We start from the raw sequence: 60948 nt of genomic DNA, 5'->3' as shown, positions 1-60948 counted from the left end.
TTATAGAAGTTGAATTTGGTCTTGCATGCTTGTGGAGTGATATATTCTGTATTAATCTATGTTGTCATTTTTTTCAAATTTTTTTATAACTATTTAGATGATATGCAAACTATGAGAGGATGTCCCTTGAGGGATGAAAATCCACGTCCCAATATCTTCAGTTTTTTGTTCTCAACTGTGCATATCGAAATGGGATCTGTTTTTACGCCGGTGGGGATTTGAACAGCCCTCGACAATTCGGCCTTTCTTCTCCAGTGTCCAGATTACCTGGATCATCTTCAGAACCTTTGCTAGTGTAAGCGGACTTTATTTGCATTGCCCCAGATATCCACGGAGGCCTAGCTGCCTACTCTTTTTTCACAGACGCGCAAAAAAATTGCACGTCATATTAGAAGAAAAAGAATTTTAGTTACACAACACAATCAGCCAGACCGGCTTATGTTAGGGGAAGGGAGAAAAAGCAAATGAAAAATAAACTGAAGCTTAGAGAAACTACGGTGGCTAAAAACAGACTCCAAGCAGCGGGAAGGGGCCAAGCCACGCTACACTCCTAACAAATCCTCAAAAACGGCGACGCCAGTTAAAGACCACATATGACATTCCGAATGGACGGACTCCAGAACCACAGAGACTGAAGAGAGAACGGAGTCGAAAACCCTAGAGTTTCGCTCATACAGTTGCCAAGAGACCAGGAGCACCAAGGAGTCGAAGCTGTCACGGTGATGCTCAGGTAAGCAGGCCCTGGAGGACGGCCACCAGTCCTGGAACCAGCTGCCATGGGGGAGAGAGGGCAGCCCAGCCAGGAGGCGACAACACTCAAAGCCAGATTTGCCGAGCGAACACGCGGTCGAGGAGGATGTGGTTCGCCGTTTCAAGATCCTGGGCGCAAAAGGGGAAGGCCGAGTGACTATCGATGCCACGTTTCTGGAGGAGATCAGCAGTCCAGCAGCACTGCTGGAATGCAAATCAAAGGAAGAACCTGCATTTGGCAGGATCCTTTGCGTGCTAGAGAAGATCAGCACAAGTAAAGGAATGCGGGCCATAAAAGAATGCCTGGTACGCCTAACGTGCTGAGTAGCGCTGGTCAGCCGTCTAGCGCCAAACGAGACGAACACCCGGTGAGAACTGTACGTGAAGCACCGCATCCCAAATAAAGAGAAACTAGGAAATGACAGGACAATGAGGACACCGTGGATATTAAAGACCCATAAGTTGTTCGTCAGGCGGCCTAGCTGCCTAGTCAACTCAGATTCAGCATTCAGGAGAAGATTTGTGGGGGTTGATAAACTTCTCGGAGGCACACCAGGTCACCAGCACGTGTGCAAGCTAGAGCTACTGAGCTAACTAAATACGCCTCCGCAGAGTGTAGTATGCCACACCGGCACGGTTGTACATCGGCTGGCCGCAACAGCGTTGCACGGGGAAATGGATTAGACGGGCTTATGTCGGAACTCAGGAGGAGCTCTATCCACTGGAAGTCAGGGGCGGATCTATAGTATAAGCATCGGTGTCAGGCGACACCGACGACTTTCGGCAAAACCTATAATAAAACTGTTTATTCATATACTATAACAATATGTTCTAAGTATAATTAGCATACTATGATATCGATAGACACGTTATGACACTAACAAACTGATTTTCTGGATCCGCCACTGCTGGAAGTCCACGGCCACCTACTCCATCGTCCACGTTGCGCGACCCTAAACGCTCTCCCCCCCCCCCCCCCCCCCCCCCCCACCTCAGCTAGCATGCTGATCGATCCGCCGTGCAACCGCAGCCACAGTGCACGCACGCAGCTACAAAGATGTCGTACGACCACGACCGGTGGCTTGTCTGCTCTACGTTACACTGTGCGTGGCTTGTCTCTGCTCTATATGTGTACCGCGTCGTCGTGTGCACACACACACACACACAAACGTACTGAGGGTGGCGCGCGCACGGGGCTGAGGAGCGAAATGGCGCCGCCGGCGGGGACGGAAGCGGCTGGCGCTGGCCACCGCAAGAACTGGCGGGGCGAGTCCGGGAACCTGTGGCGCATCGCCGGGCCGGTGATTCTGACGGAGATCTTCCAGTTCCTCATCGGGTTCGTCACCGCGGCCTTCGTCGGCCACATCGGCAAGGTCGAGCTCGCCGCCGTCTCCGTCGTCAACGGCGTCGTCGAGGGCCTCGCCTTCGGCCTCCTGGTAAAAAATCACGCCAGGACGGTCAGTATTGATGTGATCGATCATCGCTAGGCATTTTGTTCATGGCGCCTGTCGCGCTCGTTTTGATCAGCTTGGCATGGGGAGCGCGCTGGAGACGCTGTGCGGGCAGGCGGTGGGGGCCGGGCAGCCGCGGATGCTGGGCGTCTACCTGCAGCGGTCGTGGGTCATCTGCCTCGCCACGTCGCTCGCGCTGCTCCCGCTCTACCTCCTCGCGTCCCCGGCCCTGCGCCTGCTCCGGCAGTCGGCGGCCATCTCGTCGGTGGCCGGCCGGTACGCGCGGTGGTGCGCGCCGCAGCTGTTCGCGTACGCCGTCAACTTCCCCATGCAGAAGTTCTACCAGGCGCAGAGCCGGGTGTGGGCCGTGACGGCCATCTCCGCCGCCGCGCTCGCCGCGCACGCGCTGCTCAACTGGCTCGTCGTCGCCAGGCTCGGCCACGGCGTCGTCGGCGCGGCGCTCGTCGGCGACGTGTCCTGGTGGCTGCTCAACGCGGCGCAGTTCGCGTACCTCGTCGGCGGGTCGTTCCCGGAGGCCTGGAGCGGCTTCTCGCGGAAAGCATTCACCAGCCTCGGCGGCTTCGTCAAGCTCTCCCTCTCATCCGCCGTTATGCTGTGGTTCGTAGCATTGTACATGCAGTTCAAGTTCCATTTCACGGTGAAAATTAGCAAAATATTTTTTTCATGGATGAATTGGTGCCTGCAGCTTGGAGATGTGGTATTACACAGCAGTGCTGATTCTGGTGGGTTGCCTGAAGAACCCAGAGATTCAAGTTGGTGCGATTTCAATATGGTCAGTACATCAATTAGCAATGTTCTGATATTTTTATACCTGGCAACGATTGAACATTAAGTTTAAACGATTCAACTTACTCTGTCGTAAACAGCATGAACTATCAGCTCTGGACACTGATGGTTGCAGTTGGCTTTAACGCTGCAGTGAGGTAACGCACTTATCCTATGCGTTGCTTCCACTCAACTCACTGGTAATTTTCTGAGCTCACACACATGCTTTGCCTGTCACATTTTTTCTGTCAGTGTTCGCGTGGCAAACGAACTCGGCGCGAACCACCCGAAAGCAGCCAAATTCTCGGTCATCGTCGCCGTGGTCACGTCGGCCGCCGTCGGGCTAGTTTTCACTCTGGTCGCTCTCGTGGCGAGGAAGCAGCTGCCGAGGCTTTTCACGGACGACGACGTGCTCGTCAGGGAGACTGCAAAACTGGGCTATCTTCTTGCAGCCACCATATTCCTCAACAGCATCCAGCCGGTGCTATCAGGTACAGAACCATTCTATAATCAAGTGAAATATATGCTCAAATTGCTTCAGGATTTGACACTTGTTGATGCAACTATGTTGTGCCATTGGTAAATGGCACAAATTGCAGGGGTGGCGATTGGGGCAGGGTGGCAGTCATCGGTTGCCTTCGTAAACATTGGCTGCTACTATCTCGTTGGTCTGCCTATTGCAGCCGTTTTTGGCTTCAGGCTGAGCCTTAATGCAACAGTAAGACAGACAAAGCCGGCGGTCTAAACTTTTATTTTTCAGTGATGATTTTCTTGCAGGGAGATGTGGTAACCGTTGTGTACTAACCAATGCAGGGGATTTGGGTGGGGATGCTGATCGGAACAATCCTGCAGACTGTTATTCTGCTTGTCATCCTCTACAGAACCAAATGGCAGAAAGAGGTACAGTGAGCTCGCTTCATCAAAGGACTAGTCGAAGCTGATCGTCTCGGCTTAGTTTCAATTTTTTTTTCAAATGTTTTTGGACGGCAGGCCATGCTAGCAGAGGAGCGGATAAAGGTGTGGGGAGGGGGTGTTGAGCTGCCAACCATTCAAGAAGCAAGTTGAAGCGAAAAGATTCTAACTACACATACTACAGATATAATAGAACGCTACGCGTGTCACATTGTTTGCTACGATTCCATTGCAATTGTGCATGGGCTGCGGTAAGTATGAATGTAGTATGATCGTTTTACAGCAGAGCAGAATAAAGATAAAGTTGGTCAATGTTCAGCTACTCAGATCTGTTCGACTCCGTCGACCACATGGCTGCGCGACATGTTCACTTACGGCACGTACAGATTACAAGGCCACTGTATCTGGCCGTGACAACCTGACTAGCTTGGTGCTCGTGTAGTGTTCAGATTTGAGCTCACGACAGCGTACGTCTGGGGGAACGACATGGTAACCGGCGTCGGGTGCACCGCGCACGCCAGAAACGACCGGGTTTCGCGACCTCGATCAACGTACGACCATGGCCTAAGCAAACTAGTGACACATGAATGCTAATATTACACGCGTCCGCCGCATAAACACCGATACACCATGGATCGTCAGAGAAGAGATACAAATTAACTGATGTAATTGCATAAGACAAGGTACGGCGATTCATTACACGGATCAACGACACCGTTATCATGGGAGTGGTGACTTGTGAGCCTACTGAAGCTGAATTAACAATTTAAAATGCATCTATGGCTAGTTTGCACCAGACGGCGATCAGATCTTGTTGGTCAGTTTCTCGCCCTTGATGAGCGGGTTGGCGCGGGCTATGGCGTCGCGGCTGGCGCCCTTGAAGTCGAAGCCGCAGGCGTGCTTCTCCGGGTATCGGTGCGTCCCGCAGTAGGTAGCCCCGCATCGGCATGCGAACCCCAACAGTCCCACCTTCTTCTTGCACGACGCGCACCGGTTCGCCGGCGCCTTCTTCTCTACTACCGTCGTCGCCGGCTCAGGGTTGTTCTTGGAGGAGAATGCGGCGCCATTAACCTCAGCGGAAGGCACGGAGCAGGAATCAGACGTAACTGCGCCGGTCGCGACGGTAGCGGCGCTCGCGGCGGCCACGGAAGAGGAGGGCCCCGTCGCCATCGTGGCGCCGTTGAGGAGGCAGTGCTGGCGGTAGCAGACGGAGCACATGTCGAGGGTGGCGGGGTTCCCGTAGAAGCCGCAGCCACTGGCACAGAGGACCGGTTGGCCGGCGCTCGCCTGCTGCTCCGACGACATCTTGATGATATTGGCGCGTAGAACGATCGTCTCTCTTGCTCTCGGGAGGAAGACGTACGTCTCCGGGGGCGCCGAGCAACAAAGCGATCGATCGAAGCCTCGAAGGCGATTGCGCGTTTCGATTGAGGCGAACACGATAGCGTCGATGGGCCTCGGGGGACGTGGCTTTATAGGGCCTTGGTTGGTTACGACACGGAGTCGTAGTCCGAAATCGTTCACAACACGGACTGGCAATGATTCCGCGATTCTGTTCGGAGTCCGGCCACTTCTAGGGCCCTCTTGACTCAGGTAGGCCTCCCTCTTTACCGACCCAAACACATAGCGGCCTGCTAGCCCAAACACATGCAACGCGGCAGGCTCCGGAGCAAAGAATAAAGGCTATATTACCTCCTTGTGCTGACTCCAGCTAGTGATGACTCCAAGTCTGAATTTCCTTCCTCACCCACAAAATCAGGAGTCCCATTTTTTTTGCCTAAACTAGACACGCCGTATCCTTACCTGTCAAAACCAGTTCAATTTATCTTTTTTTCTCTACACAGTGATATTATCCGATACGATAATCTATTTATACCTAATTAAAAATAAGTAAGGCTTCCGGAACGATTTTTCGTCCATCGTTGTCATCATCCACTACATTATTTTCTTCCAAACGAAACGGATGACTAAACTGTAGGTTCGCTTGTTTAGGATAGAACTCAATTTCGAGCTCGATACGAAGCGGATTTGCTCTGATTCTTGAGAAAACGGAAAGAGTAGGAGATGAGGATAGAAACCTCTCAATTAAGTTTGGATTATCTCCAAAGATACGGCTGGATTTTACAGAGGAGGCAGTTTCAGGCGGCGTCAGGCACCCGAGGGAGTCCGGACGGAGGTTAGGGATGATACTGTCGCGATGGGTCCACGTGACAGTGTGAGAGAGAACAGGGGAGACCAATTAGACATTCGGTTGCTCGCTGGGCCAAACATGTGCTCACGGGCTGAGGTGGAGGAGAGAATAAGGGAGGAAGGTGGGCTGGCTCTTGTGCGGGTTGAGAAGGAAAATGAGCTATAAATGGCCCAGATAGAAAAGAGGGTTTTTATTTAGATTTTTATTTAAATAAATACTAACATGGTGTTTGTATTATTAGAATTAGCAATTGGCCTCTGAAAATTTCGAGAAAAATTCAGAGAGTGTAATTAGGCTGTGTTCTTAAGTCCATGTTCCCAACCTCACTCTCTCGTTTACCGCGCGCACACCTTTTCAAACTGCTAGATGATGCGTGTTTTGCAAAAAATTTCTATAGAAAAGTTAATTTAAAAATCATATTAATTCATTTTTAAAGTTTTTTAAGCTAATAATTAATTAATCACGTATTAATCTATTTCTCCGTTTTTCGTGTCGGAGGTGAGGGTTCCCAACACTCACATAAGAACATAGCATTAATCATGGATAATTTAACAAAAGTTAAATCAGCATGCAATTTTATTTGTCACGCTTACTTTACCTACCTAGTTAGAAATACCCCAGTATTCCAGAAAAATTGTATTTTAGTTAATTAAATAATGTAAATTTTTCTCAACTTCTTCTCAATTTTCTTGTCTTTTCTTCCCTTTGTAACGCACGGGCAGTTTTTTTAGTCCAGTTAGAAAAAAAAAGATACATGTTTCACACAAGGTATTTCTTCCTCCTCTCTCTCTCTCCCTCACAGACTACCTTGTGGCAAAGGTAACACGGAGATGGGGCGGCAGTGCTCGAGTCGCTGGCACTACTGGTGACACCAGATGAGTAGGCCAACTCAGGGCCTACCTTATTGTTACTGTTGAGACGAGAAGTTGCGAACATGGTGTTAGCGCCCATCTCAGCCTTACTCATATGCGTCGCTTCACCTACATTGATGCGACTCTTGTGCTGCACTTGTTGTCCCATTCCACCACTCTTTGCTCTCTCATCACTAGGCATGACTTGTGTATGCTAGCATGCAACATTTGTCATGGTGAAAGCTTGTCGGAGGATGTAGAGACGTTTCTGCCGCACGGTGATGTGCACGGTTGTGGACCTACGACTGGCACAACGATGCGAGGAATATACTCGGTATTCTCGCGTGGGTGTCTCTCTGGTGGATTGCTACCGTTGCCATCGCCGAATGTACCCTAGCTCTACCATCATGTTTACCACCCTCATTTGGTTGTCTTTCATTTTCCTTTATTTTTTTTGGTTGATTGTATCGCCATGTAAATGTAACGTCAAATGAAACCCCTGTCAAAACCGTCCGGGAAGGTTTATTGAATCGGTTTTAATAGTTGGACGATATGCTATTATGTTCGATATTGTGGTGGAGTGAGGAAATTCAGATGCTCGTTCTACAGTAAAGGGTGGTGGACTTTTTTTACGGGTAAGGGAGGTAGATTTTTTCTCCCCGAACAAATCACGATGTTGGTTCGTCGTGATGGACATACAACTTTTTCTTCCCCTTGGACCAGCAGCACGAAAGCAAAACGTCGTTCCGGTGCAGGCGCAGCTCCGCTTTAACCACGCCCAGCGCGAGAAGCATCAGAACAGGTAACAAGGCAAGTTCCCTTCAGAGCCAGCGGCTCAGTAGTCCATCCCAGGCTCAGCTCCCATGCTCAGTAGTCCCGGCAAAAAGGGGAGCGCCGAAACTTACCAAAGGCCAGCACACGCGCCAGCCGCGCGCGGAGACGAAAAACTCTCACAATCAGGAATCAGCTCGCCATGCGGGCGCGCGCTCCGGCAAACGAGTGAGAGAGCGACCTTCCAAAGGGAGACACGCGCGGAGACCGAACTTAACTGGAAAGCTGATGAGCACTTTTCTCCCCGTGTGTTGGGCAAAAGTTGGACGACGTACGAGTAAACGTCGCACGAAACGCCTCGGTATCCCTACCTAGAGGCGGTACATTTTTCGATCGGAAGGCCAATGCTGTGCATCAGGGCATTAGCAGTGCGCGGTGAGTTTTTATGGAGCCTTCGTATGCCAACTAAGCTCAAAAACACCCAGGAATATTGTTAGCTACATGCTACACAGTGCATACTCCTTTAAGTGGGTCCCACTTCCTACCCTCACTTTTCATCTCTCCTCTATCTATTCCCCACCGGCCGAAGGTAGCGAGGCAGTGGCAGAGAAAGCGAGGCGGCGACCGGAGCGGGGCGGGGCGGTCGAGCGGCGGCGGCGGCAGGCGTTTGAGCATCGGCGGAGTGGTGGCGGCACCGAGCTCCACGCCTCCATCTCTCCTCGTCGGACCCGGAGGCGGCGATGTGGCGGCGTGGCCCAAGCTTCGACCGCACCGGGTGAAGCTCCCCATCTGGCGCACCGCCGCTTCCTCTCCCCGTCCGGCCTCCTCCCTCGGTGGCAGGCATGGATCGGGGGGCGGTGCGGCCGGTGAGTCTCGGCCAGCGCAGATTGGGGAGGACGACAACATCGGCATCGACGCTTCTCCTCTCCCTCCCTCTTCTTCACCTCTTCTCTTGTGGGCCCCAAAGCTGCGATTCTGACGAAGAATAGGGAGCCAAAATTGGCGAGGCTCCAAGCTATGCCTAGGTGGAGGGGAGTCTCTGAGCTGGCTGCATGAGAGAGAATGACATCTACGTGCGCTGTGAATAGCCTCAGTGCGTGCCTTCCCTCCAGGATATAATGCGAAAGAGTATTTTCTGAACGGAATTGCTATACATCTTACGACAGTTTTTGAAGGGAAAATCTTTTGATTTTTGGGCCATTGATCCATCCTGACATTCGTGCATAGATAGATTGGGAAAAAAATTAACAGGGATGACGTGAGCTAAGGGGATCAATCCCGCTTGCTCTGTCACTCCATTGAACCATCCTCATCACTGTGCTAGCACTAGTTTTACACTCCACAAATCTACACTCTAGTTATACATCATGTAGGTACATTGTACTATAGTGTACTATACTGTAAGTGTAGTTATATTGTAACTACACTAACTTATTAAAGTAATATAAAAAAACTCCGCATTCGCTCTCACGGCATAGAAATCTCATATTAATCGGAGAAAAAGAAAAAAAAATAAATTTCATATAGAAACATAATTTAAAAATTACCTAAACTCGGAACAAAATAAGAAATATTAGAAAAAGAGACTAGAGTCCATACAGGTATACGATTTAGAGCTAAGAGAAAATTAAAGTTCATATAGAAATAAAATTTTAAAATAGCCTAAATTCAAAATTTTAAAAAAGAATATTGTAAGAGGAGACTAGAGTCCATTCAGGTATGCTATTTAGAGCTAATTAAAATTTAGAATTAAACAATAAGGAAATTAAAAGTAGAAGTTAGAATCCATATAAAAATATAACTTAGAAATAACTAAAATTCGAAATTAAAACATAAAAAATATTTAAAAAGGAGTCTAGAGTCCATATATGAGTACAATTTAGAAATAAATAAAATTCGGAATTAAAAAATAACGAATACTGAATGATAAGTTTAGAGTACATATAGAAATACAATTAGAAATAATGAAAATTCATAATTAAAAATAATAAAAATATTATAAGAAGATTCTAGAGTCCATAGAGGAATTTAAAATTAATTGTAAGCCAGACTTAAAAACATTAATTTAGAGAAAACTAAAATTCAAAATAAAAAATAAAAAAGACTAGGAGAAGAGTCTAGAGTTCATATCATATAGGAATACAATTTAGAAATAACTAAAATTTAAGATTTAAAAATAAGAAATATTAGGAGAAGAGTTTATAGAGTCCACATAGGAATATACAGTTTAAAAATAACTGAGATTCAGAATTAAAAAATATTAAATAAGAGTAAAGAGCTCATATAGAAATACAATTTAGAAATAACTTAAAAAAAGGATCATTGACGGAAGGGTTTAGAATCTATATAGGAATAAAATTTATAAATAATAGAGAGCAACTAAAAAGTAAGAAATATTGGAAGAGTAGACAAAAGTCCATATATAGATACAATTTAGAAATAACTAAATTAAAAATTAAAAATAGTTAATAACTATCACGTATATACAATACAATATGAATATTATGTATTGGTTAGTTTGGTTAAGTTAATACAAAATTACTATTTTAATATATTTTAATAATAAAAATTAAAAATATACGTATTATTTGAGGAAAAAAATAACAATATTAGCCGTACAGATTTCGCGGCTGTAACGTCCCGCCTCTCCCAGGCCGGGCTCGCTTACATCTGATAGCTTTCATAGGTCATAGACTGCCCTCACAGACCAACACGTCGGTCACCCATCCCAAATTGCTCCAGGCCAAGCACGCTTAACCCTGGAGTTCTTTGGAGATTGGCTTACGGAAAAAAAGTTGCAACTTGTTGATATGAGTATTCTATTAATCCTATTAAGCCCTAGGCCGGGATGTTACACCCTCGCCCCCTTAAGAGAGATCGACGCCCTCGTCGATCAACCCCAGGCCAGGAACGTCCTCTCTTGGCCATGTCCATGTGTCCAGTGCCAGCGCATGTGCCATACTGTGTAACCACTCCCGGTCTACACCAGTGCCAGCGCATGTGCCATGCTGTGTAACCACTCCCGGTCTACACCAGCCATGCGCACCATGCCTGCGCAACTGCGACACACGCGAGCCGCGAGAGTCGGCTCTGATACCATTTTGTAACGTCCCGCCTCTCCCAGGTCGGGCCCGCTTACATCTGATTGCTTTCATAGGTCATAGACTGCCCTCACAGACCAACACATGTCTTTTCACCGCGAGAGTCGGCTCTGATACACTTACATCTGATAGCTTTCATAGGTCATAGACTGCCGTCACAGACCAACACATGTCTTTTCTTTGTCCTCACTCGTGTGCACCCGGGAAGAATTTCCCGGTCGGTCACCCATCCCAAATTGCTCCAGGCCAAGCACGCTTAACCCGGGAGTTCTTTGGAGATTGGCTTCCAGAAAAGAAGTTGCAACTTGTTGATATGAGTATTCTATTAATTCTATTAAGCCCTAGGCTGGGATGTTACATCCTCACCCCTTAAGAGAGATTGACGCCCCCGTCGATCTCTACCCCAGGCCAGGAACGTCCCCTCTTGGCCACGTCCGTGTGTCCAGTGCCAGCACATGTGCCATGCTGTGTGATCACTCCGGGTCCACACCAGCCATACGCACCATGCCTACGCAACTGCGACACACGCGCCCGTGAAACCGCGAGAGCGGCTTATCATCCTAGTTATGTCGTAACTACATTCTAATCTTTATATATCTTACATATAAAGTTGTATATATATTTTTAATATTTATATATAAGTTATATTAAAGTTGTATATATATTTTTAATATTTATATATAAGTTATATTGTAGTTATAGTATAGTTATATACGGTGGAATTATATTATAACTATGGTAATTAGATTTGAAGTTTTTCACTCAAAAGCAGTTTTTTAAAAGTACCTTTTCTAAATAGGTGCATTTGCAGTTTTGCATCTAGGCTAGTGTACTGTCCATTGACAAGAACAACGCTTTTTTTCAAACCCCTCGATTAGGCGAACAGTGTCCATTGACGTTTCTAAACCCCTCGAGTGGTACTTAGAAGCCAAATTAAGTGCAAGTGTTCCCCGCAAAATACAAAAATAGAAAAGAAACGTACGTCAATGGACACTGTTCGATATATACATATACTCTATGATTAACGTCAAAGAATTAAGTGCAAGTGTGCAACATGGTCTATATATATACACTCTATAATTAATGTGATAAACTGGTACTAGTAAATATCTAGAGCAGCACCTATCACGGTGCGATCAGTGACAAATTTTACAACCTTATCTTCCGGCACATCGTAAAGCTATATCCACGTCACCAGTAAATTTAACCAACCACGCATGCAACTATGCAAGAGTATATGCAACTACGAGCTGCGGGATCGCAATTTTTTTGTGGGCGTTGCCCGTGCCATGAGCCCATGAGTCGTCTCTCCCCTCCTCTTTTGCTAGCGGAGGAAGCTTCCTCTCGCCTTCCTCCTGCACGGCCTGCACCGAACACCTGACGTTATCTCCCTCGGGCCTCTGCTCGCCTTTCCGGCCGCCGCGAGTAGTGGTTCAGGTGAGAATTGTGAGATCGGTGGTGAACCCGCCCCCCGGCGACGCATGCAACTTGCGATTGATCATTCAGAAAAAACGAAAAAAAAGGTTGGGTACGAGTGTTGTGTGATTGCTGCGCATCCACCTGACAGATGGGAACAAACGCAGCCAACGTATGCGTGCATGGTCAATTGCGATAAACATGTGGCCATTTGATCGGCAACATGTACATGCATGCGTGCGAGGATCAGGTAAATTGAGCGCGTGGGCGGCTGCTTTGTGCCATCGACCTTGTGGCGATATCTGATTGGGATTTTGCGAGATTTAGGAAGTAAATAATTAATCACGGCAGCAATTTGGTATAGGAGGCCGGCCGCCTTTCGAATTGCAGCTCTGTATTGGAGAGGGATAGTTAACGAGGAATAATCACGTAATATCCATGCATGATTCCTCTTGTATTCACGGCTTGCGTCTTGCATGAGCATCACACCACTTACAGCGGTGTCCTCGATGTTTCAGGGGTGTCTGATCGAACCAGCACTCGATCGCAGTATTTTGTGGTTTTGTCTGATTGGTATCTTACGCGTGTATATCTATATATGTTAGTGTACTCCAAATGTCCACAACTCCACATACTATGCTAAGCACTCTCTGATGCAAATGTTAGGAACACATGCTGCCCACCGGAGATGCCGAAACCACAGAAACAATTCATTATCTGCATAAATGGGAGAGTTAGTTTATGAGGGGATATACACACATTATTTGTATGTCATTTATATGGTTTAGAAAATAATAACATAGATAATTGTGCGATGTATTTCCTCCGTTTCATATTATAAGACTTTCTAGCATTGCTCATATTCATATATATGTTAATGAATCTAGACATACATATGTGTTTATATTCATTAACATCTATATAAATATGGGTAATGCTAGGAAGTCTTATAATATGAAACGGAGGGAGTATCACTTTATCAATATGCAAGTTTAAATTCGATCTGCATGCTAAAAAAAATCTTTTGTTTGCGAGGAAGAAAATAACGAATGAATAATACTTCTACTACTCAATGTGTAGATTGTTTCTCCTCTCATCCTATGAAGCAAATTTTAAGTTATTCTTTTGGGGGGTGATAGTTCATTAATGCATCAATATTATCATTTCTAAGATTTTGTTATAGGTATTTGGGAGTTACAAACAAACATAAACATAAGGACATATCTTTAGGGGGGGAAACCAGTTCCCCACGAAGCATATGGTCTTCCAAGAAATGCACCATGAGAACTTCCAACCTAATAAGTTAGTAATAACTTGCCATGGTTCATATCTATACTATTTTAAATGATGTTAGTGGTGGTGTCCAAGTCTACACCAACACCAGAAACTCAAACTAGCTATCATAAACATAAGGTACCCACAACACGTCAATGACTCTAGAATTGTTAATTCAAGAAATTATAAGGGGTTACATACAAAACCTTTAAATTCACCTTTCATCTACAGATGAATTATAAGCTTCTAATCTTGTATTATCTGACCGTACGTATAACTTGTGGAAATAGATAAAAAGAGGTGATCTAGCAGTATATTTCCGTAGGGTTGCTTGTGAAGATGAAATTATATGCCTAATTAACTAACTATACTATAAATTGTAATTTTTGCTTTTACTTTTATCTTTAAAAATATCCGTTGCAACGCAGCTAGTTTCTCAAAGAAAGAACACATAATGATACTTCTAGAAAGAACACATATTTATGCTTCTACGTATGGTTATTCTGGTTTGATTTCTAGCTAGTGATTGTCACTTCATTCGGAACCTCAATCACTTTCTGTTATTTAGAACGAGTCATTTCTCATTAAAAAGAGCGGAAAACAAACAAACTTTTCTGGCTGTTACCTGCTAGTGACCATTGGTGACTAACTCGCCACACATGCATGGACTGATGGGCCATTGGATCGGTCGATCCTTCTGACGGAAAGCAAGAAAAAACAGAAAAAGTAGGGTGAAACTTCCCCTGCTGCGTGCTGCCGGCCGCCGTAAAATACAGCACTTCGCATTGCGAGTCTCGCGCCTTCCTCCGCTATATATACGCTCGCACACTCACGCTGCCTCCTCACTAGCTAAGCTCGGGAATCCTAAGTAAGTGAAAGCTTAGCTAGCTTCGCATAAATCCAGCTCTCTCTTGCTAATGGCGGGCGTCGAGGTCTCCAAGCCGTCGAGGCGCCTGTCGCCGAAGGGGAGCTTCAAGCTGAGCCTGCCCAGCCTGCTGGCGTGCGGGCAGTGCAAGGCCACGGCCGTCTCGCCGCCGGAGTCCCCCACGGGCGTCGGCGCGAGGTCGTTCTCCTCGTCGGCGTCGTCGTCGGCGGGGACGTCCCGGGGGAGGGAGCGCGACCGCCTGGCGGAGCTCCGGGAGATCTTCCGCCACTTCGACCGCGACATGGACGGGCGGATCTCCGGCGACGAGCTCCGCGAGTTCTTCGCGTCCATGGGCGACGACTCCGGCGCCGCCGCCGCCGCCGCCGCGGCGATGGGGCTCGACGGCGCGGCGGGCGGCGGCGAGAGCGGCGGCGGCGGTGGCGGGCTGATGCTGGCGTTCGAGGACTTCGTGCGGATCGTGGAGCGGAAGGGCGGGGAGGAGGAGGAGCGGGAGGACCTGCGGCGCGCGTTCGGGGCTTTCGAGGCGGTGAAGGGGTCCGGGAGGATCACGCCGCGCGGGCTGCAGCGCGTGCTCAGCCAGCTCGGCGACGAGGCGTCCGTCGCCGAGTGCGAGGCCATGATAAGCGCCTACGACGACGACGGCGACGGCGAGCTCGACTTCCACGACTTCCACCGCATGATGAGCCAAGACTAAGCTATAGCTCCGCCGTGCGTGCGTGTTCCGCGCGCGCCGTCCGTCGCCGCGTCGTCACGAGGAAATTTGCCTCCGCGGGTTCGATCGTGTCTGTTCGTGTGTGTGCTGTTGTGTACGTGTTCGTGCGGGTTGTGGGAGGCCGGCTGTGACTATGAGATGGAGTGTGTGTTTTGGTCGCGTGATCGTATCGATGTGCGTGCGTGCGTGCACGCCGCGCGCGGCGCGGCGTCGTACGGTTGTCTGCTTCGATCGGTCGATCTATGTATATGGTGCACGAACGCGGGACGCCTTAGCAATTTAGCTGTGCTTTGTTTAACACGAAGCCAGCATGAGTACTAGTAAAAAAAATTCCCTTGTACCTCTAGCTAGGGGCAGTGTCTGTTTTGTCTTCTTCCACTGATCGGTGCACCGATGCCACGAGTTGCTTTGGCTCGCCATGCCAAGAGTCCGTGACTTCGCCTTAGTCGAGGTCGTGCTTTCGTGAGGCTCCTTGTGTCTTGCAGAGGGTACGGGTGCCCTGGTTGAGCTAAAGTCATTAGTCAGGGTTTACAAAACCGACAGCATTCTTTCTGAGGCCATAGCCAACGCTCCATGCTGGAGCGTGGTCTCATCTCTCCTGAGACGAATATTCACGCCAGCTTGATCGATACCACACCTTGGCAGAGTGCCGCGACACGCAGCATAGGGCCAGGTAGTTTCATCAGCTTATCGTTGTTTTTGGGCGAGGAACGGGCAAGGAGCCGCGTTGGGGAGATGCCTCACCCCAAGCCGTCGCCCCGCGTCGTTGTTGCTCCTACCCCGAGAAGAAGATGGAGAGGGAGAGGAGAGTCGCCGCCGGGGAGGGAAGAAGAGAGGAGAGGCCGCGATGCCGCCGAGGAGGAGAGCTCGAGCAGAGGGAAGAGGGTGGAGGAGCTCGGCGGAGCTCGAATGGTGAAGTAGGACGGCGTGGGGAGAGGGGATTTTGGGGTGTTGGTAGGAAAAAGGGGAGGGAGGAGAGATTTTATATTAATTTCTGTATTTTTAGGTGTTTAGCGTAAAATTTGAACTTCTATATCTCTATTTTTTTACTTAAAAAACAAGAGTTGCTTCCATCGTCCTAAAAAAACCGTGGGAGAAAAAAAACCGTGCGAAAAAAACCGGACCAAAAAAAACTATGTCCGATAAAAAAACAGACGAAAAAAATCTGCGGGCGAAAAAAACCGTGTGAAAAAAAACCAAACATGTCCGATAAAAAGGGCGAAAGAAGGGAAAAAAAGAAAAAAAATGAGTCCGATCAAAAAAAAAGTAGGGACGAAAAAAAGGAAAAAATAGAAACGAATCTGACTCGGTCTACACGGTAAAAAAGGGTGAAAAAAGGAAAAAAAATTAAATGAATCCGACTCTGTCGACGCGGTAAAGAAAAGGGTCAAAAAGAAAAAAGTACATGTCCGATTCCAAAGAAAATCGAATCCTATTATATGTGACATGGCGTGGTAAAAAAAAAATCGAATCCGATTCCATCGACGCGGTAAAAAACAAGTGTAAAATTTTTTTTTGTCCGATTCCAAAAAATAAGTTGCGAAAAAAGTTTTCCGTTTCTCTTTCTCTATCTCTATCTCTATCTCTATCTGTATCTCTATCTCTACTACTTAAAAATTAAAAAGTATTTCCATCGTCCATCCGTGAAAAAAAAAGCGTGAAAAAGAAATCGGGCGAAAAAAATCGAATCTAATTATATGTGACGCGGTAAAAAAAAATTAAAGACGTTTCTGACATCCGTAGTAACGAAAAAAGGGCGAAAAAATGAAAAAAAAAAGGAAAGTCCGATTCAATATCTATATATTCCTAATTAAAAAAATTTGTATGGCTTATGGGTTATAGTTTTCGTCCATAAAAAAATTCCATCGCACGTGCGATCGATCCCGCTTTAATCCCTCTCCGATGGCAAAAAATAAAAAAAGAAAGAAAAAAAATGAGAGACCGCATCAAATTTGGACCTAAATTCTAAAGAAAACACTACTACAAAAATACAAGATCAGATTCAAGAACACTAAGAAAACGCCGACACCGGAAGGGGAGGGTGTCGTCGTCGCCGCTGCTGAACCGCCACCGCCGTCGCAGGGATGTCGGATGTCGGGCCGCCGCCACATTGTTTTGAGAGAGGGGGGGAGGGGAAATGTTTTAGGGTTAGGGTTTGGGCTGTTGAACTTTTATATAGGTCGGGATGACCGTCTATCAGATCGGACGGTTCTAGCTTCTCCCGTGTCAGGCCGAACGCCATTCCCAGGCCGCCCACACGGAATAAGTTCACTTTAGGTCGTTTAAGTTGTTCTTACCCGATTCTATTCCCAGGCCGCCCACACTATTGGGCCGCCTCATGGACCACGTGTACGCTCCGTATGAAACAAGTTCACTTTAGGTCACTTCAGCTGAACTTTTTTATTTCATTATAAATATATTTTCTTAAAGAGCTCATATCATGTAAAACTAAACCTTAATCATATAATGTTTTTATATTTCTTATAATTTTAATTACCCATCGCAACGCACGTGCATTTTTTCTATGTCAAAAAAAAAAAGATCACGACATACGAGTGAGAGATATATATCACACACACCCGCAGGCTCATGTTTAACTGAACTGGCAACAGATTTTCAATTACAAGTCTAATTGTTTTATTTAGGTGATTAAATTTGTTTTCATTTATATAATTAGTTTGCTCTATTTAAGCCTTTTGAAAATTGCTAAAATTTGAGAATAACTTTTCCTACTTCGTATTATATTATTTTTTGCTAATGGAATTAATAGAAAATTAATTATATATTTTTATCTTTTTGACCAAAGGTCACTGCAATTTTATTTTATTAATATTATTATTATGATTATGATTCCTTTATTTTTTTCCACCAGCATACATGATTAAAATTACCTTTACCCGTTGCAACGCACGGGCATCATTGCTAGTAAATTGGAAAATTGTGAGTACTAAAGTGAAAAACACTAGGGGCTGAAATAAAAAACGAGACTACCACATGAAGCAACTTGCACCGTGGGAAATTAATTAGCTTTTTAGGGGGTGTTGCCCCATCCTAGTTGGCACTTGAGGGTATCCCTTGCGTTGGCCATGCCTTATAAGCTATAGGCTGAGTTTGAGGTTGTGTCGATGTTGTGAACAGAGATACTCCTTACTAGGTTGCTATATGATATAAACTTTGGTGGGGGAGGAGCTCCCTTTTTTTTTAGGGCCTGGAATGGGAAATAGCAAATTGCAAAAGTTTTGGTGACAACAAAATTGGCATTGCAAAAGTACTAGTTGGTGTTTAGATGCATCTTAAAGTTGTCATTTTAGCACTAAAGAGAGAGAAAAAGAGAGAGAGGGTGTGGTCCCAGAGCACTTTTTAGCAAAATTTGCTACCATGAACTAGCAAATGCCAAATGTCAAATTGCCACCTTTTACTATTAGTGTTTAGATTTAAAATAACAAAAAATACTCCAAAATGTCAAAAGTTTTACTATTTTGGAGTATCTAAACAGGCCATATGAGACTTGCTGGTTAGCTGCTAACCCCAGCGTGTGTAGTGTTTTTTTTAACTTAAATCAGCGTGTGTACTATTTTTCTTTTACTTAAATCAGCGTGTGTACTGTTGCCTTGGGTTTAGCTGTTGTAAAAAAAAATGTTTATTTATTTTGGGAAGGCTTGGTTTCTAAAGGTAGGTAATGGATGTTTAGCTGTTGTAAAAAAATGTTTATTTATTTTGGGAAAGATAAGGTAGGAGTAAGGGGTGTTTAGATAAGGGGTATAAAGTTTTAGCGTGTCACATCGGGTTTTATATAGGGTGTTGCATGGGGTGTTCGGACATTAAAAAAAACTAATTACAGAATCCGTCAGTAAACCGTGAGACAAATTTATTAAGCCTAATTAATACGTCATTAGAAAATGTTTACTGTAGTGCTACATTGTCAAATCATGTAGCAATTAGGCTTAAAAGATTTGTATCACAAATTAGTCGTAATTTGTATAATTAGTTTTTTAAGCCTATATTTAATATTTTATAAAGGTGTTCAAATGTTTGATATGATAGGGTGAAAAATTTTAGGATGAGATATAAACAGTGCAAACTTCTCCTAATAGAAACTTCTCCTAATAGAATCCTTGTGTTTCTGAGCAATTTCTCTGCAATTCTCCGAATGCTCAGCTCGCTGTTCCTGCACGATCAGAGGACAAGAGTGTACTCCTACTCGGCTACTTGCACGACACAACACGTGCGGCTCGACCGTCGTCCGGACTCATGACGAGTGTCACACGGCGCGCGTATAAAAACCGCATCGCCGGCTCCAACGGTCGGCAAGATCCAAACCGGTTCAAATCCCCAAGCCACCGTCTCTTCCCATCTCCCCATCATCCCACCCCCCCGAATCGACACCCGCCGCCGCTCCGAACCATCAAATCAACCCCCTCGCCGCCATGGATTTGCCCAAGCGAGTTCTTCCGCATGGTGAGTGGGTGCTGCCGCCCGGATCTAATCTAATCTAAGTCTCCTCTCCGCGTATAATTCCCCTCAATTTTCGGTTGCTTCGTCGCTCAATCCGCTTTTACGCGCCGTGTGCAGGTTCCCCGCGAGGAAGTCCCATGGCGACGAGGCGAAGGGACGCGGAGGCGGACGAGAACGTGAGGGCGTGGAGCGAGAATCCGGGGCGTCTCGGTGCCGTGGCGGAGTGGACCGCGTCTCTGGAGAGGAAGAAGGTGCTGGGTGAGAGGAACGGCGGAGGCGACGGGAGCGGGGAGGCCGCGTCGCCGCCGCCGTTCTTCTCCCAGGCGAAGCCCGCGACGAGCCCGCCGTCGCTCTCCTGCCGCGGCCAGGGGCCGTACGACCCGAAGACGAACTACACCACGCCGCGGCCGGAGTTCCTGCGCTACAACCCCGAGAAGCGCCGCGAGATCCTCCTCCGGCTGGAGCGCGAGGCGGAGGACGAGTCGTCCAGTGCCACCTCGGCCACCCCCACCCCCACCCCCTCGGAGTGCGTGTCCTCCGGGTCGTCGGTGAGAGGCGGCGAAGCCGAACTCGACCGCGCCGACGCCAAGGAGGAGGAGATTGAGATTCCGTCTCCTCGTGGTCTCGACCGCGCCGACGCCGAGGAGGAGGAGATTGAGATTCCGTCTCCTCGTGGTGGGTGGGCACGGCGGCTGCTTCTTCTGCTCGTCGCCGCGGCCTGCTCTTGCTGCTACATCTATTGTATGAGCTCCTCTCCCTTTCCTACCTCACAAATGGGGCTCGATTTTGCTGGAACAACTGGGAGCGTGCATGATGCTAGCGCTCATCAAGTAGGTTCTCTGGAGTTGCGAGCAACTGAGATGATGGGTTCACATCATGTGTTTGAAGAAGCTACAGATCAAACTGTGCCCAACGGCAGTGAAAATGCAGCCCAACTGTATGGCCCCATGGGTGGTTCTCGTAAAAACTTCATGGCGATTGCTGCGATGGGTTTGGCAGATTCATGCCCAAATGTTCCATTCGGAGAATTTACATGCCAAATTGGGGACAGAGCCGTGGAGGATGTGCAGAATTCCAAGGAAGATTTTCAACTGAGTGAATTGATGGTTGCAACCTCTGAGAATGCCGAGCAATTGGGTGAAGTTGTAAGCCTGAATGAAAATGTCACTGCAGATTCCATTGGTTCAACCTACACCGCTGATATGGTGGAGGGAGAGTCAGGGTTAGTTCATCAGGAGGAGGCAGGGGAGGATCACTCGCAACACTCCCAGCAGTTGGCCTCCATGGAGAAGACAATAGAACAAGAAAACAACGAGGTAGGGTATGATGGAGAGGGCCTGGAAAATGACAGATTGGATCAGGCAACCGAGCTATTGGAGTATGAGAATCCAGCTGCAGCTGCAAAGGCAATAGTAGCTATGGTAAAATCACTGTGGCCTTCAATAAAACTTCACTTGATGGAGATCTTGGCGTGCTTTTCTGTTGCAGCATTTGCAATTGCAGCTGCTATGCTCAAGTGTTTCCAGAGGTCTCCTAAGGGTGCATCAGTGTCAACACGTAGGCTTGAACAATCCCCTTTAGCTCCAAATCCAAGATTGCCAGTGCTCCCTTCACCACAATCTGTGCTACAACCTGTGCAACTGACAGTTCCCAAAGTAGAACCGCCTGTCAATTTGAAGATCCCTACACTATCACCTTTGCACAAGCCTGACCTATTTGCCAGCTTCAGGGAACAGGTGCCATTGCCAGAGCCCATACCAGTGTCATCTGTCAACCTCAATAATGCTGTGCAATTTCCACTGCCCAAGCAGATTGATTCCGGGAATCGTCCTCAGAAAGTTCACCAAGATGATGCTGGCAGTGCTAGGATTCCAGACAGCTATTCTGTTGGCCGTAGAGACATTGACAGCTCGAGACCTCCAGTGGTGGCATTGCTTGGGGAGTTCTCACTTGTGGATGCAAGTAGCTCAAGAGGAAGCTCCCGGAAAGGATCAAATGAACATGCTGGGGATGTTGCAGTTCAGGAACCATCAGTAACTCTGAGAAAAGATGTGGTGAAGATGCAGAAGGAAACTACAGCAATTAAAAGCCCTAGTGCTCGAAAAACGAAAAAGGAGGTAAAATTCAGTGTCCTCAAACACTTATCTTTACACCTACAGGCTACACATAGTGTTCAGATGCTTAGATAAGTCTTTTATCATCATACTGCTGACATTAATATGTTTCCATAATGGTCAAGCATTTGTTTTAGTACACAATATCGAGCTGTGGGTAGCAGTGCTACTTATTCACTTCCTTTTGTTTTCTGCATCAGGAAAATGCTGCAAAGGTGGAGAAGAAGGATGTTACCACGCCAACTCCATTGAGACGCTCAAATCGTCTCCTTAACCGGGTGACTTCTCCTTGAGCCAGAATGACACATTAACACTGTCAACAGATGCTGATCCTTACTGTGGAGTGGAGAGAGTTTCGGGACTACAACTCCTGGCTGTTACCCAAGCAAGTTAGCTTTTCTTCTGTAGCACTTCGCAAGTTAGTTGACGTACAAGACTGCAGTAATAACTCATTTAGTCCTCTTCTCTCAAAGTACCCGCGGAATCTCATTCGCTATATTCATGATGCTTTGATGTTCATGTACTACTCATTTTCTACTCCTGACGGTAAAAACCTGTAACTGATGGATGTATTGGATATATGGTTGTGTCCTGGTTTACCTAATTGAGTCAATCAATATGCTTCTGAATCTGCTGATCGCTTAATGCGCCGTGTAAAGACTTTGAGAAGAGTTGGTCAGTCGATTGATGTACCAGTAACAAAGGATTATTACTGTTTACCTGGGTATTTATTAGTGTAGTAGGTATGGCTAACTCTATGGATTAGAGCGGACTGGGAGTATAACTAACCATATCTTCACAGCCCACGGATTTTATTTCAATTTTCATGTCAATGCGAGGGACCTAATCCAAAACCACCTGTACACTGTTCTCTCTAAAAAAACACAGCCGTATGTGGAAGTGGAACCCTGGAATTGGCAACAACATTATCCCGAAGCGTCCCATCCACGCGACGCGGCACAACCTCCCGCGCCCAACACACTCACCATTCCGGACTGGGACATGTCACGGGGAATGTCACCGAATCCCAATCCCACCATTTCACGGTACAAAAGAGAGAAAAAAACACCCGCCGCAACGCAAACACACACACACAACAACAACAACCAAAAATCCAAGAAAAACCCCACCGTCTCGAGAGGCCGCTCAGCCATGGAGCTCGCGGAGGCCGTCCGGGACGAGACAGCCATGGCCATGCGCCTGCTCGGCCACCTCGCGCGCGCCCCACGCGGCGGCGGCGGCGACAAAAACCTGGCCGTCTCCCCGCTCTCGCTCCACGCGGCGCTGGCGCTCCTCGGCGCGGGGGCCCGCGGCGAAACGCTCGACCAGATCGTCGCCTTCCTCGGCCCCGCGGGTGGCCCCGCCCACGCGGCGCTCGCGTCCCACGTCGCGCTGTGCTCCCTCGCCGACGACAGCGGCCCCGGCGATGACCGCGGCGGGCCCAAGGTGCGGTTCGCCAACGGCGTCTGGGTCGACGCCGCGCTCCGCCTCAAGGCCGCGTACGCGCGCGTCGTCGCCGACAAGTACCGCGCGGAGGCGCGCCCGGTGTCCTTCCGAGACAAGGTGAGCCCCCGCGCCTGACTAACAAACCTCTCCTCCATCTCCATGTGATTCATCCATCCATCGAAATATTTTGGTTCTTGCCGCAAAAATTACGATATAATCTCTCTTGGTCGATGGATGCACGTACAGCTAGAGGAAGCGAGGCGGGAGATCAACGAGTGGTTCGAGAGCGCGACGGCCGGCCGGATCAAGGACTTCCTGCCCAAAGACGCCGTGGACCGCGCGACGCCGGCCGTCCTCGGCAACGCGCTCTACTTCAAGGGCGACTGGGAGAGCAAGTTCGACGCCCGGTCCACGAGCGACGACGTCTTCTACCTCCCCGACGGCGGCCATGTCTCCGCGCCGTTCATGTCGAGCGGCAAGTGGCAGTACATCGCCTGCCGCGCCGGCTACAAGGTCCTCAGGCTCCCGTACGCGCGCGGCGGCCGCGGCCGCGGCCGCGACACCGGCCGCCTCTTCTCGATGTACATCTACCTCCCCGACGAGCGCCACGGCCTGCCTGACATGCTGCGCAAGCTGTGCTCCGACCCGGCGGCGCTGATCGAGAGCTCCGCCGCCCTGACGGAGAAGGTCCCCGTGGGCGCCTTCATGGTGCCGAGGTTCACCCTGTCGTACAAGACGAACGCGGCGGAGACGCTGCGACAGCTCGGGCTGCGCCTGCCGTTCGAGTACCCCGGCGCCGACCTGTCGGAGATGGTGGAGTCATCGCCGGAGGCGGAGAAGATCGTCGTGTCGGCCGTCTACCACGAGTCCTTCGTCGAGGTGAACGAGGAAGGCACCGAGGCGGCGGCGGCGACCGCCGTCGTCATGACCCTTGGCTGCGCGGCGCCATCGGCGCCGGTTCACGTCGTGGACTTCGTCGCCGACCACCCCTTCATGTTCCTGATCAAGGAGGACCTCACCGGCGTGGTGGTCTTCGCCGGGCAAGTCACCAATCCTTCGTCCTCGACCTAGATTCCGATGTGGTGAAGTAAGCAGAGAACACGGAGCGGTTCGTCAGATCATGTCCCTGTAGTGATCTTTGTGTGTAAAAATTCCGGATCACCGGTCAATTCTGTGATATTGTAGCAACTATATATCAGTTATGCAGCAAAAGGAATAAGTACAGTATTGGTGTCTCGTCAAAAGAAAACATGAAAATTTGTTAACTGTGCACGAAACTGGAAGCATATTATTCATAAGCAGCTGTAGGAACTTAGTATCATTCATGCAAAATTGTTTACTGTGCACGAAACTGGAAGCAACGAGGTTACGGAATGTGTCCACGCGACAATCATGTTAGGTCGCTTCAGCAGTCGTCTCCTTTGGCAAAATCAGTGCAATTAGGCATTCGGTCGGATGGGGCGGAAGTTCTAGCATCCCACAGGCCTCAGGCGTGGGAGGAAGGATAAATAGTAGCCTTGACCACAATGGCTTGACAGATGGAATCTTGATCACACCGGCGCATTCTCTCTGTTTCAGATAGGATATAAAATCCCGGAACTGCAAGATAAACACACATAAGTAGTGAAGGGTTAATGTGGTTTCATATAAAAATAGATATTCAGGTAGTGGGGTTGGCAGTGTATATAATAAAATCATACCCCTTTCTGATCACCATTCGAACAGGGTAATAGCCGACAGACCTCTCTCTGCAAAGTGAAATAACAAACAGTAAACATTATTCCCCTGCAAGATGCGATAGATAAAAGTAGCTCGAGATTTTCTCTCTGCACCACACTGAAATACATCAGCCCCATCATTAATATATGAGTAAATTTCACATTGCACCATATGTTTTGACCAAAGTTTCACAATGGGCAAGGGCCAACCCAACCTTTTCACTTAGCACCACATATCTTTGCACTAGTTGGCACTTTGGACTAGGGTTGAGCAAATCAATGGAAGTTGTCAGAGAAAAGCTAGTTCAAATCATCATTTTTAGTTCCATAGTATTAAGATAAATATCTTTAGAAAGAAATAGAAAATCACAAAACAACTTTGTTCAGCAAATCACACTAAAATAATGATGCAAACATGTTTAAAAGTGGCACAAAATGATCTATACATAGGGGCAAATGAATAAAAATAAAATACTAGAAAAGAGTTAATTACCACTCACACTAAAAATAAGGAAGAAAACATAAAATTTTGCCTTTTATAATTATCCATGTGTAAATCATATGAAGTTTTCTCACATTCCCTTGCTTTGCTCACCCCTAGTCCAAACTGAAAACTTATGTAAGATGTATGGTGTTAAGTGAAAACAATGATTTAACCTTAGTCCATTATGAAATCTTGGTCAAAATATGTCGCCCAATGTGAAATTTACTCTTAATATATTAAAAACCTTTCTGTTTAATCTAGATAAATCGTTATATGGACGCATTTGCCCCACAATGAGCAAGTACTTAAATTGTACTCCAAAGAAAATTCATTGACATATCAACTTCCACATCTGAAACATAGCCATGCTAACCTACAAGTGGCTTAGCATCATTGACCGCACAATCGGCTATAAATTAGCTGCTCACGGCTTATGGCTTAATAGGGGGTAACTTCTAGTAGCACCATCCCATTCCTAACGATCTGCTGCTTTTCATGCATACATAGTGAACTGAACTAAATAGCAAAAGATGCTATTTGCCAGATTTCAAGTTCAGAGATATGACCATGCACCATTAGCTGAATTAAATATCAAGAATTTCAATTTAAAAACAACATAGAAGTATTAGCACTGCATTTATTAAAAAAAATCTCAAAATAGTTATTCCCTTACATCCAGGTATAAAATATTCACTTATTACTTAATTTTAGCTCAATCATCTCAAATAAAACCAAGATGATAAAATGGAGATCCCTTATGCAATGAACTTGTGCCAAATTAACAAGCATCAATGCTGAGGATCCTGGCACCTAAATTCATATATATCAAGGACAAAATGTAGAAATGTTCTCATGGTGCAGTTTAGATGGAACATGGTATAAACACACAACTATAAAGCATGATTGGTGAAAATACAAGAACAGTCTTCAGAAAAGTTATGCCAACAGAAAAAAAGAGACTGAATTATGGTGAGACTACTTAAACTGTAAAATTACACTAGGCTAGAAGTATTTCTGAAATAGTACATGGCCTTCTAGAGTCTTACTTTGCTAGGTGGAGTATTGGAGAAAGTTGTCTTCACATGTTGGTAATCCGTTCGCTTTGTCACATCTAATCTTGAAGGCCACCTAAATGTGCAAACAAGAATGTTTTAGGAGAATATGTAATGTTGTAATAATAGAATGTGTAGGCTGGATTGATGTATCTCTTACCCTGTCGGTTCAGAAACTGCATGTTCATATCTACAAGCATCCAACTCTATTCTACTTGCATAGATTGAACAGTAATGTAAACCACTTTTTGAAAGAGAGCCCTGCCATCGAGGATGAGAACGTTGCTTTTGTGAGTCAGAAGGGTCAGTAGCAGGTTGAAGCGGAGGAGGGGAATTTGGGGGTGGTGGCACAGAAGGTGGCTGAGTAATAGGTAGTGGTGGTGGAGATGGTGGTGGGGGTGGTATATCTTGACGAGTAAATGGTGGGGGGGCTACATTTGGTGGAGGTGGAGGTGGAGGTGGCCTTTTCTCAGACTGCTGTGCTGAACCTCCAGGAAACTGTGTAAGAGGGGTAACAGAAGATGGTATAAAAGGAAGAGGAGCAGGTGGATTCATACGGAAGCTACTTCCAGGCATCATTCGAGGAGAAGCGTGACTGAAGGATGGATTTGGGGTAGTATTTTCCCACGGACTTCCTGGACCAGGATATACAGGACGGACAAAAGAAGTTTGAATAGGCGGCGGTGGTATTACAGGACCACGGTGTGCAGAAACAGGTGGGCATGGAAGGATGCCTTGTGGAGCTCTGGGAGCCGATGGACCTGCATGTCAACCATACTGTTACATGGAGCCAACTCATGCACAAACTCGCAAAATTTGTTAAATTAAAGAATACTAGACTTACCATAAATTGGTCGCTCTGTTGGTACTGTGAAGCCTGCATTATACCCTGAAACCCTTGGATTCCTGCAGATTTGATTGTTTCATAGATGTGTAAAATTAAACAATCAATTGCATACAGCGGCAATGTGATACTCCCAAGGTGCAAGCAACAAATGACTTTCAAGCACTCAAAACCTTAATTTAGGTATACAAATTACTAAAATATAAGCAGATCGTAAAGAGCAGCATAACAAACAACACTAGTTGACATAATGTTCTACCATGAGCTCAATGGAAAGGGAAGACATACAAATCAGTATTCTGGAAAATATTTAAGCTTGACATACCCACATGGAAAAAAAAAACCCATGTTACAGAGACCATATATTTTTTACATTCTGCAGGTTGCAGCCTTAACCAAATAATTTCACGATCATCAGGTGGCACTGATATATGAAAGCCTAAGATGACGAAATTTTTGTCCACAGGCCTGCTTGACGTCAATATTAGTGCATGTAAAACCTATAAAAAGACTTTCATGCAGTTGGAGAAATGCAATCAAAGGCAAAGCTAATGGAAATACCGGCTATATGTATGAAGCTTTATATTTGAAAAAGCAGCCACTAGCATGATACAATGCACATAAGGCACCAGCAAACAACTAGGGACTAAGCAGTGAAGGAACAACCATGTAATGGTAGGTCAGTAGCACTTTGGAAGTTTGACATTATATCAGTATTTGACATACGAGCGCCAAAGTATATACAGATACATGCATAGTTGCACATACAGGATAGGAGGCTGCAGCACCAAAAATAAAGGATGGGTACTAAATGGCCCAATACCCAAAAAATCCAACAGAGCCTAAATCAGCAAAAAATAGGTATGTCAAATCAGCGATAGCATCCTACATTCTAACAGTGCATTTTCACAAGATTCAAGATAGCTGGAAAAAAAATAACATGCTAATAAAACAGGTGCACAAATAGATCGATGACATATGCAAACCAATACCACCCACTGCATATGATCGTACAAATCATGGGATGACTCCAAATTGCATTGACCAGGTCTAGAAAAGTTGCATTAACAACAGACCGACTTAGCACACTTTGGGAGCTATGATAAAAAAAATATACAAGTTTTAGAACTGTTGCAACCATCAACCATGGTTATATCTGTACAGGATTAAGAAGATAAGAAAAGGTTGAGCTAACCTGATCTCATGGTGACTGCTGTCAGAAACACTCGGGGCTAGCATTGGAACAGAAGGCGACAAAGTTTTATCATGCACAGATCTTGATTCAACACTAATTGACTTCAGCCCAAATCTTGCACCATGCAGGTGAGATTTTGCAGTGGCAGCAGCATTAGGTGATCTATAATCTATCAAGCAGTTCCCATCAAGCTTATTGAACTGCCACCTTATGACCTCACCAAATCGTGAAAATGCATTGATAAACTCCATGTCAGGGACTGAATTGTCTATGTTCCGCACAAAAAGTTCATGACCAGAAGTATTCTTGTCCTGGGAACAGACATCTGGATGAAGCTGGCGCCTAATATGGGCTTTTGCAGCAGCTGCATCAGTTGCTGTCTCAAATTCAAGAAGCAAAGCATTTTCACTGGAAATATCTGTAAAGCTACATGGCCTCTTCAACCCTGCAGCCTTTAATTCATCAAACACCTCATCTTTATCTTTTTTGTTCTTAACTTTAGCAACATAAATATGACGACTTTCACCAACAGCTATACCACTAGCAAATCCCTTGCTGCCTATAAGTCTATCTAAATACCTTATTTGGAGACCACCACACCAAACAGAGGAACCCTGCATACATCCATATGCATGAACAGCATGCATTATGTTCCCGTACTCAACCAAGGCAAAATTCTTTGGGGGATAAAATAAGAAGTTTGCTAAGGGGCCAAACTCCTCAAATTTCGATCTAACTAGTGACTCTGCAGCACTATTTCCCAGTGAACCAATCCAAAGTTCCTTTGAAACTGAAATCACATCCCTCGAGAAATGAGCACCATAAAGATCAGATGGTTCTGAATATGAATGCTTCGCCTTTCCAAAATTCTGCCCCGGAGAAGTGAGAGTTGCAGCTCCCCCAGCAGAATCATGTGTTGATTTTGGTGTGTGCATATCAAGTCTTGCAGCTTGATGCCCTGCATCAGAAATTACATTTCCTTGCTTGCAGACATCGAGTTTGACATCTGCTAACTTCTCAGTTTTCACCTCATCAGTATGCACCATCTGTGCATTCTTATTCTGCACAGTTTTCCCTCCATATCTATCAGCGATATCAGTTTTCAAAAGCATTCTCTGTTCATATGAACATGCCAATTTATTGGGTTGCAAATACCCCCCTGAATTTTCATCAATCTTGTCCAGCACTGATGATTCACTGCCCATGTGACTTTTATTGTCTTCAAGTTGTGTTAAAGAGCCCAAAACACTTAAACACGATGATACCTCTGAAACCACATCAGTTCTACAGGAATCACACAGCTTTTTGTACCTCAATAATATCCAGCCTTTCAAAGATGGATGCCTAGAGATGGCCTGCAAGTGAAACCTAGTAATAACATTAGATAAATAAACATAAAGAACACTAATGAGTGAAACTACATAACAGTCTTTTACCACATATAATTAAGTGAAAAATTGCAAAAAAAAAAGACCCCTTAAGGATAACACATTTATAAAATAATTGTTTATTGCATGGCAATCTGTATATCATATATTAATATACGCTCATAATACTCATCCTGGGCGCATAAAATTTCCTTGCCCCCATAATTTGTTGAATTAATGACAAAACAAACCATTTGATCAATATTTATGTCAGAGTCAAAGAGTAATGAATAATGGCTAGCAAAAATGCAAATGCATTTCACTCAAATGAATCCATTGCCAACTTTCACTGAAATGAATTTCCACACAGAAGAATGAGCTAACCAAAAGGCCTCGTGCAACACCCAACAGTAATGAAGGGTCAGAAAGGCAGCACAGTTAGGAAAGTGATTAACAAGTTGCACATAAAATAGGCACTTTGAAACACACTGATAATATATATATCTTTGTTATAGCAAATCTAGCTTATAACTTTGAAACCTTCTGGCTTACTTTTAGCCTAAGTGTGTGCAGATCCTTATCATGGATAAGGAAATGAACATCGGTACTCATTTGACTGTCCATAACCCAACCATCCTATTGGTGAAATGCGAAATAAATGGGCAACTAATATAACCACTATCAAATTGGTGCTTAGTAATTGACTTTATATGCTAGAACCCATCATCATTTCTAATGGGAAAAATTCAAAAGTACTTGACCGAAAGGTTAAAATGCTTCATCAATCAATAGTGGTCCATACCATTGTCATGTAACACTCATTTGGCTGCAACATAGAACTTCCTGAAACACCAACGCTATGAGAAGATAGATTGGAATCAACAGATTCTTTGGTGCTAGGATGATCTACGTCCATTCCTGTACACTGGGAGACTCCATCCCCCTGAACATCGAGAGCATCAGTTATGATACCACTGTTCAGATGGCAGGTTAGCTGCTTTAGAAAGTACAATCCTTCTCTGTTTACATCTTCTGCAGAAGCAATCAGCGCAAAACAGGCATCTAGTATGTTCTCTGGAAATAAAAGAAATATGCATAGCAATGAAAGTGCTCTCAGTTCAACTAAACAGTCGTCTGCCTGTTGGTTGTCACCCCCTGAATCCTGCTTTAGAATGTCTAACAGCTCCACAGGGTCCTGAAGATTTAGAAGTTTTCTTGAGCCTATGTGATAGATATCCTTCCCATCAAATGTTGAAATGAAGAATGTGAGGACAGTAATATAAACTGCAGAGCAGATTCCTGTTAAAACAGATGATTTGGGTGCTTCACAGGATGCTGTGGAGCATATGTCAGTTAAGCCAAGAATACAAGCCCTAGCAGTCTGGTATGCCACACCATCCACATCTTCCCCTCTTGTTACAATGGCCAGGTTCCATTTATACATGTTGATGGAAACTTTGGTAGCTGCCTCAAGTGCAGTAGGGCAGTATGAGGCATATTGAGGAATCAAGTCAGCTAAAATACGTTGAACGCTTGTACAACCTGCATCGAAGGTAAGGGAAAATGATGAGGATGGTTTTTAAGCATGGTAAGACAGTAATTGCTTTCAATATATGAAGTTTTATCCATGTAATCAAGTACCTACATGCCCCAGTGATTACATTAATTAATTTCTCTATTAAACACACGGAACTTCACAACGTCAGAGTCTTTCAGTCCGATGCTACAAATAAAAGCTAAGTGATAAATGAAAAACAATTCAAGTTTTATATGATCATCGTCTTAAGATAACTTGGCAAATTAGGTTGCTACAATAACTCTCCTAGAGATATTCAACCTCCAAAAGTTCCATTCTCTGTTAATCAAATTGGTAAAAATATAACTGAAAGAGTACAGAAACATGAATGCTGCCAAAAGAAAATTCGAGCATCGCTAGATAAGCTCAAACATGTGAGATTAAGTTTCCAAATATAAAGAGCATTTAACCCTAAGCAGTTTTTTTCTATGTTGTTGGTTAACATGTGATGATCAAAATGTCGATACCCCACGAACTTACTTCAGTTTTACATCAGTGATGCAGTATTATTTGATCAACTTTTGCTTCTGTTTTTTTATTAACTTGGAAACCTGGATTTAATATATTTGTTATCCTTTTGTGATGCATGCTTATGATTCACACAAGCATACAATCAATAAATACAGTTGGACACTGATTTTGATAGGAGTTCATCACTAGTAAGGCCAACAAAAGCTCTAAGGATCGATAAACAAACAGGTGCTCCTTTAAATCAGTCGTGGTGATGAACCAGTTGTGGATACACCAACAATAATTTCCATACTGTTGGTCGCAAGCATGTGACTAAGAATTATTCTCAGGAACTACTTCCGAACAGGTAAATAAGTAGTGCCTACGCCCTACAGTACATCTCCCAAGCACATGCCTCTCTATTGTGAGCCTGGATCAAATACGTACACAGCTTGTTGACCTAAGACCTAACCAAGTAGATTAAAGTTTCAAACTACACACGGGGCAGGAGTACAGAACAGGTTAATCATGTGAAATTTGTTGCTGGACATTTTATTCCCATGGCAGCTCATATGGATTATGGATCCATAAATCTATTTCACTATAATATGCTGGCAGTAAAGCATCCTTTTAGTCACCATTAACCACTGTATACTTCCTCTAATGATATAATCCAACACCCATGCAAGCCTTCTGCTTTCCCTCACCTGATTAACACAAACACACAACGGAGCAAGCAAAATAGGAACGAGGTGCTCAAGTAATAAGTAATAACCATCAATCGAGATTAGAGACGGATCAGAACTAAATTCTACTAGCTTCGAGCGTAGAGTGGTATCGAGAAAACGCCACATCGACTCGCTATACGAATTTCGGCACTTTCCAATTGCACTATCTTGATGAAGCGTGAGTGGGAGGGGAGAGTCCATGCACCTCGAGAGCTGGCGATGAGCGAGAGGTACACCTGCTCGAGCTCGGGCAGGAGGCGCGCGTCCTTGCGCTCCACGCAGAGGCGGATGCGGCGGTAGCACTCGAAGAGGCCCCGCAGCTCCTCCCTGTTGCGGCGCTTGCGTACGGCCTCCTCCGGCCGCGGGGAGGCGGCGGCGGCGGCTAGGGTTTGTGGGGGAGGCGGCGGCGGCGGCGGCACGCCCGGAGGGGGCGGGACCGGGGACCGTGGCGAGGCCGGCGCGGGAGCGGAGGAGGAGGAGGGGCTCGGGGCCGGGGACGGGACATGGACCTCGACGAGCCTCCGCTTCTTCGGCGGCGGCTCCGCCGACGACGCCATGATCGGGGCGACGCGGGGGAGAGGAGTCTACAGTGTCAACTCCGTAGTCCGTTTGATGACTCCCCGTCAGTTCAGTCGTGTGTGGCCTGTGGTGTGGTGTGTGGCATGTGTGCCTGTGTGGTGTAATGGCAAACGGACAGATACTAGGAATCTGTTACTCCTACTAGCAATGAAACACTCCACGCCATATCCATTTCATAATGTAATAAATCTAAAATGTCTTACATTATAAAATAGAGAAAGTAGAACTACCTTAGAATTTAGAGGGATGCGTCCAGATTCATAGTCTTAGAATATGTTACATACGTCTAAAATCCCTTATATTATGGGACGGGGTACATGATTATAATGGATTTATGGTGAACTGGTAAGATAAAATTTGCGCTTACGTTAGTTTGGGTAAAAAAATACTTAGGAAAAAGTACGAATTACCCCCTAAACTATCGCGGTCGACCGAATTACCGCCCTAAACCCGAAAACCAGATATTACTCACCCTAAACTTAAAATACCGGACAAATTATCCCCCCACAACCCAATCCGGAGCGTTTTTGTCCTACGTGGCGTACGCGTGGCAATCCAGTCAGCAAATTATTTATTACAAAAAATGTGGGTCCCACTTATCATACTCCTCTTCCTCCCTCTCCTCTCTCTTCTCTCTCACCGAGCAGCGCACAGGGGCGGGGAGGTGGGCGGCGGCGTGGTGATGGGCAGTGGGCTGGAGGAGGTGCGGTGCTGGCACCTGCGGGCGGTGGTGTTGGCGGTGGAGGGTGCTGCCGGGCGGCGGCTACACGCCGCGGAGGCCGAGCTGGGGCTCGCTGCCAATGAGGGGATTGACGAGGCGGAACTACGGCTTGTAGAAGATCGGGTCGTAGACAACGACCCAACCGTGGCCGGAGCCAAGGCAGTTGCTCCTTTTAGGGAGGAGCGTGGCCAACCTCTCGTGGAGCGCGGTGGAGATCCTCGGGGACAGCAACCATGCGTCGTGGCGATTCCGCCAGCCGCCCGCGGCTGCCTGGCGCTGGATCTAAAATCGATGAGAAAAACAACAAACAATATTTCTTACATGATAGAAAAGGGAGATCTTAGATCTAAATCAATAAAAAAAGCAACAACCAGTAATTCTTACATGATGGAAAATGGATATCTTAGATCTAAACCGATGAAAAAACTACAACCAGTGATACTTACATGATGGAAAAGGGAGATCTTAGATCTAAATCAATGAATAAACAACAACCAGTAATTCTTACATGATGAGAAAAGGAGATCTTAGATCTAAATCAATGAAAAAACAACAACTAATAATTCTTACACGAGCAAAATAGGATGATCCTCCCTCTTCGAGAGGCAGCGCAGATCGAGATCTTAGTTCTAAATAAATGAAGAAACAACGACTAATAATTCTTACACCAGCAAAGAGATAGGTTGGCGAGAGGCTCGTTGCTGCCTTATCCCTCCATCTCCCCTCTTACTCTTTTTCCATCTTCCTCTACTCCATGGGATAGGGGGCTTAGGCCCCAAGTACTCGCGTTGGATCCGCCACTGTATAGAGGGGATGGGAAGAGAGAGATAATTAGGGAAGAAAGTATGAGTATGATGAGGGGAGATATATCTAACCGGTGCTAGAGAAGGATACTCATATATAGACCTCACCCTTTTATAGAGAAAGAATTAAACTCCATTCTAAAACTAGAATATAATTAGACAGAGCGACCATAGACACATATTATAATTATAATAAGAGCGGTTAGATATCCTTACAGATTAATATAGTACTATCATCGCTAGTATTAGCTTTGTGCTTACTCGCCCTCGGAAGTTTATATGAACAAAACATTTGGAAAATAATTAGAATAGTTGTTTGACATGACATAGGAAAAACACAAGGAACAATTATAATTTTCCCCCTCAAAATCCTTTTGCAATATTTCATACTACCTTATGGGATATTGTTATTGTGCTGTAATCCTTCCCACTCGTTCCCATTCCTATTTCAAAAGTGCATTAAAGCCAGAGGCTATGAGACATGTTAAATACTCCATACGCAAGTTTTTTTATAGGCTCTACACGCATTTTGAATATGGACAGTGGGGCTTAGATATCGAATTTCCTTTGCAAATGGAAGGTATCAGAATTTTTCACCAAAGCAGGGTTCTCGAAGCAACTTTGCTATCCTTAGCCCAACGGCCAACGCGAAGGATGTTTTGGGCCGACTTGCTAGTCAGCCCAGCCCAACGGGCACCATACTACTACACAAGGGGATTATCTCGCGCGCGGGAAAAGGGAAAAAAATCCCCAAAATCTCCCGCGTTCAGCCGGCCGCAGCTTGCAATCTCCCTCCGGACCCAAGCCCCGCTCGAGCGAGCGCGATGGCCTCGGCGAGGGACCTCGCCGTAGCGTCCATCTCCGCCGCCGTGGGCGCCGCAGCCGCCGCGGCCGCGCTGCGCTTCCTGTCATCCTACGGGGCCAGCTCTGCCAAGCAGCGGAGCCCGCCCACGCCGTGCGCCGAGCACCTCGCGGTCAACGGATGCGCCGCCGAGCGCCCGCCGGTGCAGTCCCCCTTCGATCCCGCCAAGAGGGAAGGGTTAGTCCTAGTCGCCCCACCGGCTCACCCTCTTTGATTAGGTGTAGCCGAGTTAAAGCTCGTTTTTGGCATCTTGTGAGGATTTGTTGCGTTCGTTTCTGCAGGTATATCTCCTGGGACGACTACTTCATGGCGATCGCGTTCCTTTCGGCCAAGCGGTCCAAGGATCCTAATCGGCAGGTAAAGTGCATCTTCGTTGCTTGCTAAACTGCCCGTGTAAGGATTCCAACGAACGATTGTCGACGTTTAACGTGTTTGAGCTCATGCAGTCATACTGTTTGTAGAAATGCCTCAATGATACTATACTGTGGAGAATCATTAAATTGTCGGAGAGCAGTGGACTGTTGTGGTTGATGATTTTTTTCGGGATGATGCTACCCTTTATTATCCTACTTTAGAAGAATTCACCTACCTATTTGGACTTGGCTTTCTTTCAATCTTTTTTAGACAATAAGGCATGACTTTCTTTCAACCTTTTGCCAACCATACATACCAGAGTGGCAAATTTTACCCCTGGGTAGGATCATTTGGCAATACAACTATACCAAAATGTCAAGTAGTAATGCTTCATTTCATCTCAAGTTTGTTCACGTATATCTTTCTTGCTCGTTTTGCAAATGTCATGTAATGGAAGAGGAAGGATAACATTTGTTTTGAATGTATTTGTTTGTTGTTGTCATAAAGCAAACTTTAACTCAATTAAGCAGCTCGTGCATGGCTTGATTAGTTCATTATTTCACCTATTTCATTAATGATTTAATCAATTCATCAGTATGTTGTATGCAGGTTGGAGCATGCTTGGTTAGCCAAGAGGGGATAATCCTAGGTAAAGTTGAAACTCAAAGAATACCTTGTTCAGGGTTAAAATTTTATAGCCTTTTTGCATTTTAGTAGGTTAGCTGCTTATTTAAAAACAAAAACACACAAGGTTAATCCATGTAACCATTGGACACTGTACACATTTTTATGCTATATCTGAAACTGATTTTTCATAAACTAGAAGCATTATGGTCACAAATCAAATTTGATATGCTTTTCACTCTTAGCAAGTGCACTGAACTGCCTTATTATATCCTTTTCTTATTTGTTGTTCTCTCCATTAGACCACATGATTGGCCAGTGCAGTACTGTTTTGTGTACTGAGATAGTGCTGTGCTAGTGTGTGCAACGGACTTCTTCTCGTGTTACCTGCCTACCCCAGTGTCGATATATTATTTTGTATAAATTCCATTTTGTTACTGCTTTATTGAGGGGCATTTGTTACTGGTTAGATACACTATTGATATCCCTATCCAGTTGTGGCATAATGGCATGACATTTCAGTCTTACATTTTTGGCTCTTCACAGCAAATCACAACCAGCATGGCAGTCCTCTTTTTAATTACATGTTTGCTTTTGGACTCGCTGCTACATTTCAGTTTTTTTTTTTGGTAACATTGATCCAGCTATATTGGTTTTTCAACACATGCTACTTTTTTTTTTGAAACATATAATAATGCACCCTTTTTAACACCCTTTTATTTGGTGGCTTCAGACTGCAGCATTGCTGTGAAATGTATGTTGTTTTGGCAGGCAATGCACCATTAATAATATGTATATCATGTTGTTCTGATAGTGTAACCCAATCTTAATGCAATCAGGAATAGGGTATAATGGATTTCCTAGAGGTTGTTCTGACAATAAGCTACCCTGGGCAAAGGTATATTTTTTCTGAAGCTCTTTTTTCGTATGTAACAAGGACTACTAAATTAATTATTGTACTGTTAGTGCAAAGTCAAAATTCATGTAAGGTGCTCATTTTGTAATTATTTAGCACATACAAACTGCCACATGCAAAAGAGTCCCATAGCTTAACATCTATCACTTCTCTAGTATTTTCCTAATTGCTTGTCATTTCAGAAATCTGCCAAGGGAGATCCATTGGAGACAAAATACCCGTAAGTCATGAATTTATTTTCTACACTAGTTTGATTAGCACTATCCCTTTTCTTTGTGAACATGCAAAAGGATTGTGGGCCAAATATATTAAAGGAAACATGAGCAAATACAACAAAACGTCAATATTCTAGCAACAAGGAGGAAATGCCTTGGGCTGTGTACACCTTTCTAAGGTGTAGAGGCCGGGTTAATAATCCATTATCTAAAAAACAAGGAGGAAATGCCTATAGACTATTAACACGATAAGCACCACCTGGGAAGCATGAAAGAGCAACTGGTTGGAAACATCAGTGGGGAGACATTGACAGTATCTTTTATTGATACACTGTAGCTCTATAGGCTTTTTGGGATCAGTACGGGCAATTTACTTTAGCAGTGATGAGATAATTGTTTTGTAAATATGGATATCCTAGATATAACCATGAGCTCTAGTTCCAAATGTACATAATCACTTGGTGCCACCTATTTGGAATGCAGAAGCTTAAACTATGTGGTAGATCATTGACAAGGATCTTTCTTCAAAATAAACAGTTAATGCAAATGCCTTTTATTTCCTACTCCCTCTGTCCCATAATATAAGGGATTTTGAGTTTTTGCTTGTAATGTTTGACCACTCGTCTTATTCAAATTTTTTTTAAAATTATTATTTATTTATTTTATTTGTGACTTACTTTATTATCTATAGTACTTTAAGCGCAACTTTTTGTTTTTTATATTTGCAAAAAAAATTGAATAAGACGAATGGTCAAACGTTGCAAGCAAAAGCTCAAAATCCCTTATATTATGGGACGGAGGGAGTATTTGATTTCATAATCTAGAGAGGAGAAAACCTTAAACTGTTGGGTGGTGTATGTGCTGAGCTGATGATTTGCGTCCCAGCCCAAAAGTCTCGCATACACCAGCTGACTTCACAAACCATATAGAGTAAGAGTGATGATATGTTCAAAGAATGAAGAGCATAACTGAATGCAAAAAAAGAAGGGCGGCGTGGATGGGATCCTGTGTGTTGACTGTTAATAACTCGGGGAAAAAAGTTCCCAGAGACATGCACATGGCGATTTTTTTTTTATTTTCAGCTATCTTGTGACCTGTGAGGCACAAAAAATCTAAAGGGATTAGTCTACAACTCTATATGTGACCCTTAAAAATTATCTAAAGGGATTAGTCTACAACTCTATATATGGCCCTTAAAAATTTACTTCTATGCTCCTGTGTCAGGCTCATATCTACTGATCCTTGTTTTAGACTTTGAGATTTTTTACTATCCTTGAGGTTATGCAGTACCAAATCGTGGCCGTTGATCTGGCAACACCCTACGGTCAAAAATCGTCGGTACCTCATGGTACCGCACCTTCCCATTGAAGCGGTACTGTGGGTGGGAGGGCAGTTTTGTACTTTCGTCTTTATTCCGCGTCACGCATGCACGCGGCATCTCTTCCTCCTCTGTCTCTGCATCTCACAGGGCAGGAGCAGCGTTGAACTAACCGGCGGCGAGAGATGGCGGCGGGAGCAGGGGCATATAGGTCCCGAACCCTAGATCGGAAACCCGACGGCGGCCCAGATCGGCGATGGGTGGCGGGAGGACCGGGATAGCTGCAAGCTGCGTCGGGAGCTTGATGATGGTTGCGGCGACGATTCATCGGCGACGACGGCCGCAGCGATGGTTGTGACGGTGATTTGTCGGAAGCTCGATGTGACGGTGGCCGCGGCGAACTTGATGCGACGCCGGCACGGAGATGCGGCAAAGGGAAGAGAGGGGAAGAGGGTAAGGCCGGCGATGGTTGCAACGGCCATTCATCGGGAGCTCGACGATGGTTACGGCGGCGATTCGTCGGAAGCTCGACGCGATGGCTGCCGCAGCGGACTCGATGCGACACGGCGGCGGCCGCGGCGGACTCGATGCGACGCAACGGCGGCAGCAGTGGACTCAATGCGACGCGACGGCGGCCGTGGCGGACTCGATGCGACGTGACGGCGGCAGCGGTGGACTCGATGCGACGCGACGGCGGCAGCGGCGGACTCGCCGGCACGGAGATGTGGCAAAGCTTTGGAGAATACGAGAGATTCATTCATTCATGGCACGTCGCCGACGAGTATCTTGTCGCCCTCGTCGTCACGAGCGTGTACTCGCCGGACGCCGCTGCCGCTGTCGAGGAGCCCGGCAATCGCCTCCTCGCCTCCTCCCGTGCAGCTCTTGCCGCCGGCGGCGGCGGACATGGTTGGGTCCCTTTGAGCCACCACGAGCAAGCAAGCAAAACGCCATCAAGAGGGTGAGGGATTAGCGCCACCCTAAATTTGTTTAGCCCGATCATACCCCTCCTAAATCAACGGTTAGATTAGATTGGTACCTCATGGTACCTCGTACCTTATAGTACCTCGTATCTCATGGTACCTCGTAGTACCCCCTCAAGGATGGGAAAGATGCTCTTAGACTTTAGTTAGCTTGTACCCAATCCAGTTGCGTAAAATTTGTGTGAGAAGCCCTGGTGTTGATTCCTCTAAGCTTTACACTGTGCTACACTACATATGCATTCCTTGAATACAAAAATAGTCTCCTATAGCAAGGCTTAGATGTTGAATTCTAAGTCCCTAATTGTGACTGTCATCTTTCACCCTGACAGCTATGTTGTTCATGCTGAGGTTAATGCTATTTTAAATACAAACCATGCTTCAGCGGCTGGACAGGTTTGGACTTCTAATCTCCTACAAACTTAAAGCATCTCATTAATTTGCCTTTATAAGCTAAGAATAATCTTGTGTTATCTTCTCTTTGCAGAAATTATATGTTACCATGTTCCCCTGCAATGAGTGTGCTAAGATTATTATCCAGGTTTGTTTCTGGATAGAATCAGTATCTTAAAGTTAAAATGTATTTTTGTCATCACCTATTTAAATTACTCACTTTGAGGAAATGCATTATAACACCATATATCTCAATCATACACTTCATAAAACCTAACGGCACATTTTAGCTTAAAAGTTTCATATTTACTGCATGCTTTGCCGGTTAAACTTTAGTTAATGTATACAAACACATTGCATTTTATTAATAATTTACTAGTAAACCGCGCCTTTTCACTTGAAGAAATTGGTTCAACACTAACTATAATACTTATCTTTCTTGCAGTCAGGTGTATCTGAAGTCATATATTTTGTAGAGAAAAGGATTGACAACTCTGATTATGTTTACGTAGCCTCGCACAAGTTGTTATCAATGGCTGGTGTAAAGGTTTGTAGGATTGACCTATATGAATATGGTTATACTGTGTTGGAATGAGTTACATACGTTCTTATGCTTCATGGCAGGTTAGGAAACACCAACCACAGATGTCACAAATACCAATCAAGTTTCAGGAGCCTCGAAACGGTGAGCCTTCAATGAACGCAGCAAGTATATTTAGCTGATCTTATCTTTGTTTGTTGTCTCCTTATCTACATATACCTTTACTGTGCGGTTATGTGTAAGATTTCTGTTGATCATGGCATCAAAGAACAAATGCTTGTCAGTCATTCAACGTCATCGATTGCCGTATCCTCCGGGGTGCTGTTGACCGTCTTGTTGTAAACTTGTAATCCGTGAGACTACTAGATCATCAAAACAAATTATGGCTGTGTTTAGTTCAGCGCAAAATTTAGATTTTGGTTGAAATTGAAGATGATGTGACTGAAAAGTTGTATATGACAGATTGATGTGATAGAAAATGACTGAAGTTTGGATCTAAACTTTGGATCTAAACACAGCGTATATATATACTTCTTCCAACAACATTACAATTTGTTTGACCTATTGATTTAAGTTCGAACAAATTATGTGTTGCTTAAAATCGTGTCTGGATTCTGGAACAATTTATGTACTCTCTCAGTTCCTTTATATTTGTTGCTAAGCACAATCTATATTTAAACATTGACCATTCGTCTATTTTATAAAAATAATCTAAATATTTAAATAGATGTCAAATTATCAAAGTGTATTACATACTTAAACATAAGTTTTAAAGTTTTATTTATCATCATAATCTAATCATCTAAAAATTATTTTCCGTGATCAAAGTTGCAACGGTGCCTTACAACGGTGACAAATATACTCCATTTACGGGCAACTCTTGCTTGCGCAACGGGCCTTCTGGGCCGTTAACGGACAAATCGGCCGCGGAGGACGAACCCATCAACCCAGGACATCCAGGGTTGTTCAAGGCGGCCGCGCTTCCACGCCCCACGCACCGCCAGCCGTGATGACCGGCGGCCTCCCGCCGCCTCTCCGCCCGTCCACCGCGCCGCCGCCGCCCTCCGTCACGCGCGCGCTGCACGCGATCAACACCTGCACCACCGCCGCCGCGCTCGCGCCCATCCGCGGCGCCATCCTCGGGGACCGCGCGCTCCTCCGCTCCACCGCCGTCGTCTCCGCCTTCTTCCTCGCCTGCGGCCGTCTCCGCCACCTCGACCCGGCGCTCTCCCTCTTCGCCTGCCACCCGCGCCCCCACGTGTTCGTCTTCAACTCGCTCCTCCGCTCCCTCGGCCGCGCCCCCGCCCGCTCCCCGCTCCCGCTCTTCCGCCACTTCCTCCGATGCCGCGGCGTCCGCCCCAACCGCTTCACCTTCCCTCTCCTGCTCACCTCCCTGTCCTCCCTCGCCGACCTGAGGGCCGTGCATTGCCAGGTGGTCAAGTCCGGGTTCGGGCCCGACCTCCACGTCCGCAACGCCCTCCTCGCGCGCTACGCAGACTGCGACCCTGACCTGGCGCACGCCGAGCAGATGTTCGACGAAATGCCCCGACCGGAGGTTGTCGCGTGGACCACTATGATCACCTCATACAGGAACCGAGGCCGCACCTTTCACGCTCTGGCGACCTTCCGGCGGATGCTTGCTGCTCATGTTGCACCCAACCGCGTTACCATGGTTGCTGCTCTTGGCGCTTGCACGGCCCATTGTGCAGTCGACACTGGCATCTGGATTCACGAGTACGTGCAGAAGCAGGGATGGGAGATGGATGTTGTACTGGGCACAGCGCTGGTAGACATGTATGGGAAGTGTGGAAAAGTCTCAGATGGAATGCATGTGTTCTCAAAGATGGCCAAGAGGAATGTCTATACTTGGAACTCTATCATTGGAGCACTTGCTCTTGCACAGGATGGCAAGACAGCATTGCAGTGGTTCTCTCGGATGCAGAATGATGGTGTCCAGCCAGATGAAGTCACACTTATTTGTGTTCTTTGTGCCTGTGCACATGCCGGGTTTGTTGACATTGGGAGGAAAATATTTAACCTGGCCATACAAGGTGAGTATGGGTTTCAACCTGGGATCAAGCACTTTGGGTGCATGGTTGACCTTCTTAGTCGCTCTGGACACCTCGATGATGCCTTTAGGGTTGTTGAGACAATGCCATCACAGCCAAATGCAGTGATATGGGGCTTGCTATTAAGAGGCTGCAGGGCCCGTGGCGACTCATGGTTGAGTGAGCATGTGACAATGAGGCTGGTGGAGTTGGAACCTGAGAATGCATCGCATTATGTTCTGTTATCAAATTTGTATGCTGAGACAGGGAGGTGGCAGGAAGCTCAGGGGATCTTGCATTGGATGAAGAAGAAGGGACTGAGGAAAGATGCAGGCTGGAGCCTTCGAATGTTAGAGGACAAGTCAAAGAAGTATACTACTGATGGATGTTTGTTGGAGTATGTTGAGTGAGGAACAACATTGGAAGGTAATTCAATATATACCATGTAGAGAATCATGCCTTTGCTTTCCTTCTGAGTTTGGATGTGATCATGTAAGTTGATTCGGGAGCAGGAATTGTAGAAGGGTGCTTCTTTACTAAGATAACGGTTTTATTGGTCACAGATAGATTGATGAGTGCTTTTGGCACATGCACTTCATGAGATGTGGGGTCTATACTTGGGAAGCAAAATTGATAATGCTCTATTAATTCAATGCCATCATTAACAAAGAGTGGTTAATTTTGGTGGAAATCAGACAATTCCGCAACTCCCATTTCATACAATCTATTTCCATTTTTTGTTGGAGGTAATTGACTAATTGTACAGGTTATGGTCCTTAGGCAAAATGTTAATGGAAATTTTGACTAAGCGATATTCTTCAACAATGACTTTTCTTGCCTTCTGTAGTACTACTTCAGGAATGACTTTCTTAACCTTGTGTATAGTTTCTATTTGTACTAGTGTTTCCATTATACTCCCTCCGTTTCATATTATAAGTCGTTTTGACTTTTTTCTAGTCAAAAGTCGCTTTGACTTTTTTCTAGTCAAACTTCTTCTGGTTTGATCAAGTTTATAGAAAAAAAATTAGCAACATCTACGACACTGAATTAGTTTCATTAAATGTAATGTTGAATATATTTTGATAATATGTTTGTTTTGTGTTGAATTTGGTCAAACTTTAAAAGTTTGACCTAGAAAAAAGTAAAAACGACATATAATATGAAACGGAGGGAGTAATATTTTAGCTTGTAACAGGAAGGTTTTGCAAGGTTGTTTAATACTGTTAAATGAAAATAGAACCAATAGAACTCAATGCCCCTGTTAGTTAGACATTGCCTTGAAGAATAAATATCCAGCTGTCTAGTTGTAAATGTGATGCAAAAGAAGATAAAGTTAGACTGTTCCTGGTATTGGGGACATGGACAAGTTAGCCTGAATTGGAGCCTATTGGGGACATGGGCTCCTTCAGATTATATTTGAATATTTATCACAAAAACCTAACTATGTGCATGTTTGGTAGCATAAGTGATGCATGAAGTGCCTGTGGAAAACACCGATGAATATGACGGCCCAAGTTGGTTGGTACCACTTCTGATTTCTGAACTAGAAAATATCTCATCATCTAAGCTCTGAGTGGCCTATAGAGATATGAGGGACCAGCAGGACAATTCTTACTTGATTGTGACCACTATCTTAAGTACTTCCAAACATATAAAATAATTGCTAGGTTAAGATTTGCTTAGTTTCTTGGAAATATTTTAATAAGAGGATTTATCACTTATTTTTCAGTGCACTTTCGAGATGGAGTGTATATTTGAAACCATTCCTTCCTGGGATTCCTTTGTCTTTGCTCATTTTGTCGTTTTTTGCCTGACTCATTGCTATGGATATGCTATCATTATATAGAAGCATGAGCTTCCGGAAGGATGAACCTCTGATCCCTTCCCTCCCTGCAACAGAACATGGCTCCTCCAACACCAATATTGGTAGTTCCTATAGATGTGAGCAAGAAGCCATGGGAGCAAAAAGTCCCTCTCCATAACCGCTGGCATCCAGATATCCCTCCTGTTGCAGATGTAACTGAAGGGGAATTGTTCCGTGTTGAGATGGTCGATTGGACTGGAGGAAGAGTCAGTGATGATAACTCCGCAGATGACATCAAATTCCTGGATCTCACAATTGTAAGTATATATATCGCTCCTGCAAGAGATGCCGTTTAATTTTTTTTATCACAGCGCTTATTACAAAACAAGATATCAGCGAAACTGACTATTGATTCTCACAGACTCATTATCTTAGTGGGCCCTTAAGAATAGTTGATGCTGAAGGGGTTCCAGCTGCACCTGGTGATCTTCTTGCTGTAGAGATCTGCAACCTTGGTCCACTTCCCGGTGACGAATGGGGATATACTGCCATATTTGAAAGGGAGAATGGTGGTGGATTCTTAACCGACCACTTCCCTAGTGCAAGAAAGGCGATTTGGTATTTTGAAGGAATTTATGCATACTCCCCTCAAATACCAGGTAGAATTTTTTTTTGGTGTTGTTCTAAATGAAGCTTTTCAATTTAGGATACCTCAATAGTTCCATTTTGTGTATATCAGGTGTCCGATTTCCAGGATTAACTCATCCTGGTATAGTGGGGACTGCACCATCTGCTGAGCTTCTCAATATATGGAATGAGAGGGAAAAAATATTGGCTGAGACAAATCATGAGTCAATCAAAATCTGTGAAGTTCTACATCAGAGGCCTCTTGCCAACTTACCAACCCCTGAGAACTGTTTACTTGGAAAGGTATGACCTTCTGCCAGATCAGTGGTTTTACTTCAGTGCAAGGATTAAATGAAACATTGTTTGTTGCAGTACCTACAATTATTATTTTCATCTGGTCCAGACTGTCAGTGCAGCAATTTTACATATAGATATCAATCTAAGACATGGTTATTGGTTAAAGAGCCCTGTTTGTATTTTTTTTAAAGGAACAAACCATGTCTATAATGCTTGTTGCATGATTCAGATTCAAGAAGGGACTGCTGATTGGCAGAAAATCGCAAATGAAGCAGCAAGAACTATTCCTGGAAGGGAGAATGGAGGGAATTGTGACATCAAGAATCTAAGTAGAGGTTCCAAGGTTTATCTCCCGGTATTTGTTGATGGAGCAAATCTGAGTACTGGTGACATGCATTTTTCCCAGGGTGACGGCGAAGTCTCATTCTGTGGCGCAATAGAAATGAGTGGATTTCTTGAGCTCAAGTAATTACATTTTTTCTTGTCTATAATTCTGAGTACTTGTTAAGATGCACCCAAACAACTACTTAAAGGTGAACAAAATCCACTAACACTAATGTAACTAATCCTTGTATTGTTAGGTTTTTCACAATTCCTATAAATATACTAGACTTGAACACCTGCATAGATCATCCACATAGACATAGCTGCTTGCTTGAGACTTTTCATCTGAATGGGCACATCAAGAATGTTAATTTAAGGATCAAGGAGTACTGCTGTCACCACTCACCAAGTCAATTGTGATGGTCTGTAATATTCCATCTCCATGGCACTGCAGTAGTTTATGCTTCTTTTCTGTCATCAATGTAAGTTAAAATGCTCTAATGATTTCTAATTGAGACATTGTGTTGGTTTGCATCACTTTTGGTTGTGGAAATCAGAATCGCTCCACTAATGCATATAGCACCAGTTATTCCTAAATCATGCATCATAGTTATATCGTACTTGAGAAACTACATTTCCACTTGACTGTGCAAGAGATGCTGAGTGCTTGTGAATAATCTGATCATGAAGATTTGCTTCTCGTGTTCTTGTGAAAACCAACTGATTTCATTCTTACATTTTGTGTAGGTGTGAGATCATAAGAGGTGGGATGAAGGAATACTTGACTCCAATAGGTCCAACACCACTTCATGTGAATCCTATCTTTGATATAGGTCCAGTGGAACCACGTTTCTCAGACTGGTTAGTCTTTGAGGGCATCAGTGTAGACGAGTCTGGGAAGCAGCATTTTCTTGATGCATCAGTTGCCTACAAGCGTGCTGTCCTCAATGCCATTGAGTACCTTTCCAGATTTGGGTACTCCAAGGAGCAGGTAGACACAGGATTTTTGGTTATCCTGCTAATATTATGTGATCTGAACATTATCCTAAAATCAGATATTAATGGATTATATACAGGTATACCTTTTGCTATCATGCTGCCCATGTGAGGGTAGGATATCTGGAATAGTAGACTCCCCTAATGCAGTGGCAACTCTTGCCATCCCTACAGCAATATTTGACCAGGTTTGGTGCCAACAACCGAACACAATTTCCCTTACTCAGAATATCTGTTACCAATCTGTAATTATTTAGTTACAAAATATATCATACTCCCTCCAGTCAAAATTAATTGATGTTGGAACGTCAATTTTTTTTTACTAGAGGGAACCAGGGAGTAATAGAACTAGACTGACACAATTATAACTTGTTCCTTTGGTCTGATCTTAGATCTAACTATGTAAGATAGGCTAACAATTAATTGTGAATGAGTACTCTCCATGTATTACAAGTTCAGAACAAATCGATATCATTCCTGGTAGACACTTGAAACTCCTGTGTAACCATCAAGGCATTTAAGGCTGATGGCCTAGGAAGATTAGATTTATAATCTACCCATAATGCTCTCTATTCAATTATAGAGTAATCTTTCTGATTAAGGTTGGTTACACTTCGTGATGGGCTTGAATAATCAAATTACCCGTGACTCAGTGATAGAAGAGACTCAAAAAAGCGTAAAATAGAACTCCCCTGATGATTTCTGACTTACTACTGAGGTCAAATCACAAGAACTAGGATACACAAGGCACACAGATAAAAAACATATCATTTGTAGTTATGCTTTGGTTAACCTTATTAACATACTGCAGTAAGAACTAGCAATAATCCAGCTGCTATTCATTCTGATCTAAAAATAATGGAGGTTTTTTTTTTGGGCAAGTCACTAGAGTCTACAATATTTCCTTCATAGAGATCTTTTCAAGTAGGATAATTTTATTTTAGAACTTCAGTATGTGACATTTGAATGGTTGGCTAGGATGTAAAACCAAAACGCCTGAGTGGGAAACAAGGACCAAAGTTGAGAAGGCTTCCAGATGTTTTGAGATGCTCGTCCGATGGACACCTTCCTGTTACACAGGACCCAAGCGGTACAAAGGCACCTTAACTAGTGCAAAATGCGTGGTCATATTCACAATCCACTATATGATTAGTAATTATAAATCTAAATAATCATATTTATTATTCCAACATCTATCTAGTGTAATCCATAATGTGGGTCACATGTTGTATTTTCTGTATTGTACGTGCCGTATTTTCTGTATTGCTACCAAGCACCAACTCGTGTTATCTGAGTTGTGCAAGCAACTAAATTTCCTTATTGTCCCAAATATCACGGCTTGTTTGGCAACTTGAGGGAAGGGGATTGGGAGTTTACACGAGGGAATTGATGGTGAGATTAAGATGGGAATTTGATTTTTCATCCTAGTCTCTTGTTTGGTAGAGGTGGTAGAAATTGATAGGGAGTTTAGTTGGAGATTAGGTCATTAATGAAAACGGATGGCTGAGATTTGTTTAGGCGAAGTAAAGGACCCCCTACCCAGGTATTGAAAAGGAGGGAGTTCATTCCTCAATTCCCCATCCCCATCCCACCAAAATTTTCATGTCTCCTAACCAAACAAAACATTTAATAGCCTCATCCCTCTAAACTTCCAATCCCTCCTAAAAACTCCCCCCAACCAAACGGGCCATGAGTGCAAGCAGCTCGTCTTTTAGTTTTTTTTTAAAAAAGAAAAATATCTTATTTGACTGTTAATTAGTACTGAATTCTGTGACAAGCAGACATGGGAGAGTGGAGCTGTGGTAGATTGGAATCGATAGGTTTTTGCACAAGTCATTGGCAGTGGCAATGCCATGTTTCCTTTTATGTGCAAGCTATAGCAGTTTTAGCCCCATAATTAGAATCACTTGTACCTACTACAATATTCATGAATAATTTAACGATTGAAACTGGTAAATTAATGTTCTGTGAGAGGTTGCAAGTTGGATGAGTTCAGGTAGGATTCAATTTATGCAGGAAGTGTTGCGTATTTCTCTATATCAAAAGTTCAAATCTAAACATAAGGTGATACTTTTGTCTGTTGGGAATTATATGTTGTACCAAACCCGGGCTAGGCTGTAAGCAGTGTACTAGTGTAGCAAGTTACAGAACTTTTTCCCTCCCAAAAACACTGTTTATTTTAGAGTCATGCATTACAAAATAGGGAGCTACGTCTGTGTTGAAAACTTTAGCAGAAAGGATCATGCTGTAGTAATAGAATAATAAGAGCGATTTAAACATATACTCCACTATAAGTAGTGTATCCTAGCAGACATGGGTGACGCTGTACCAACAGACATACTCTCATGGAGGAACAGGAGTGGGGTTGAATTCCTGGGGTGTCAGTGTCACTAGTTCACTCCCATTTTTGCACAAGCAGAAAAAAGTACATATAGGTCAACAGAAGTAGTTGGTAGATACTCCAACAAGGCCTATTATGTTATTCGGCCAAGAATGACGTTACCAGCTTACCCCATCACAAACACTCGCCATTTCTACTTCAGAAATAACATCTCACACATGATTACATGGTAACTACCACTGGACAGCATGATCTAAGATCAAAGAAGCAGGCATCCAGGAGTATGGCCCTGATGCCCTCTGCCTTAAACACGAGAAATTACACACGCACTGACACTGACACCGACTGTATAAGCACTGGGACTGAGTGCTGGTAGTAGTAGTAGTTGTAGTAGAAGGCTATATATCGTTGTGTCGTCTAGCTCAACTGGGCCGTGTAGTGTAGTGAGTGATCACTTCTTGTGCGGGCTGTATTTGGGGCAAGCCGGGCTGAAGTGCTTGGAGATGACGCGCGAGTTGAGCAGCTCGATGATGGGGCCGAAGGAGACGCAGCGCGGCGCCTTGTACTGGTTGATGGAGGCGCCGCGGGAGATGGCGTAGTCCATCACCTCCTCGAACGTGCCGGCGCGCACCACCCGGATCTCGAGCGGCCCGATGGCCTCGCCGTTGCGTCCCTGCCTGTACACGGCGTTGAGCGCCTCCTCCATCTCGAGGCAGCACCGTTCGAACACGCCGCGGCCCTCCTCCTCCGCCGGCGGCGGCCACGCGCCGCCCTCCCGCACCATCAGCTCCCAGTACACCACGTAGTGCCCCGGGATGGTGGTCGCGTCCGCCTGGCTCGTGTACTCCACGATGCTGGCGCCGTAGGGGGACAGCAGCGCCGACGCGCGCTCCACCGCGGCCTGCAGCTCCGCCTCGTCCGTCTTGTCGGAGTCGATGCTGAGGAGCACGTTCTTGCGGCGGACGAACCGGAACTGCGGCGCCGCGTTGTGGAACCCGGTCACCTGCAGGATGTCGCCCACGCGGTAGCGGCAGAGCCCCGCGTAGGTGGTGATCACCAGCTCGTACTCCCTCCCGACCTCGGCGTCGGCCAGGTCGACGAGCCGCGGCGGCGGCGCGTCGCGGGGCAGCGGCGGCGCGTCCGGGTCGTGCGGCATCAGCTCGAAGTAGCCCATGTTGGGCATGATGGTGTACGACACCTCCGACGGGTCGCACATGGGGCGCAGGTTGAGGCCGAAGTAGCACTCGGACGACGCGTACATGGTGCACGCCATGGGGAGCCCACCGCTGTAGAACTTGAGCGTGGGGATGTACTGCGCCATGGCGCCCGTGACGATCACGTCGAGGTACTTGGTGTTGGGCCACATCCTGGTGATGATTCCCTCCCACTTGTCCTTCCCGCACTCGGCCTCCACGAACGCGGCGAGCTCGGCGTCGGGCGCCGCGAGCACCTCCGCCACGGCGTCGCGGATGGACGGCTCCGTCACCTTGGCGCTCAGCGTCCCGGTCCTGATGTCGTGGGCGAGCTCCCTCCAGTGGAGCTGGAGGAAGCGGATGGCGCGGAGGAGGCCCGAGGCGAAGACGGCGCCGACGCGGAGCACCTCGGCGCGCGCCACGAGGCCGCACAGCATCTGCGCGTACATGGACTGGAACGCGTCGGTGCACAGGATGGCCGCCGTCGGGCTCGTGTACACGTTGTAGGGGTCGAAGGGGCGGTGCTTGAAGTGGTCGCTCTTGTAGTAGCTGGTCAGCACCGGCCTCGCCGGCAGCCCGCCGGGCGTCTTCGTCTCCGACTTGATGAACAGGAAGTAGAGCCCCTTGCCCTTGTCCAGCCCTGGCACGTACCTGTCATTTTTTATTTAATTACCTTTAGTTAATTTAATCTGAGATAAACATATTAATCACTAGTACAGTACTATCTAGCTATAATACTAGTTTACTACTACATTCAGTCAGCTAGCAGCTGGTTGGTTATGTCGTTGAATCGTTAAGCAGGAAGGGATCAACAATGATCATGCAGTGTAATTGATGGCCCACTGATGCTGAGTTCTGCATGCCGGATTAATTAAAGATTCAGGCCGATGTTGACATAACCTATGATAAGATATCAGATGTACGAAAGATTTAGCATTGTGATGGCTAATTAACAGAGATACACCGGTGGTTGCACCATTCCTTTCAGCTGGGATACATTAATGTGGGATTGACACAGGGCACGTAATAATGCTGATAAAATTTTATGAACATGAGCATTAGTACCATTAATTTACGTGTGTGTTTATTCAAGCTTCAAGCTAATTGAATGGTTCTGAAAACTCCCTTTCTCTTAGCTTATTTTAGCGCAACAAGGCCGGTAGCCGATTTGTCGCTTTGTTTGTAAGGTTACACTCCAACTTCCTGGTTACGTATGCGAGCGACTTTGAGCTGCTACATAATCTTATTTTAGGAAGCTAGCTAGCTATCGTTAGATGTCTTACAAATTAGAAAAGGAATCTCGGTGCCTAAAAAGTAGAGAGACACCCAAGGCAGCAGCATCTCTAGCGTCTAAGACACAAACACATTATATTTTAGGCTCAACGTGAATGATTAATTAGCCACACCTCTCGCAAGTTGCGGTGTTTCTTAGCCAAACCCTTGTGAGGTCACCAAGGCTACAAACGCATGACTCGCTCGCCCCGGTCATTACATTTCCCAAGTATTATATTTAGCATATGAAAAATTAAACGTACTGTTTCTTGATCGGTCGATGGTAAAGTTTAAACTGAGAACGGTTAGGTTTAGGTTTGTCTCTGTAGATTAGATTAATTAGGCCTTAAACTAATGCATCGATCAATGACACTAGATTAAGAAATCATTTCTTTCTTTTTATTAAAAGAAGATTAAAAATTGCATGCTAGAAATTAATACGGCTACTTGTATCTTAGCTAGGTAGCTTCAACTGTTGCCGGGAGTCAAGAAAACGTCCCAATCAAAGGCATGGTGAGAAAAAGAAAACAGTTAGATGGCTAAAGTAGGATAATGGCCAGAGATTCAGAGATGGATCACCCACAAGTTCATGACGGGCATGAGGAGGCTGTAGAGCATCTGCCTCCTGTCCAGCTCATCTTCTATCGTCGGCATTAGCTTCCTCTCCCCCGCCGAAGTCCCCGAGCTGGATGCACACGCACGCCAATTAGTAAGCAAGAACGATCAACCAAGCAACGACCAAAAACTAATCAAACAATTAGTTGGAGTCAATGGCGGAGCCGAGCCGGCAAATGAAAGGCCGGATTAATTGAAAAAAGAAATTGTTTGGGTTAGCTAGCACTACTATACACACCTGGTGAGGAACTCGGTGATGGGGTGGGAGGAGATGATGTTGGAGCGGTCGCCGTTGGCGATGCGCTCGATCTCCGGGCGGAGGTCCTCGTAGGTGACGACGGGGACGCGCGCCTTGAACGCCTCCCGGTCGGTGCGCCCTTCCATGCCGTGGCGGCGGAGGTACTCGGCGCCGTTGTTCCGCGCCAGGATCGCCGCCAGCACCCGCTCCTGCACCGCGTCGAACCCCCTCGTCATCTCCTCGATGAACTCCAGCTTCTCCGCGTCGCGCTCGCACGCCGCCACGGCCTTCCCCGCCACCGCCGCCGCCTTCGACCCCGCCTCCGCCGCAGCCACCGCCGCCGGAGCCATGAATATCTCTCTCCCCTAATTAGTTGGCGTTGCTTGCCGGCTAGCTTTTGCTATTTTTTCTCTCTCGCTTAGGCTTAGCTTGGAGTGTGCGATGAGAGGAGGCGGTTGCAAGGGAGGGGTATATATAGCGGCGAGAGGGGGGGAGGAGGCCGCGCGCCATGCACGTCGCGCGCGCGCGCGCGGGCGAGCGAGGCGGGCCGGTGAGGGTGGGGACTGGGGAGGCAGGGCGTGGCCCACGCGGGCGTCACTGCCCGAGCGAGGAGGGGGCACGTGGGCCCGCCTGGTCGGCCACGTCGGACGCCCGGGCCCCGCGACGGGACGCGCGGCCGGCGCGCCCCGGCAGCGAGCTTAGCCATCGGCGCTGACGAACGAGAGCTAAATTGGCTTTAATTACCCGACCGGTCGGGTTGTGTAGTTGTTCGTCTCCGGATTAATCAACGGCAATCTCTCATCTGATGGAGAAATTAATAAGTAATATACGACATGAATAGGTTTATAAAAATGTATTATCAAGGTTGGACGAAAAGAAAATGGAAATCCAGGAGAGGGGGTGTTTTGTTGCTGCTTGGGTATGTGTCGACACAGTAGTGTGCAGCGCCACACCTGACCAGATCATCAGAGAGAATTATGTGCTAGTGTGAGGGTATTAAGGAAATGGTAAGTGGACAGGGACTGAAAGGAGAAATGGGATTTTTCTTCCTTAATACAAGTGAGCCGGCAGCTGGAGATGCATGCATGGAACAAGCGGGGCATTGACGGACAAGAGAATTTCCACAAGAATATTTGACATTTTAGCATTGTAGAATTTTTTATTTGCAAGTTAAAGTAATGTAATGTAAGTTTGAAAAGTTTCTTTATGCTAGGAATTCTACCCTTTCATCGGTTTAAAATTTTTCACGATCGACATCAGTTCAAATTAGTAAAGTGATGACTGACGACGGGCTAGTGTTCCAAAATATCCATTTAAAATCTAACACGGCTCTAACTAAAAATCCATTTAAAATGTGTTCAGTATTACATATATATATATATATATATATATATATATATATATATATATATATATATATATATTAAATTTGTTTGGTGCTCCATGGTGCCCGGGTACCATTGTTGAAATTGAGTATATACCCAATTCAAATGAGTATGAAACTTTTTCAATTACTTAGGTATTAACATTAACTACTTTACTAACTAGTTTAAAGCAAGTTTGAATTGAATTTGAACTTGTTTTTGTTAGATTTTGATTCTAGGTATATAGCATCCATACATATAATTAGTTAGGTATGTAATCATGGATTGTGAAATAAAGTTAAATTTGAGTTGTTTTGTTGATAAGTATATGTATGAATCAAATTATTATAACTAGGTATATACTCACAATTTGAAAATTTTGAAAAATTTGAGTGATTTTGTGCATTATATACCATGGTGCCCCATATGAGTGTCCTCTATATATATATATATATATATATATATATATATATATATATATATATATATATATATATATATATATATATATATATATATATATATATATATATATATATATATATATATATATTGATACAGTTTACTAATCACACACGACCCACAAATAGGATCTTCTGCTAGCTAATTAACTTCACATCGAAATATAGACTGCCGGGCTGGACGTAATTAATCATGTGAACGTGTTGGCTGCATTTGTCGACTCATCTCCCATATAAGCTCGTTAGAATATAATTAGCAAATCCTTCCAAAACCTCTTTATAAAATTAGCACGTCACAAAAATAATTTGTGGTTGATCCACAGGGTACGTACGTATATATACATAGTGGTACTTGTACGGCTGGATAGACCTACGGGCTACAGCAATAATCATATTATCATATATACATGTGGAGACAATAATGTACTAATCCAGCTTGTACCGCGCGTGTCGGCCTATCTATCCCCTTTCTGTGATCGCGAAGAGCCAAACGTGTTTTACGTGTCGTCCATCGAATCATCCATCGATCGGGTCGAGGCGTAGAAACGATCACTATTTCCCGTGTCTTGACTTGTGCTAGCTAGTACACCCAATTATTTTCGTTAACATCGGTTCAATTAACGCGTCTCATGAAGTACTAGCTAGCTAGCTAATAGCTAGGATACGATCGATCAATCGGATCGATCTGTCGATCGAGCTGTTCCTTTCAATCAAGTTTTAACCTCTCGCGAGTCAATTTTGGTGGCTAGAGATGGTTTTGTTTGGTCCTGAGCCCCCCTGTAAGGCTGTAATTAGCAGAGTCTGATCTTTTGGCCACATGTTTTAACTGATTTTACATTGCATTTTTTTTTCACTGAGAAATTTACGATCGGTGTTACCGCGCCGGTCCATTTCGAGGATCTACAGTAAATCTGCGTGTCCACTGTACTAGGAGGAAAACGATCGAATGGGACATGGTGACAGGAACAAGAGCGGGCGTTTGCACCCTCAGCCGTACAGGGAATGGAACAACACATCAACCTATAATATAAAGGACAAAGCTAACTAGTGAAAGAGAGAGAGAGAGAGATCGAGAGCAGAAATACTGAAATACGTACACAAGTACGCAACCCCTTCTGGCCAAGTGTACAGTACACCACGTCCAATTTAACAGGTCATTCAGGTTTCCCTTGTCAGAACGTCAGTCTTGACCCCGAGATCGATAGAGACCGACGAGTCGTACGTTCACTTCACAGACCGATCGATCTACGTCGTTGTATATCCCAAATACGCGAACTCTCCGTAAGTCCATGCCCTAAAATATAACAATCTAATATAAAATGTAAATATTCGTTCGTAATTACTAAAATACTTCATGTTACATCCCACACTAAATTATTATATTTTAGGATATAAAACAATTAACAACACTACTATACTACGTGTTGGGTACTGTTATTGTACGATAGCTGCTATAGTATCAGCAATATCGTGCAGCCTTATACTACTACTAAAAATAAATGGTAAATTTGCTAGTGGAAATGTCTACAGTACTATTGATAAAGTAGGAGACACTGATATTTAGACTCGGACTCATATGTTATTCACTGCTATTGTACGAGTAATATTGTAAAGAATCTTGTATCCGTAAATTTATCGTATAAGTATGTTTATTATTAAAAAAACCGTATAAGTATGTTTACGAATTGACCCAACCATAACCTTAGCCGGCGCAGACCCACGGATGGATCAGCGATATTGGCACTTTTTTCTCAGGCGAGTGTGCCGTGGACTCGCGGGGTGGGCAGCCGGGGCACGCGTGGTTCTCGCTCGGTCGCTCGCACAGTCGCACGTACGTGATCGGGGCCGCGCGATCGAGCAAGCCCATATGGCGCGCGCGTGCGTGCCAACGTGCCAAGCCTCGAGAGCCGCCGTTCTTTTTGCGCGCGTACACGGAGCGCGCGCGCGCGCATGGAACTCCCGCACCGCGAATGCATGGGCAATACTGTACTACTTGTTCTCGCGGGGAACAGCAGGGTGTGGAACTGTGGATACAGTCAATCGAGTAGCTTACCTTTTGGCTTTCGACTCTGAAATTCAGAGACGGGCAGTATTGGTGATTGGTGAATATGTTTCTTTATCAAGCCATGCTATTGCTGTCTTTGCAACGGAATACGGCATGGTCTTTGATGTGGAACAGGGGAAGACTACAGAAAAAAAAAAGTATACTGGATTGATACTGAGATGACGGGAGCAACATATTAATTCAAAAAGGAAAAAAAATACTCCGTATATCCTGTACATACATATATTGAGAGTTATTCTCAATGAGGAATGCTCTGGTCTACAGTTAATTAAGAACTACTCTGTAAATGATATGATAAAAAAAGCGAAAACGACATGACCTATTTTTTATGTTTGTACATTTCTTAGAGTTCAGATGGCTTGTTTTTAATGCTTTTATCAGAAACCAAGTTAGGTTCTTCTCTCAAAACTGTGGTAGCCAGCACACAAGAGCTTGCCTGTCATTCTCGTTTCATCTAGAAATCAAGCAACGGTTGTATTCTACTATTATATCTGCAGATTGGTGAACAGTACACATATAATATGACACCTATTCCATTCCCCTCTCCGAGATAAACTAAAATCCAGATCGAGCAACCCAGCATTAATAAAAAAAAAACTAAAAGACTCGTCAACTAGGCTAGTTTAATTATCTGGAAAGAGACAAGAGGACGATACCTATCTAGCAGGAACGGCGTCATGATCGATCGATCGATCGCTCTGCCTGAACCAAACACTAGTATTTTCCCACTGCACCTGGTGTCTGTTGGAATTTGCAGCTAGCTGGCTCTCGTCCGTCTTCTCTACACCAAGTCAAAATCTACAAACATTATTCAATTCTATACACGTAGCTAGCTGCTGCTGGAAGTATATGCCAGCACCTGGACGCACACATGCAAATCCAAGCCAGTACGACATGCATGCATCCAACCATGTATCCATCCATGATCCATCCATGTTGCATTTTGTGCACCACGTATGTCTCACGATTCAGGGTACAGAGCATATACATATGCAAGCATGAATGCATCATCCATGACACACAGGTGACGCTGAAGTCTGAACAGGTAGGTGGTGGCTTCTCCCAGTAATCCCAGTGGCAATTAGTTTACTCGGGGGGAGATCTGAGACAAAGATGCTCTGTCTGCCTAAACATAATGCGTGTGGGCGATTGGCAGAGGACGACGAGCTACGCGAGGCTGCCGGTTGCCTGTTCTCTCTGCTGCATAAGCAAGGAGTACGTATGTGCAACTTGCAACTAGAAGTAATACGAGCTAATTTAAGCTAAGCTCTGCTTAGTTAGCCTCGAGTTAGATAGGGGGGAATCCCCAACCTCCTAAACAAGTTAACTACGCTATAATCAGGAGATTTTTTTTTAAGCCGGCGAAACCAATGGTTAGCCGGATGGGACCGGAGCAGCGAGCGATTCCCTTGTCGATTAATCAATCGTTACCATGTTACGGAACATAGATGTAGCTACTCCCTCCGTCCAAACAATACAAACCTTTCATGTCCAACTTTGGCTGTCCGTCTTATATGAAATTTTTTTTATAATTTGTATTTTCATTGTTGTTAGATGATAAAACACAATTAATATTTTATACGTGATTTGTCTTTTTAATTTTTTTCATAATTTTTTTAAATAAGATGGATGGTCAAACGTTGAGCATGGAAATCAGGATTTGTCTTTTTTTAGGACGGAGGGAGTAGGTTGCTAGCTGCCTAGCTAGCTATCTCAACGTACGTACGCATGTACGTTTATTTTGCCCATTTTGATGTGTTCTCCAATCAAGGATTAAGTGGCACATGTTTCGTCAAGATAGATACATACTTTGTCTCTGTCTTAAAAAAATTAACTTCTAATTAACTATGTATCTGGTCGTTGGTTTATTGGGCTATGTCCCGTGTCAACGGTGGCAGAACACAGTAGAGGGGTGGGAGCCTGGGAGGCATCAGGCGTAGTACTAGCTAGCTGCAGCAATGACGTGATCAGAACAATTGTGGTTAAGCTAGGCATTGGAGCTGGAGTGGCTAAGCTAATTAAAGCACCTTCTAATTAATATCTACTACTGGTTTTAAGTCTTAATTAGCGCCGTGTGTTCCACACTGAAAGCAACCGCGGATCCGATCGTGGCAAATTAACAAACTCGATTAATTTCTAATCAAAGCGTCAAAGTCCAACGGAAGATAGGAATTAATTGAAAATAAAAACTCTCGATCGGACTGATTGATTGATTAATTAGCTCATCCGAGTCCAAGCGGCCGGTCAGTGTACGTACGTGCCGGTTCGTTCTGGCCCCGTCACGATCAGAGTTCTCGGTCGGCAAGCAAGGAACAAAGAAGGGGAGAAAGGGATGGGGTTAAATGTGCCTTTCTGGTGGCCCTCCAATCTGCTGATGTTTGCCGTTTGCACGCTCGGATGGAAGTGTTAAGAGTCCAATTCACTTTGATTTAGCCTTAGTCTTACACGATCATCTCTGCTAAAACGAAATTGATCTAACTAGTTTTCTTGTGAAGCTACTGAAGCCGCGATCTTTATTCTTCCATTAGTTACACCGTATAGGAAAAACGGGGGTACCAGCTAGGCTACCAGCTTGATCGACTTGACGTCGCGCGCTGGTGTTTTCTGTTAGGACGTACCTACACAGCTAGTGGTAGCTGATTTGTCTAAACCAGCTACCACTCTATCTATAAGAGTCACCATCCACCTATACTTTAAATACAACTAGCTGGGTGGCCCGCGCAATTGCGCGGCTAGCACCCAAATAAAATCATATATATTTTTTTTATGATTTTACTTAAAATTTATTAAATAGCTATCTCATGTCTTAAGAGTTTGAAAGATTAAACCTTATTATCCCCGTGTTTCTAATTATATATAATTTAAAAGTCACACCAGTTGCTACCCCTTATGACATGTCCTTCTTTATTTGCTTGCTCAATCTACCACTATTTCTATTCATTCTCCTTGAAACCTTTAAAAATTGGATCTTATAGTTTTTAGAGTTTATTGTCATGTTGGGTTTCGTTTTTATAATTTTTAGACGTCCCGTCAAACGTTGCCATTATACTCCTGTGGCCCGTCCACTGTCTCTTTTCTTTATTGTCATTGAGATTTTAAAAATCGAACATAATTATCGTTTCGGTTCATTTTTACTTTCTAGAAATCCCGCCAAACCGTCAACGGCTTTGCCATTGTACTTCTCTACGGCTCGCCCGCTGCGTCCCTTCTTTATTGTCATTGAGATTTTAAAATCGAACATGATTATCATTGTTTTTTTTTTTACTTTTTTGAAGTTCGGAACCTTTAAAAATTGAACCTTGTAGTTTTTAGAGTTTATTGTCTTGTTGGGTTTCATTTTTTATAATTTTTTAGAAGTCTCGTCAAACGATGCCTCTATGCTCCTTTATGGCCCGTCCGTCGCCTACTCTTTCTTTATTATCATTGTGATTCTAAAAATTGAGCATAACTATCGTTGGAATTCATTTTTTATTTTCTAGAAGTCACGTCAAACATCAGCGGCTCTGAAACTATACTACTATACACCCCGCCCACTGCTTCTCCTTTTTATTGTCATTGAGATTTTAAAAATTGAATATGATTATCAATGGGGTTTATTTCTTTTTTACTTTCTAGTAGTCCCGGCAATCGCATTGCTCGTTTGCTTCATGGCCTGCCTATCGTCCCTCCTTTTAATCGTCATTAGGATTCTATTTGGTGTTTTATTAATAGTTTTTATATGTCGTATCAACTGCCACCACTCTACTCCTTTATAGGCCTGTTACTTAATTTATCTCGTCATGTGTTTTAGATGGTCTTTCTTTCAATAATCTTTATTTTTATCACAAATTTTAGTTATTTATAAATTGTATTCAATTGAAATCTTATTTTTCTTTTTCTAATTTCAGAATTTATTTTTTTTCAAATTTTAATTATTATCGTATTGTGTTCTTTTAGTATTTTTATTTTTATTTTTTATTTTTAATTTCAGTTGTTTCAAAATTGTATTCCTACTTGAACTCTCTTTTAATTTTTCTAATTTTGAATATTATTTTATTTTTTATTCTAAATTTTAATTAATCTCGTATTGGGTTATTATATGGATTCTTATTTCAATATTGTTTATTTTTAATTCCAAATTTCAGCTAATTTTAAATTGTATTCCTACTTGAACTCTTCTTTTTTTTTGCTAATTTCGGATTTTATTTTTTTATTCCCAATTTTAATTAATCTCGTATTAGGTTATTATATGGATTCTTATTTCAATATTGTTTATTTTTAATTCCAAATTTCAGCTAATTTTAAATTGTATTCCTACTTGAACTCTTCTTTTTTTTTTGCTAATTTCGGATTTTATTTTTTTATTCCCAATTTTAATTAATCTCGTAATTGGGTTCTTATATGGACTCTTTTTTTAATATTCCTTATTTTAATTCCGATTTTCAACTATTTTAAAATTGTATTCCTACTTGGACTATCCTTTTATTTTC

General features: G+C 44.7%; 10 protein-coding genes across 10 annotated transcripts; 7 read left to right on the top strand and 3 right to left on the bottom strand.

The window, feature by feature from the left end:
• Positions 1 to 1774: 1774 nt before the first annotated feature.
• LOC127760243 (protein DETOXIFICATION 33-like) lies at positions 1775 to 4184 on the top strand. The gene is made up of 8 exons (XM_052284466.1): positions 1775 to 2186; positions 2278 to 2819; positions 2908 to 2994; positions 3089 to 3145; positions 3240 to 3478; positions 3587 to 3705; positions 3801 to 3887; positions 3978 to 4184. The coding sequence occupies exons 1-8, from the start codon at positions 1878 to 1880 to the stop codon at positions 4050 to 4052; spliced, it is 1515 nt and encodes a 504-aa protein (XP_052140426.1). The 5' UTR covers positions 1775 to 1877; the 3' UTR covers positions 4053 to 4184.
• A 425-nt stretch (positions 4185 to 4609) lies between these two features.
• Positions 4610 to 5204, bottom strand: LOC127760844 (zinc finger A20 and AN1 domain-containing stress-associated protein 3). Its single transcript, XM_052285164.1, has one exon. The coding sequence runs from the start codon at positions 5202 to 5204 to the stop codon at positions 4704 to 4706; it is 501 nt and encodes a 166-aa protein (XP_052141124.1). The 3' UTR covers positions 4610 to 4703.
• A 9134-nt stretch (positions 5205 to 14338) lies between these two features.
• On the top strand, positions 14339 to 15478 carry LOC127759918 (probable calcium-binding protein CML41). The gene has a single exon (XM_052284131.1). The coding sequence runs from the start codon at positions 14422 to 14424 to the stop codon at positions 15082 to 15084; it is 663 nt and encodes a 220-aa protein (XP_052140091.1). The 5' UTR covers positions 14339 to 14421; the 3' UTR covers positions 15085 to 15478.
• Positions 15479 to 19427: 3949 nt separating this feature from the next.
• LOC127765206 (uncharacterized) lies at positions 19428 to 22407 on the top strand. The gene is made up of 3 exons (XM_052290058.1): positions 19428 to 19560; positions 19675 to 21674; positions 21872 to 22407. Exons 1-3 carry the CDS (start codon positions 19530 to 19532, stop codon positions 21962 to 21964), a joined length of 2124 nt encoding a protein of 707 aa, XP_052146018.1. The 5' UTR covers positions 19428 to 19529; the 3' UTR covers positions 21965 to 22407.
• A 303-nt stretch (positions 22408 to 22710) lies between these two features.
• Positions 22711 to 24244, top strand: LOC127765215 (serpin-Z1). The gene is made up of 2 exons (XM_052290070.1): positions 22711 to 23234; positions 23364 to 24244. Exons 1-2 carry the CDS (start codon positions 22824 to 22826, stop codon positions 24186 to 24188), a joined length of 1236 nt encoding a protein of 411 aa, XP_052146030.1. The 5' UTR covers positions 22711 to 22823; the 3' UTR covers positions 24189 to 24244.
• Positions 24245 to 24374: 130 nt separating this feature from the next.
• On the bottom strand, positions 24375 to 33170 carry LOC127765197 (uncharacterized). Its single transcript, XM_052290047.1, has 8 exons — positions 32737 to 33170; positions 30580 to 31319; positions 28411 to 29765; positions 27216 to 27277; positions 26532 to 27132; positions 26366 to 26447; positions 24818 to 24865; positions 24375 to 24716 (listed from the first exon to the last, which is right to left on the bottom strand). The coding sequence occupies exons 1-8, from the start codon at positions 33086 to 33088 to the stop codon at positions 24513 to 24515; spliced, it is 3444 nt and encodes a 1147-aa protein (XP_052146007.1). The 5' UTR covers positions 33089 to 33170; the 3' UTR covers positions 24375 to 24512.
• A 2220-nt stretch (positions 33171 to 35390) lies between these two features.
• LOC127770137 (uncharacterized) lies at positions 35391 to 41708 on the top strand. The gene is made up of 9 exons (XM_052295807.1): positions 35391 to 35673; positions 35778 to 35853; positions 36460 to 36499; positions 37314 to 37372; positions 37573 to 37610; positions 40233 to 40296; positions 40388 to 40441; positions 40739 to 40840; positions 40918 to 41708. Exons 1-9 carry the CDS (start codon positions 35459 to 35461, stop codon positions 41014 to 41016), a joined length of 747 nt encoding a protein of 248 aa, XP_052151767.1. The 5' UTR covers positions 35391 to 35458; the 3' UTR covers positions 41017 to 41708.
• Positions 37622 to 40222, top strand: LOC127770147 (uncharacterized). The gene has a single exon (XM_052295813.1). It carries the CDS (start codon positions 39423 to 39425, stop codon positions 39891 to 39893), a length of 471 nt encoding a protein of 156 aa, XP_052151773.1. The 5' UTR covers positions 37622 to 39422; the 3' UTR covers positions 39894 to 40222.
• A 120-nt stretch (positions 41709 to 41828) lies between the features above and the next one.
• On the top strand, positions 41829 to 48586 carry LOC127754032 (uncharacterized). Its single transcript, XM_052279519.1, has 8 exons — positions 41829 to 43288; positions 44760 to 45003; positions 45108 to 45345; positions 45426 to 45616; positions 45840 to 46075; positions 46682 to 46925; positions 47011 to 47118; positions 47909 to 48586. The coding sequence occupies exons 1-8, from the start codon at positions 41844 to 41846 to the stop codon at positions 48035 to 48037; spliced, it is 2835 nt and encodes a 944-aa protein (XP_052135479.1). The 5' UTR covers positions 41829 to 41843; the 3' UTR covers positions 48038 to 48586.
• Positions 48587 to 49383: 797 nt separating this feature from the next.
• Positions 49384 to 53044, bottom strand: LOC127770128 (probable indole-3-acetic acid-amido synthetase GH3.2). The gene is made up of 3 exons (XM_052295801.1): positions 52590 to 53044; positions 52320 to 52421; positions 49384 to 51115 (listed from the first exon to the last, which is right to left on the bottom strand). The coding sequence occupies exons 1-3, from the start codon at positions 52937 to 52939 to the stop codon at positions 49723 to 49725; spliced, it is 1845 nt and encodes a 614-aa protein (XP_052151761.1). The 5' UTR covers positions 52940 to 53044; the 3' UTR covers positions 49384 to 49722.
• Between the last annotated feature and the right edge of the window lie 7904 nt (positions 53045 to 60948).

Source organism: Oryza glaberrima, chromosome 1, assembly GCF_000147395.1.
Source record: "Oryza glaberrima chromosome 1, OglaRS2, whole genome shotgun sequence".
Classification (NCBI taxonomy): Eukaryota; Viridiplantae; Streptophyta; class Magnoliopsida; order Poales; family Poaceae; genus Oryza; species Oryza glaberrima.
The sequence above is the reverse complement of the archived record's forward strand: the minus strand, read 5'-3'. Positions and strand labels throughout refer to the sequence as shown.

What these genes read in the sequence shown, in the direction of transcription:
- LOC127754032 (XM_052279519.1), top strand. Translation starts at nt 41,844, where the DNA reads ATGACCGGCGGCCTCCCGCCGCCTCTCCGCCCGTCCACCGCGCCGCCG. An exon ending in AGAACTGTTTACTTGGAAAG is followed by an intron (nt 45,617 to 45,839) that starts GTATGACCTTCT and finishes TGCATGATTCAG; the next exon opens with ATTCAAGAAGGGACTGCTGA. An exon ending in TTGGGTACTCCAAGGAGCAG is followed by an intron (nt 46,926 to 47,010) that starts GTAGACACAGGA and finishes GATTATATACAG; the next exon opens with GTATACCTTTTGCTATCATG.
- LOC127765206 (XM_052290058.1), top strand. Translation starts at nt 19,530, where the DNA reads ATGGATTTGCCCAAGCGAGTTCTTCCGCATG. An exon ending in CAAGCGAGTTCTTCCGCATG is followed by an intron (nt 19,561 to 19,674) that starts GTGAGTGGGTGC and finishes CGCCGTGTGCAG; the next exon opens with GTTCCCCGCGAGGAAGTCCC. An exon ending in CTCGAAAAACGAAAAAGGAG is followed by an intron (nt 21,675 to 21,871) that starts GTAAAATTCAGT and finishes TTTCTGCATCAG; the next exon opens with GAAAATGCTGCAAAGGTGGA.
- LOC127759918 (XM_052284131.1), top strand. Translation starts at nt 14,422, where the DNA reads ATGGCGGGCGTCGAGGTCTCCAAGCCGTCGAGGCGCCTGTCGCCGAAG.
- LOC127770147 (XM_052295813.1), top strand. Translation starts at nt 39,423, where the DNA reads ATGGTTACGGCGGCGATTCGTCGGAAGCTCGACGCGATGGCTGCCGCA.
- LOC127760243 (XM_052284466.1), top strand. Translation starts at nt 1,878, where the DNA reads ATGTGTACCGCGTCGTCGTGTGCACACACACACACACACAAACGTACT. An exon ending in GCCTCGCCTTCGGCCTCCTG is followed by an intron (nt 2,187 to 2,277) that starts GTAAAAAATCAC and finishes CGTTTTGATCAG; the next exon opens with CTTGGCATGGGGAGCGCGCT. An exon ending in TCATCCGCCGTTATGCTGTG is followed by an intron (nt 2,820 to 2,907) that starts GTTCGTAGCATT and finishes TGGTGCCTGCAG; the next exon opens with CTTGGAGATGTGGTATTACA.
- LOC127770128 (XM_052295801.1), bottom strand. Translation starts at nt 52,939, where the DNA reads ATGGCTCCGGCGGCGGTGGCTGCGGCGGAGGCGGGGTCGAAGGCGGCG. An exon ending in ATCACCGAGTTCCTCACCAG is followed by an intron (nt 52,422 to 52,589) that starts GTGTGTATAGTA and finishes GTGTGCATCCAG; the next exon opens with CTCGGGGACTTCGGCGGGGG. An exon ending in CTCATGCCCGTCATGAACTT is followed by an intron (nt 51,116 to 52,319) that starts GTGGGTGATCCA and finishes AAAAAATGACAG; the next exon opens with GTACGTGCCAGGGCTGGACA.
- LOC127765215 (XM_052290070.1), top strand. Translation starts at nt 22,824, where the DNA reads ATGGAGCTCGCGGAGGCCGTCCGGGACGAGACAGCCATGGCCATGCGC. An exon ending in CGGTGTCCTTCCGAGACAAG is followed by an intron (nt 23,235 to 23,363) that starts GTGAGCCCCCGC and finishes ATGCACGTACAG; the next exon opens with CTAGAGGAAGCGAGGCGGGA.
- LOC127765197 (XM_052290047.1), bottom strand. Translation starts at nt 33,088, where the DNA reads ATGGCGTCGTCGGCGGAGCCGCCGCCGAAGAAGCGGAGGCTCGTCGAG. An exon ending in ATGAGTGTTACATGACAATG is followed by an intron (nt 29,766 to 30,579) that starts GTATGGACCACT and finishes TTTCACTTGCAG; the next exon opens with GCCATCTCTAGGCATCCATC. An exon ending in CCAATACTCCACCTAGCAAA is followed by an intron (nt 24,866 to 26,365) that starts GTAAGACTCTAG and finishes TTCACTTTGCAG; the next exon opens with AGAGAGGTCTGTCGGCTATT.
- LOC127770137 (XM_052295807.1), top strand. Translation starts at nt 35,459, where the DNA reads ATGGCCTCGGCGAGGGACCTCGCCGTAGCGTCCATCTCCGCCGCCGTG. An exon ending in ATGCTTCAGCGGCTGGACAG is followed by an intron (nt 40,297 to 40,387) that starts GTTTGGACTTCT and finishes TTCTCTTTGCAG; the next exon opens with AAATTATATGTTACCATGTT. An exon ending in GTGCTAAGATTATTATCCAG is followed by an intron (nt 40,442 to 40,738) that starts GTTTGTTTCTGG and finishes TCTTTCTTGCAG; the next exon opens with TCAGGTGTATCTGAAGTCAT.
- LOC127760844 (XM_052285164.1), bottom strand. Translation starts at nt 5,204, where the DNA reads ATGTCGTCGGAGCAGCAGGCGAGCGCCGGCCAACCGGTCCTCTGTGCC.